Source organism: Sceloporus occidentalis, unplaced genomic scaffold, assembly GCF_023333645.1.
Source record: "Sceloporus occidentalis isolate IW3139 unplaced genomic scaffold, rSceOcc1.0.p SCAF_50, whole genome shotgun sequence".
NCBI lineage: Eukaryota > Metazoa > Chordata > Lepidosauria > Squamata > Phrynosomatidae > Sceloporus > Sceloporus occidentalis.
Window position 1 is genome coordinate 4417165 of NW_028317030.1, and position 63573 is coordinate 4480737.

Below are 63573 nucleotides of genomic sequence, written 5' to 3' on the forward strand. Positions count from 1 at the left end.
ATAAAACATATAATTAGACTTCGCATCTTACATTTACATCTCGCCGAAAACATCCGCAGCGCTTCTTACAATCCGTACATTAGAACTGGCAGAGGGCTCGGCTCGCAGGCTTACAATCTAGATGGAGTGGGGTGAGGGGACGCGTAAGAAATAGAGAAAGAGGAGAGAGTGCCGTAGATGGGTGTTGGTGGATCAGGTAGAGCTGAATAGGTTGTACGTGTCTCTGAAGAGGGGACTTTTGAGGTTCTTCTTGAATATTGAGCAGTGGGGGGCTGACCGAGTCGTCTCTGTCATAAGATGTTAAAGGAGTTGCTGAACTTTCCGATGGATCGGCCCTCTGTATAGTTCATTCGCATTAATAATTGTTTTCCGTCTTCCGTTGCAGGTCACATCGGAGCGGCGATGGCTACCCAAACGTCCACCATGTCCAGTAAGAAAGACGACAAAGGAAAAAACATCCAGGTTGTGGTGAGATGCAGGTAGGCGGCGCCATGTAACCACTGCTTGACTTTATTATACCGATATCAGGATAACATTCCGGCAAGAATGTGTAGGGGCCGCCATCAGACATGCACAGCCCCGTTCTCCGCCAGCGGCCCTGCCCCATGGTTGCTACTGGGCCACAAGGGCCCCAATTCGATGCCCTGGGTGGGATCGTTCCACTGGAGGGTCCTGTCTGTAACGGCGCAGTCACGTGTCCTCGGTCATGTGACCGAGACCCGTGCGCCAACTCAGTAGCTCCGCCATGGAGGTCATCCTTTCCGCTGCACGCTCAATTGCTCAACGGATTAACCCTTTGCTCACCCAAGCACTAGTCGAGATTTAGCGTAGGGTGGAAGCAGAACCAGGTGGAGCAGCTCAGATATTTATACACAACGTAACTGGATGAGGAGGATAATCCCACCAACTACCAGACAGCCCGGCGCCTCCATGCACTTCTATGCCCACCCGACTATTTCTGGGTGATCTCGAGGGAGCGGCGCCAACCCTGAGGTACGGATAGAGAGCTCAGGGTCCGAGGATTTTGTGTTCCAAACAGCAACTTGACCCGTAGTTGGCACCCTGAGTGACGGTGTTGGGAAAGTCCCCAGGAATAGTTGCATGGCTATGGCTGGGTAAACCCCGGTTCTAAGGATGGGTAATAAATCCAGGTTTCCCAAATGAGCTTCGTCTCCATAACCACCTCTGACGGTGACCCACCACGAGCCCGGTGTTACCCCAAAAGAACGACTTGGTGGGGCAACATCCGTCCGTAGCGACTCCGTTCCGTGGACTTGCGGCTGGGTCCCGGTCTAGCGCTGTCGCAAGTCAAACTAATCTGACTTCCCGCTCGGATTCATCGAGGTCGGCTGACTGCAGCTCTTTCTTTCTCCCAACAGACCCTTCAACTTAATGGAGCGGAAGGCGAGCTCTCACTCCGTGCTGGAGTGCGAGCCTCAGAGGAGAGAGGTGTCTGTCCGGACGGGGGGCATTAACGACAAACTGGGGAAGAAGAACTATACGTTTGACATGGTAACAAAGCGTTGAGTAAAGAGTCTCCCGACCCTTTCTTGTTTTTCTCGCCACTTGTCGTTTTTGATTGAAGATTCAGGGGTTTTAGTTACGTTGCACTCTAATTACATTTTAACGGATAAGCCTGAAAAGCTTGGATCACGGCTGCCCGGAGGCACGTAAAGTGGGACACGCGTGTAATGTGCGTGGGCTATGGAGAGAGAGCACTAGCATGCTTTGTCTGTCCCTTGATCTGCTATGGGCCGCTCCGGACCGCACAGAGCGACGCTTTCTGTACCGTTCTGTGCAAAGTAGTTGTTTAAACGCCCAAAAAAAAGCCTTGTGCCTCTAGCTCCAGGCTCGTTAACCACTTACTAGTCTTCCCTTAACGTGAATAAATAGAAAAAATCCTAAACTGGCGTGAAAATCACTTGATGTGCAAAAAAAAAAATAAAAAATGCAGTGAGCCTGGCCATCCGTAGGCAGAAAAACTCCCCGAAAAACAAATAACGTATTAAATTTAAAATCCAAGACACATATATATATATATATATATATATATATATACGCCACGAGACCCAAAGCCGGAGTCTCTCAGCCGGCTGCCAGTTACTTCTGATGCACTTCGTCGTAGATACGCGTCCGTCCCTTTAAAGTTAAGTAAAGATGATTCTGAAGCTCGCTTTTTTGGTTAATACTCCCTAAAAACTGTTTAAATACGATACAAGGCGTTTCTCTGAAGAACAGAGCCGGTGGCCCTTGATCGGGTCCACTTGGTGATTCCATGATCTCTTAACCGCTTGGAAGGCGTAGTCCGCGACAGGTGGGACGGAGGCCGTTTCCTATTCTAGTCGCTAAACGCGTTGAAGGAGTTGTGTAGAAAACAATTGCTGTGTTTGCAGGTCTTTGGCCCGGCCGCTAAACAAATCGAAGTTTACCGGAGCGTCGTCTGTCCTATCTTAGACGAGGTCATCATGGGCTACAACTGCACCGTCTTTGCGTAAGTAAGATCCGCATCAGCGGGTGAACGTTAGAAGTGCAGCACCTTGTGAACAGATGAAGTTAGTGGACCTTGCCAGGCTTCACAAGTCAAAAGCTGAGAAGCCCTGCTCTGGGGGTCTTCTCCACCATTTCTCATCATGTTAGGATAACGTACGGACTTCCAGTTATTATTTACTCCGGTTTGATAAAAAATACCACAATTCCTTGTGTAACTGGGTCGGCGTATCTCAACTGGGGGTCTGTCTGGTTCCCAACAGTCATCTGAGGTCCTTCTTGACTCCAAAAGGCAATCTTTTCTCCTTGGATCAAGAAGCTCTAAAATATTTATGTTGTTCTATTTATAGCCCTGTATATCGTGCCTTTCTAAATAAAATACCCAGACCCCTTTTTGAAGGCATCTCATGTATGTGATAGAACCACCTCCCTTGGCAGTGAATTCTGTACCTTTATCGCCCTCACTGTAAAGAATCCCTTCCTTTTGTCGTCTATGAATCAGTAAATTTAAGTGACTTCAGTCCGTGGGGTCCTTTGTTTTTGCTTTTTTTTTTTTTTTACGTTGGTTCTATGTGTAGTAAAATGTGCCATCTGTGCCCATAAAGGTTGATTTATTATCTTCGGCTTTAGGTACGGGCAGACCGGCACCGGGAAAACCTTTACTATGGAGGGGGAGAGATCACCAAATGAAGAGTTTACCTGGGAACAGGTTTGTGATAGCTGTATTTTTGTTTAGGGGGGGGCAGTTGTAAAAGCCTCTATTTTTGCAGATACCAAGGGGTTAAATGGATGGAAAGTTGATCCGGTTTTCTGGAAATGTATGATCTCAGCTGCTTGGAGAACGGAGAGATCTTACCACAGCTCGGTCCTCCGTAACCTGCTCTGTTGCTTTCAGGATCCCCTCGCCGGGATTATCCCCCGGACTCTGCATCAAATATTCGAGAAGCTGTCCGAGAACGGCACGGAGTTTTCCGTAAAGGTCTCCTTGCTGGAGATTTACAACGAAGAACTGTTTGATCTGCTGAGCCCGTCTCCTGATGTTGGCGAGAGGCTGCAAATGTTTGATGACCCTCGGAATAAGGTTTGTCCGGATCACCGCGCAGGTCTCCGGGTCGATGTTTGTTATTTAAGTCTGTATGTCTGCTCTGCGTCTTGGAGTTTTATGGTTAAAACTTTTTTTTTTTTCTTGGGGGGGGGCAGAGAGGAGTTATTATCAAAGGTCTGGAGGAGGTTACCGTCCACAACAAGGACGAGGTTTATCACATCTTAGAAAGAGGAGCCGCCAAGCGGACAACCGCGTCGACCCTGATGAATGCGTATTCCAGGTATACGAGCATCTGTGACATCCTCCCCTAAATACGTTTCCCCCGTTTCCTTAACGCAGAACGTTTTTTGTTTTGTTTTTTGTATTTTTTTTTCTTTTCAATGTTTTCTTATTTCTGTTGGTTTACGAAGAGGCGGTTCATTATTATTTTTATTTTATTATTATTTATTATTATTATTATTATTATTATTCTCAGACGTGACAGCCCCCCCCTTTAATCTAAAATGATTGAGGTCTGATGTATCACTGTGCATGCAGGTGGGGCTATTCAATATGTGATGGAATAAACATTAACATTTTAGAGCTTGTTGGTCCAAAGGAAAGTCTGATTAAAAGCCGGAAGGATAGGTAGAAGGGTTGAACTTGCTGGATTGGCATGGGGGGGCGCGATGGTAATGGTATAGAGCCCACAGACCTCGTGCTTTCTGTCCAACGTATCCGTCTGTTTCAGAATATTCCATTTATATCACGTTTTTTCCTCTCTGCAGCCGTTCTCACTCTGTATTTTCCGTCACGATCCACATGAAGGAGACGACGGTGGATGGTGAAGAGCTTGTTAAGATCGGAAAGCTGAATTTGGTAAGACTTCTTGAGCTCGGGGGTCCTTCTATAAAACTAACCTTTTAGTTTTAGGGTTCATGTTCAGGTATTGCTCTATAATCTGCCTAGTCTTGATGGAAGGAGGTCGCCATTAACCTCACCTCTTGGTCGAGAACATATTATGAATTCCTTGACCGTTAATGAGGACTAAATATTGTTTGGTTTAGAAGAAAATATTTAGCTTACTTTCGTTAATTCTGTTGAGTTGACCTCTAATTTATAATGCAGAATGTTTTTTGGGTTTCCATGGGAGGGACACAAGGTACCCATAAGGATTTCAACTTATGTCCCATTGCAAGCTGAAGTTCATAGGGCTTGTAGTTTGAGGGCCAGGTCCTACTACTGGTGATAAGGCAACGTGCCCCAAATCACAATGGTTTATCGAGACACCGTATATTCTAAGTTATGGAACGTTCTATGGCGGATGTCTTCATCTACTAGAACACTCCGACGCATCCATACTTAACATGTTGTTGTTGTCCTTTCTGCTGTCCTCAGGTTGATTTGGCCGGCAGTGAAAACATCGGCCGTTCCGGAGCTGTAGACAAGAGAGCCCGTGAGGCTGGAAACATCAACCAGTCCCTGCTGACTTTGGGCAGGGTGATCACCGCTCTGGTGGAGAGAGCGCCGCATATTCCATACCGAGAATCCAAACTCACGAGGATCCTACAGGACTCGCTTGGAGGCAGAACGAAAACCTCCATCATTGCCACGGTTTCTCCAGCGTCCATGAACCTAGAGGTTGGAACGCTTTTTTTTGTTTTTAACCCCCGCTGCTCTTCCTTGTTCCTTTTTGTCTTGTGTTTCTCTTTTAATAGCGTTCCATGCCGTTTTGTCTCCTACGGCTCGTTTTATCCCGAACGCATCAATGCCTTTTTTTTTTTTTTATGTGATGGCTGCTTTTAGATAACGTTAAACGTTTGTCTGGATCCCAAAGCTCGATGTTGGCCACGGATACTTCCGATGCTGAAATTAGATTTTGCTCATGATTCCTTGTCTTTGCAGGAGACCGTGAGCACTCTGGAATATGCCCACAGAGCGAAGAATATAATGAATAAGCCCGAAGTTAATCAGAAACTGACCAAGCGGGCACTGATTAAGGTAAATTCAGCTGGTACTTTACACCCCTGCTATATCTTAATTAAGGTTACTGATCTGTTAAGAGACCCACGGAGTGCATCTCATGTGCGATTTCTTTATCCGTGAGTTATAACTAGCCCGAGATCTGCCATTTTGGGTAACCAAGGCCAAAAAAGGATTCTTTTATGCACAAGGAGGCAAGGTGTGAAAAAGTTTACCTTCTAGCGAGGTCTTCCACAACGGAAGCTTTTGTCTTATAACGTTTCAGGGGCGTTTAGCCATCAGGTGTGAGAAGCCACCGTCCTGTGCTGCTGCTGCCCAATGCTAGGGTCATTTAGCTTTGGTTCACTCAAAATACTTCCATGAGCCCTATGCTGTCATGTTGCTTGGGCCAAAATAAATCTTGTGAACTGCTGAGGATTTGTTTTTATCTTTCTGGTTTATGTACGTTTGTGCTGTATGTCTTTCTGCATTTTTTACGTTGAGTGTTTAGCTGTTTAAATAACGAGGTTCTTTTATATCTGATCTGTGTTTGTAGGAGTACACAGAAGAGATCGAACGGCTGAAGAAAGACTTGGCTGCGGCCAGGGAAAAGAACGGGGTCTATCTCTCAATGGAAAACTACGAGTAAGTCCCGCAGGCCTATGTTTTGCTTGTGAACAGGTGATCTGTGGCCTGACGCAGCAGACCAGGGATTTTCTAAAGCGTATATGCGTTGGTCCCTGTGCATAGAATACGTTGTTCCCAACCAACGCTACTACAATAGTTCGAATTCACCATTGGAAGGTATCAGTCCTTCCCAACAGTCCGTCTCAACCCTTGTTTTGTGTTTTCAGACAAATGCAGGGGAAACTCTCATGCCAAGAAGAGCAGATTACGGAATTCACGGACAAAATTGCAGCTATGGAAGAGGAGCTGAAGAGAGTAAGCACCTTCTACCGCTATAAGATAACAAAGTGGCGTAATCCTATCGTTGCTTGGCCCGGTTCATATCTCGGTTGATCGGGCGCAGCTTGTGTTGACGTAACTGAACCGGCTCGTTGTATTTGGCAGGTAACGGAGCTCTTTGCGGACAGTAAGAAGGAGCTGGAAGAGTACACCACGGCTCTGCAGCATAAAGAGAAGGCGCTCGACGAAACTAACCGCAACCTGCAAGAATCCAAGCTGCAGCTGGCGCAGGAGGCGTTCGTGGTGTCCGTCCTCGAGAACACAGAGAAGGAGCTGCACAGCAAAGCGAATAAGGTAGCCATGAGCCTTCTGCGTGCGGCCCTGTCTGCTGCGCTGCTGCCGATTTAGGTTTCCTACGTCATAGGAATGGCGTGCGCTTCTCTGATGCCTGGGAGCAAAAGGGAATGACGCCTTACTAAACTGTTATCCCGTGTCGTTTTAAATTTAAAGTAATTATGCTTAAGGGATAAAAACCATGTGCTGTTGACATCTGGAAAAGCAAGAATCGGAACATGAATATAATAGCATCCAGGATGGGAGAGGAAGAAGCAATTTTAAGAAAATGCCTGAAAATAGAAAGGACTGGCTTTATCTGTGTGCTGAGCCGGCCATCGCAAGTAACAGTCCTGCTCTTTACTCCTTTCTTCCTATGTTTTAGTTACTGAGCACGGTTCAAGAAACAACCAGAGATGTGTCTGGCCTGCACGAGAAGCTGGATCGCAAGAAGGCCGTGGACCAGCACAATGCGCAGGTCCACCAAACGTTTGCCGACCAAATGGATAAAATGTTCAACGGGATCCAAAAGTCCGTGGATGAGTTTAGCGTCAAGCAGCAGGACATGCTGGACTTCTATTCCTCCTCTATCAGTAAGGAATCCCCCCCCCGTTATACGCAGGACACAAACTGCACCGGTTTCCCGGTGTTCGGCAGGGCACTGGGGCATCATTGCACCAACTTTTAGGAATGGGTAGCGCTATGTTTTTTTTATTTACGGTATAAGATATGTAATCTACTAGACAATCCCCCCCCGACTCCTTATGCTGCTGCCTGTGGCAAACGATAGAATGACTCTGTCTTAATCACACAGCCAGACGCTCTGACTAATGAATATCTATGCAGGAACAGACTTAATTAGCACTGCTGTAAAGAATCGGCTCAGTGTGGTGTTCAATTGGGGAAAGTCACGCTTAACCTTGCATGGCCAACAACGACGGCCTTCAGGTCTGCAGATTAAGGACGTTTATTGGAACAAAATAAGGGCACAACTATATTTCTAATTTTTCCGCCTGATGCGTTGAGTTAATTTCTCTACATTAAGAATCTCCCCGATGTTCCGTATAGCCAGGCTGTCTCTGTATGTCTGGGGAAGCTTGGTACATAGTGTTCGGTTTTGATGGTGAATAATACTATATGTCACGTCATTGTTCCCTGTAACGGCGTCTGTCTCGCTTACAGGTGGCCTCCTCTCTGCTAGCTCGGCTGCTTTAAAAGTCACGAGCTCAACCGTGGCTTCGTCCTTCTCTTCTGTCCAAGAAACTGTATCGAAGCAGGTGGCGCGGAGCATAGAGGAAATATCAAAGCAGGAATCCCTTTCCACCCAAGCCAAAGAGGACTTGGAGCAGCTGATGGTAAGTGTGCCCACGAAGTGTTTCTGGGACCATCTCACATGGACACAGAAGGTAAAGAGGGACTTGTTCCCAAGCATAACATCTTTGGGGACGTTTCATTGCCTGAGACCCTCTAAGGCCCCCTGTATATGATTGTGATGCCCAAAACCAGCCGCATAAATTGCCTCTTGGCTTCCACGGCTCCTCAGATCCTCTTTGTAGACTGGGGTAAGGTAGCTGCACATGTAGCAGAAAGGCAGCCCTGATGATATTGATCATGCCCCTTGCCAAACAAAATCTGCATAGCGTGTATGACCAGGCATGGAGGAGAAGACCACGCGCCGCTTGTTTTATTGTTATAACTATAGCTGTCGGAGTATCCAGCCGTGTTGGGCAAACGGAGACCTTCCCGTTTTTCATTTGCCCAAAAATGTCACGGTACCGAGGTTCTGGATCTCTGAGATTTGTTGCCTTGTCTTGACAGGCTGATCATCGGTCCAGACTGCAAAAGGCTTTGAAGACCGAACTGCTGCCTATGGTGGCCTCCGTTTTAGACATAAATTCTCACTTGAGCCGTTGCTTGCAGAATTTTTCAGCTGTAGCTGACCAGGTGAGTTAATGGTGTACTTCACTTGGCTGTAATCTTCAGAAACTACAGGTCAACGCAATGTTATCCGCTTTCCTTTCTTCTGTTGATTCTGTTTTTTTGACTCTTCGGAGAACGATTGTCCAGAATATAATACCAAACTTTGGTGGCAAATGTTACGTTTCTTTTGTCTTTAGGTTGATTCGCACAAGCAAGAAATGAGTTCCTTTTTCACCGAACACTCCATGACGCTTCACAAACTGAGGTTGGACTCCACCACGGCGCTGTCCAGCCTTCACGCCGAGTCCGAGAGCATGAAAGCCGAGTTACAGACGGCGCAGTCTCGCCACTCGGAGGTAACCACGCTCTATCCACATGCGTGTTAACTTTTACTTATGTTTCAAAGTTGTCCATAATACCCTTGGGCTTCGCTTATTTTCATGAATCCGTTTTTACACCATACGAAATGTCCTTTATATACTGTACTCGCCTTAGTTCTTGCTTCTTATGGCATTAGGGCGCATTCCTGTAAAAATATCCTAGTTACCTAATGTTAGTAAAAAAATGCTATTGAACAAAAAGGTATCCGTGATGGGGTTCTTTCTCTTCCAGGGAGTGAATAAGCTCGTTGCATCTTTACAAAACCAGTTAAATCTATTTGCCATGGAAACCAATCAGGACTTCTCTGGGCTTCTGGCGAAAGGTGGGAAGCTGCAGAACTCCGTCGGAGCCTTGCGTGAAGATCTGGATGGGTATGTGTTTGTTTTCCTATAACTGTAGTTAAGTATCTGATTAAAACCCTTTTCCTGGGGGGCTGCGGTCTGCCTTTAATATAAACTGTTTGGAAATCTTTTCTCGTACCGTGAGCCGTGCGACTGAGTGTCGCTTTGTACGGTAAGCCGAGTGCCCTGCTTTTGACGATCCGCACTGGATCACAGGCAAAAAAAAAATCACAAAAGTAATCAAATTTTAACATCGCAACTTAGTTTATGGCTTGCTGCACACTTTGACTTGAAACCCTGATTGAAATGATTACATTTGTGGGCAGCACCCAAAAAAAGTGTACAGCATAACAAATGAAAAATATTAAATTTACTGCAAATTTAAAGCACAGAAGGAAAAATACAAAAACAAAAAATTAGTCGGCTAAAATGCATTTTGCGTGTGATGGCGCACTTCTTCAGACGCTTCTGTTTGGATTAATAGAGAATCATGTATTTTTGACTTTACTAACCATTTTCTTGGTGAAGCTCATACAATGAGACGGCGTGCTTGATATGGTGTGAAAATAAATAAACTTGAAATGGGTTAATTACCGTATTTGCTTGATTATAAGATGAGTTTTTTTCAGAGCAAATGAAAAATACCCCTCGTCTTCTAATCGGGGTCATTTTATAATCAGACCTCAAATAGGTCTGCCTATGAGACGACTAAGATCCAGATCCCCCGCAGCTGCAGGGGACCTGGATCCTCCTGTTCTCCCCCCCCCCCCCCACTTACCGGTACTTCTGAGTCCCCAGTGTGTAGCTGGGGCAGCGTGTAGATGTCCACGCAATTTGCGTAGACAACTTCCGCTGCAGCAGGAAAGAGGCGTGGCTAGCAGCGGGGGTTGTCTGCGTCCATCGCGCAGACCTTCCCCGGCTGTCAGAGATCAGAGTTCCCCGCCTCCTTCCGGCTGCAGCGTAAGTGCGTGGGATCTACACGCTGCCCCGGCTACATGACAGGGAAGTCAGAAGCACCGGTAAGTTTGGGGGGGGGCGGGGGAGTGTTAAATGGGGGGCATAAGGCATTTCTGGAGGCAGAGTGCTCTGTGAAATGCCTTTTAACCCCCTTAATGCCACTCTGCCTCCAGAAATGCCTTTTTAACCCTCTATACGCCACTCTGCCTCCTGAATGCCTTAAACCTCCCTATATGCCACTCTGCCCCCATAATATACCTTTTAGCCCTCCAAATGCCAGAGTGGCATATAGGGGGTATAAGGCATTTCTGGAGGCAGAGTGGCACATAGGGGGTCAAAAGGCATATCATGGGGGACAGTGGCATATAGGGTTAAAAGGCATCTGGGGCACAGTGGCATTTACAGGGTTAAAAGGCATATCATGGGGCACAGTGGCATATAGGGGGTATAAGGCATTTCTGGGGCAGATGTGCATAACTGGGGGGCAGGTTGGAAAATAGAAGGAAATAAAACCAAAATATTTTTCTCAATCATAGCTCTTATTAAAAAAATAAATAAAAATAGTTTAGATGAATTAACATTTACTGGTAAAACTTTTTTCCTATAGGGTCGTCTTATATTCAGGCATATTTTTCTTTTTTTCCTAAATTAATATTCAGATTTGGGGGGGGGGGGGGTCGTCTTTTAATCGAGCAAATATGGTAGTATTTATGGAGATCTCTCCGTATGAGATGGTTCCCTTGGACGTTGTGTGCAAACAAATCCATTCTCGTCTCAGGCTCTCTATGGAGGTTATTGAACGCGCGTCATCTCATCGTGATAAGTTTGTGGGGCAGTCTGAAGGCATCTCGGCAGAGATCAGGACGCTGGCCGATTCCAACGCGGGGGCCGTGCAGGAGTCCACCCGGCATTGTGAAAAGCTCGCCTGCAGCATCACGGATATATCCCAGGACGCAGAGCGATGGTGTGACAGCGCCGCTAATAAACTGGTCTCGCTCGGTCAGCAGCATGTGTGTTACCTACAAGCCAGCAAAGCACAAGCCCAGAGCTTACAGAAGGTGAGCGTCGGACCGACTGTACTGCGTTACGTTCCGGGAGATCCATGATGTTATAAAGAACAGACGGCCTGTTTAATCGGGGGAACGTCTACACCGTTAATACGGATATCGGGCAGTTAAACTATCAAATTATTCTGCAAATGGCTGGGATAAGAACATTAATTTGGCTCGGTAATCTACCTGGCCACTTAAAGCCTTTACAAATGTTCTACCCGGTGTTCTTAAGGTTTGGTTACACGGCATTGACATTTCTCTTGCTTGTCACCGTGTTAAGGACGTGGAGGAGCGTTGCGGTTCATCGGTGTTGGTGATCACTGAACTGATGGACAAGCAGCACGCTGCGGAGGAGAAGGAGCTGGCTGGCGTGGTGGAGAAGGTCGATGGCGACAAGGAGATGCTTGGAGACCAGAAACTGGATCTCCATGAGCAGGCGCAGACCGGGCTCAATAAAGTCTACTCCTACCTCCAGGAAGAACTTCGAAGCGATGTCCCAACAGGTGGGAAATCTTATGGGGATGACTGCTTCACAGGATCCCAAATAACTGCTTTATCAGAGATTACTCTGACTTGGGGGCAAGTAATCCACCCAGCGTGTGGTTTCAGGATCTCCTCAGATGTGCGCAGCTGGGGCAATCACCATTGGCTAAAATAAACCTTGTCCTAGAGCAATAATCTGAGCTGGATTTGCTTTCCTTTAAAACGATCACTTCGTGTCCTGAGAATTAAATGAAACCCAGCTGGATAATCAATACTGCTTTTATAGAACAGATACATTTAAGGAAATAGATAATGCCTTTTAGTGGTTTTTGAACCCGTTTTTCTCTGTTCTATGTCACAGGTACAACTCCTCAGAGGAGGATGTATTCTTATCCATCTTCACTTGTGAAGGCCAAGCCAAGAGACGTACTCCTGGAGCAGTTTAGGAGGAATCGGCATGAGCTAGAGGACGTCATGGGCTCCATAGCTCCTGTTATGGAGGAACAGGTGGATCAGGTACCAGCTTGGTGTTTTTTATTTTTTTTTCTCTTTCAAGATCACGTTATGGTCTGAATTTAACCTGCGTCTTATAGTAAAGTCCGCCGTTTTACATTGGCCAAAATGTCAGCAAACTACTTCATAAACTTATGGTTTGATCTATACATTTCCTTGGACTAGCTGTGCGGAAGCAAATGTTTTTTCCTTGTAAAAGTATTTTATTTTTATATAGCACCATCAAATTCCATAAAATGCAACCGTATGACGGTTATCTGGAAATGTCCTTCATCTGAGGCCCAACCGCTAATTTTATTTGACTTGACTGTGCTGGTTGACTCTTTTTAACTCTCCTGTAGGATTCGCTGGAGGACGAGCCGGTTATTATAGATGACAGCATGATCAGTGAAAAATCGAGCATCGACCTCAATGTTACCTGCCTAGAAAATGGCGGCGTTCCGTTTTTCCAGGTAATTCTTCTACGTTCCCGTCCCTTGATATCTAGGTGGGAGTCTGCATTTGTATTATCAAGGAAGATGGAATAGAGCGCTACACGGGGCAAAGCGTAATACACGTCATTAGAGACCGTCCTAACACCTGACCTCTTACTGAATCCCATGATCTATTGCAGGACTTTGATTATTTTAGTCTATAAAGTTGTGACCCAGAAAAATTTATTTACTGATGATTTCACAAGAGGATAAATTGGGACCCCCTCTGTCCATATACTGTACTATGGGTGGTTTCCACCCTAGGCTGAGACCCAACTGGCCTTGATACATTACGGGTGCCAACCAAGCCACCAAGGGAAGATTGCGTAATTTAGAATCCTTAGATGTATTTATGAAAAATAACTTTTCTCTCCATTTCTAGCAAAAGAAATCTCTTAAAAAAGAAAAGGAAAACAAGTCAAATTCAAGCATTTTGGAAAGAACAAAAATTGTTGAAGACGGAGGAGAATCTCTTCCCAGATCTAAACTCCCGCTGAGGGTCCAGAATTGACCCCCATCGCCCGAGCCTTCTGTATAATACTCCATGGATTCATTTGCTGGATGGAGCCGTCTGTCTGAAGTCTTTTTTACAATTTTAAATTTCTTTTTGTATATGGGTGTATGTTACTGTGTGACTATTTTAACTGTGCGGGTTTTTACATATTTTCATGTTCTTTCGTTTCAAAAATGTTGTCTGCCTGATTCAAAAGTCACAAAAAAAAACTGTACATAAAGCACATCTGATTTCATGGTCCTTTAAACAGAATTGTGTGACAAATGTATTGATTTATCGTTAATGCTGAATAAATATGCTATGCATAAAACACTTCATATCGATCATTTGAACTGTTCTTCTCATTACCTGTAAACACTATATATTGCCTACAAATAAAAGGGTTACCCCAAACGGGAGACTTCTGACACTTCTGCTTTAAAGGAGATCTGTCGCTTCTGCAGTTCTGCATTTTTTTTTTTATTTTATTTTTTTTTTTGCAGCTCAGTCCGGACTAAATAAACCCATATAATAAATCCTTCATATTAAAATGTTTCTAATGATTCAGCATTTTTCTTCTGTTTAATCATTTTGCATTTTGTTGAATAATTAAGGTAAACTATTAACGTGTTCTTCACAGCATTTTTGGCACCTGCCTGAAAGTTTTTGCGCAGTACTGTATATGACCACTAGGTGTCACCACAACCCCAGCCGTGTACTTCCTCCGCTATTCAACTTTTATGCTGCTTTGAGTGACTGTGTTCCTCCCAATAGCCCACATATGTTATTGGTGGCCACTGGCCTTAAAGTGCCGGAAGGCAGCTAAATTAGTCTGGCCCTGTTGAATACCGAGGCCTTATTTTCAAAGTAGGGACTTGTAACGCAGCAGAGCTGAACTTCTTTTAACATGGGACCCCTGGGGGAAGGGATGCATGGGTTTAGTTTTTAAACATGGGGGCCCTGGATAAATTATGGGTTTAGAGAACACAGGTGAGCTTTTTTGAGGGATGAAGTTATATGATGGGGTAGGGGCCCAAGGCATATTTTGATATGACGCCTGAAAATATTTGGTGGCCTTGAATGGGACAAGAGTGAGATCTGCTCCCTTTGGGGCATATGTTACCCCTTCAGCTCCCTACTAGTCCATGTACTAGTAGATTAGCAATGAATTATGGTTTTGAGGCCTAGCACGCTTTCACCCCTACAGATTGACCAGGACGAGATTCCTAGTAGATCACAGACCCCCACTCCTGAGCCCACCTTTATCCCCTGGAGGAGGAACAGATGGGAACCTTGTTTAGGGACATAGGTCCCTCTCCATACAGTTATGATACACAGCAGGTGGAATGCTGAAGGCTGGGTGGCTTTGGGTCAGATCTGTTACAACACAGACCGCCGGAATTCTGTGCAACACCAATACAATAAAGTGAACTTTGCCAATGATCTTATTGTTTAAAACTAACTACAGAAGAATAGCCCCATGTATGTCAACATAAAGCATGTCATTCATTGCCTTATCAGACAAGATCATGTCTCAGCATGATAATAAAGCCAATTATATAGCCTGCAGGTCTTAAAGAGGCATTTGTGTGCCACGTTACACTGCGCATGTGCTGCTGAATTACCAAAGAGATGTCCTCATAGTGCACAGAGAGGCCTCTGGTTGGTTATTGGTATCAGGTTAAGTAGCCAGCCATAGAGCCACAGGGCCATGCCGAGATCATTCTTGTGCATGGAGCAGATAAACTGACCCCACCGTGAGAGTGAAAAGGGGTTTATAACTCTGATCTTCTGATTGTGTCACCAAGTACAAATAAGGCAAAGTCTTGAAGTTTTATGCCTAGGGCCATGTTTACACCTAACAGGACCCTATCTACAAAATGCTCTTATAAGCACTTTGACCCTTATATATATAGAGAGAGAGAGAGAGTAAATATTATGGAATCATAAATATGAATTACACAGAAAAAACATTAAAACATTGTATGTAAATATATATATATATTTCTTATATATAAGATATATATATATATTCTGCAGAGCCAGGACATGACAATTATAATATATATATATTTTTTTACTATTTTACTATTTTGCACCCCATAAACTTAACTGAAATCTTTCTAATGTGCTGACCCTAAATCAGCACACAATGTTAACCTTTGTTAACTTTATCTGACAATCTGACCATTTATAAAGCACAATGATACAATTAATGTATTCACCTATATTAAAGCAGGGATAAAAATAAAAGATGCCCTGAGGGTCACTGGCAGGCTGGCTGAGCATCCTGAGAATGAGTCTGTTGGTAAATCCAGAAGACCAGCACGGATGGTGCCTGTGACAGTTTCGCCTGATCGCCAGTAGATGGCAGCATTCTGTTCTTCTATGAATAGGGAGTTTGCATGTAACCAGTTAATTACCCAACAAATTAACAAGTAATTAACAATTGGATAATGATCTGTTAGGTACTCCCATTTACACAGCCAGGATAAGCATTTTTATGGCATTAGTGTAATACAATCAGAGATGGTCTACAAGTGTGAATGTGTGAATTATCAGAGTTGCTTAATTAGTTTTAAGTAAATACACTGGCCCCTGGATTTTAATCTTTTTGCAAACACAAATAATCAAATAGTATTTTTTTTCCCACTTTTTCCTTTGTTTTTGCCTAGTATGACCACTCTGGGTTTATTACCAGTCCAGGAAGCCAGATTATTGTTACTTGATTCTCAGATCCTGGGATCATTTTCCATATAATCTTTATTTACAGTAAAAGCTAAATAAATGGCTATATCAGATCCTATAACAAACACATGGGCACAGCCCTGTAGCTTAATATCATATAAAACCCTAAAACACTTAAATGTAAACACAGCTCTGATTAAACTCATAAAATGGCTCATATTAAACAAATCACCTATTCTGCAGCAATACAGGGCATGCTGCTTCAACAAAGCAAATAAAACACAACCAGTTGGAGACTTTTAATAGTGCTGGCATATTCCTGATCCAGAAAAAATAAATTGGCTATCACTGTGTAAAACTGCTACAAGGAGCTGCCTGACTTTCTACTATAAGTGAATCCATACAATGTGTATGGGTGTCCTGATATATGTGTATATATCCATAAATCCACCAATCTATTATATACAGAATAACATAATTTACCAAAACACAAGGATGTAAGCTTATTGATTCTTTATCTATAATAATACTAATAATATTAATAATACATCTAAAATAATATTGCTACTACTACTACTACTACTACTACTACTACTGTAATTGCATATATAATTGCTAATCCTACTAATAATAATTAGGTATTATTGCTATACAAATACTTCCAATAATAATTATTAATAATATTATATAAAATACTACAAGTATATAATAATAACTACAAGTATTATTATTAGTATTATATTTTCTATAGCACCACCATATTCCACAGTGCTGTAAAATAGTTAAACAGGAGAAAAAAATTTAACATTAGATCATTTGGATTTCCATAAAAAAAAAAAAAAAAAAAGCTGAAGAAGGCCCTGCTCCAAAGAGCTTACAATCTACAAGGTATGACTATTATTACATTATGTAATTTTCCTAAGTTTTTTTCCTATGGGTTTCATGACAGCTAATCTTAGTTTTTAATAATAATTCTAATAGAATCCATTGATTGTACAGTATGTTGGGAAAATGAAGAGGAGGTGACTGGTATAAAGCCAGGAGCTGGCAGATACTACAGTAATGGGTGACATATTAAGTGCATCCAGTTGACCTTTTTAGTTGTGATGAAATCATCATCCTTTCATTCAAGCTGAGCCCATGTGCCCACCAGATCTGGCTACTTACTAAACTCAGGCAGCCATGCCATGTTTCACATGCCTTCATTAATATGGGGGTCACACTGCCCCCAGAACCTCAGATAACACCAGCAGACAGTGAGATAAACTGGCAGGTTCTTCAGATGGAACTGAATGTTTCAGGTAATCGATTCATTGTAACAAGTCACTGATTGCAATGTTAATTATTACTGTATTATCTGACAATGCTCAGTCCAAGAGCACTCACCAGGTATCAGCCTTACAGACATGGAGTTACCTGTCTGGATCAATAGTTCCAATCTATCTACAGGGGGTTGGAGGGCAATAAGAAATCAGTTTACCTCCAGAGATTGAGTTAGGCAACTGATACACACTTCCTATAGACAGTCTGACTAATCTTTTAGTAATTATTGCATTCCTAAAACAATTTCCCCCCCTTTCATTATTTCGTGAGATAAGTTTTATTATGTAAGATATTTGACACATTGAAGAACCATAAAATAATAAGGTGATACAATCAATTACTGTACAATGTAACAGCCAGGAGTATTTATTTATCAACTCGCATCCCAAACTTCTTAGAAGTGGCCTTATGTACGCAGCATATGTTTAATTTTCTTTAAAAAAAACATGAATTTAATCAATTTGTAGACTTTTCATGAAATGATATAACCTTAAAACCTTGAGATTGGTTCATAAAAATTAGTAGATATGGGTTTGAGTAAAGAAACACTTAAAATGTTGGTGATCAGCTTCTGAAGGACCTCGTCCGTGATTAGGAAGGTCCTGAGGTCCTCAGAGATGTCCATGGAGCCCCGTGGTGAAGCCATCTCTATAATCTCATCACTTGATAGTGATGATTATTTGCTTTTCAGGGCTCATTCTTGTTAGACTGAGATAAGACACCTATTAAAAAAACAAAGTCAACAAAGTTACAAGAAACGGCGCCATGGAGACAAAGGAGATGTCTTGTTAAACATCAATAAGGTTGGCGAGAGAAGATGGAGTGAGAACAAGGAAGAAGGAGATGGTGGGGAGAGGGCATGGGTGGAGGTAGTGGGGTGAGAATTGTGAAAGAGAAGACAAGATGGAAAGATGGGAGAAAGGTAAAGGATGAGGAGTGGGGTAGGGGAACAGGATGGGGTAGGGAACATGATTGGGGTAGAATTAGGGCATTCAGCAGTGGAGAAAGAGATAGCATGGGGTAAAGATATGGAGATGGTATGGCCACATGGGGTGAAAACAAGAAGCAAAAGATCCATATCTAAACAGATCGGGGGTTTGTTTTCTGAATTAACCTGTTGCCAGTTTGCATCTTTTCCTGCAAATGTCTACGTTCCCACCAATTCCCACAATCCTTACCACATTGTGGATGCTGAGAACTGTAGTTGAATAAAAGGCTGGTGATCTTGACATCCCTGGCCAGCAGATACCCACCATAAACATTTCCTCGGTCCTTGCCCTCTCCAAGAATATGTTGCTGCCTTGGAGGGGGCTGTCTTTTAATGTTTCTTCTTTAATGCAAACATTCTTTCTCTGCACAATATTTCTTTTTGTATTTTTTTTATTTAAGAAAATGCACTGAATATAATAATAATAGTAATAATAATAATAATAAATATAGTAAGTTTTACCTGCAACCTGCCCAGTACCCCCTGTTATAGCCCCCTTACCATCACACTTACCCCCTCCTATAAAACTCACTCAGGAAGTTTTAAATACAGACTTTTTTCATATGTATTTCTGGCTAAGGATGGAGAGACTTCTCTGCAGGGTGTGATTAACCAGCATCTTAATTACAGATGCCTAAAGTAACTCTGGAACCCAGATTGCTCTTAAAATTAACAGTAAATTTATTGGATAATAAAGTACCCACAGAGTATTTATCACACAGGCTCATTGGAGTATACTCCTGTCTTACTTCATGTTAGAATATGAGGATAGATTTATCTGGAGTGTCTGCAGAACATTGCTTTATGGTAACCTTTACACTTTGACATACAACAAACTAATGAGCGATAGACTAATTGTATTATTTATTGAAAGGTATAGCGCCATCATATTCCACAGCGATGTACAATGGGGCACGTATATATTTAACCTTCCTTATGCTCATAGGACAGTAATTGGTTTCTAACAGATAAAGAGGAATAGTAAGAGTTTTGGTAAAATTGTATTTCAGAAATGTCAGATATTAAAAAAATGTTTCATAGGAAATGTCTGATTTTTTTGGCATGTTAAAAGATTTGTATTATATTTTTTTGGTAAGAATATGTTGTATATATTTTGGATTTTCTTGACATATAAAAACTATATGGTAAATTGTGTTTTGCACTATTGCTGCCATTTGTATCATAGTTTGGGAGTCTTTGGGAAAATAGTGTTGTTTTTTTACAATTTTTTCTCACTTTTGCTAAAATGTTCCTTTTTTTCTCAAGGTGTAATTATTAATCTGTAAAATATCTCATATTGGTCCACGCAGAGTTATTAGAGTTACAAAAGGCATCGGGACCAATGGCACTTGGATAATGGTGCAGGTTTGAATGGACCAGCTGGAGACTATTGTGCCCTTGGCATAGCTGGCATGGTTAAGCGATGCCCACAACTCTGCGTCCTTTTAATTCCCAGTTTTGGGGCACTAGGAATTTCCAGGGTTCTACATTACTTAATTCTTTTAGTTATTCTCAATGTGGCCCCTACCTTTCCAAGTGGCTTTTGCTCTATGGGTAGTAAAGGAATACCTAAGGATACTGTCATCGCCTGATTACCTATGGCAACCTACACTGTACAACATTTTACATCATTTCACACAGACTATAATGTATATAATGTATATAATATATCATGTATAGTGGTGGGGTGTCCCCGGGTGTCACTATTTGTATTCGGGGCAGGAAGGGTATTTGCCTGGTGGGATAGGATAAGAGTAACGCCTGTTTCCATGTCATGGGTTTTAAAAAGGATTCCCCAGCTGATTTTCTGATCAAATTGCTTTTTCAGAGTAATTTTCCCTGGATTGTTGAGGACTCCGTAGGTTGTCATCATCATCATCATCATTTGGTCTACAGCGGCCTCCTTGTAATGATTATCAGCGAGTTATGGAGTGGGAATAAGATTTGAAGACCTGGGGTCAGCTCTGGACACATCCACCAAGATTTAGGAGCAGAAAACAAAATGGTACCAGAGCAAAAAGGATATGTTTCCATGGAGATCAAGATAGAACCAAAAGTTAGGCGAAAGCAAGAAGATCCTTGTGTAGGATGGTTGTGTAGCCTTATCTGGGGGTTTGACTGCTTTTACATACATGATCTGATTTTTTTCCTTTACTCAAAAGGTGGTAGATAAGTGGAAGAGCCTTCTAGCAGAAGTGGCAGAGGGTAATACAGTATTTTTTTAATGTTGTTTCAATCATTTTATCAGTTTACTAATTACAACTAAAATCATATTCAACTTACTAATTGAGTTGATAAACATAGTTTGAAAAGCAGACATTTGTCATTAACCACATAGAAAATCAGATCATTTAGTCCAAAAGACAACATTCCTCCAGAGTTATGAAATTAAATCTCGTTAGTTATTCCAATACCCCTCGGTTATCAATAGGTGACTTAATGAACTCAGCTGTAAAATTTGACTCCGTGCAACAGCGATGACTTTTAAAGTTTATTGTTATCGGATTTCAAGCATAGCAGTGCTTTTCACTATCCAGAACTCTACAGAATTTAACAGCCAAAAACAGCTGCTAGATATTTTACTTTTTAATAGTAAAAAATAAGCACACACAGTAATTAACCTCGGCCAGTCTTTGCACTAGAAGTCCCGGGTTCTGGAGGCACCACTCAGTTGTACATACTCCTTAGGAGACAGGTCTATAGTGTTGGTAGAACCTGGGCCACCTTATCAGGTGATGTCTCCATCATAACCGGCGCGTTTCTCTTCTTGTTTAACCTGAGACATAGTGCCTTGATTCTCTACACAGGGAAGATGAGCCTCAAAGCCCTCTGTCCATCTTTCTTCCTCTAATGCTCATCTTTCCTCCTCTAATGCCCATCTTTCCTCCTCTAATGCTCATCTTTCCTCCTCTAATGCCCATCTTTCCTCCTCTAATGCCCATCTTTCCTCCTCTGATGCCCCTCTTTTCTAGGAGCTCAGAATGTTTGGTGGGTATGAGGGTATCACAGGGTTCTACAGCCCTAAAAGCCCCAATAATGGCGTAGTAATTGTGTAAAAAACATATTACCATCCAAATTTACTGGGAGGGGGCATCGAAGGATATTCTTGCATGGTGTGTTGTGTGGTCTACAAGCGGCCGTGATTTCATTATTATGTGCCATAAGATGATGGAAGGGATGTAGAGATGCAGGATGGGCATTAGTTTTGGGGGGAATTGACATTTACTTATCTCTAGCACATCGCATTTGGTTTGCACACAAGCCAGGGACCTTCTCTCCAGTCAACGCCACTTTCAACTGTCAAAAAACAAAATCTGTCTCAAAGTCGAAAGATTTCTTACTGACATTTCTGTGTTATGCACAAACACGACTACAACTGTAGCGTTCTCTGCATCATCGTTAGGACCTCAGTCTTAAGTTGCCATACTTGAAGCAGTTTAGTATCAGAGTGAATGATTGTTATCAATGTTTGCCCTGTTGCAGACAGTCCATCACGTGGGGGTCCCCTATTGATCCAATGGAACCTGAGGGTGTAGTTTTTTTAAGAGCGTCCCAGAATATCCACCTGAGGGATCATTGACCCCCCCACCATCTGTAGACTGGACCAGTTTAAGAGCCACCATAGGCATTGCTCAGCCCTGGTTCACAACGAGAGGAGGAGTATGAGCTGGGGCTGATCTGGGTCAGGGCTGTGGCCCTTAGAGATGCTTCCAAGCACTATTCTTCTCTTGTGATGGTGACTTTAACATTAGGGCCCTGTTTCTTTCATTGCCAGTTAATTTAACACATTTTATGTCAATGGACATCTCTTCATCCAATCCTTCTGGTTTGGTACAGCTGTATATAAAAAAAATAGGTTAATTTTGTTTATACACCCAAGCCCCCTCCAACCCCCCCCCGAAATAAAAAAACTATGGATAACCACACTTTTTATTGGCCTTTAAATGATCACAAATCACCTCACCTTTAACCCTTTGTAAGCCTCTGGGTTTTCATGCAACATGATCCAGTTCCATGGGGTTAATGTTACAATGAAGGAAATTCTTAACCATTTAGTCATCAGCATTTCAATTAATATAAATGAAAAGCTGAGAACCACCCTTTGAGAGCTGCTCTTTATAACATGCAAAGGGTTAATATCATAATAATATTAATATATTATATATACTGTATATATATATATATACACACACAACCATGCACATGGATAGTTAGATTAACCCTTTCAGCACTGCATAGCATTGTGGACCTCCCAAGCCCTTGAGGGGTTAAATGTATTGTTTAACTGCAGGGATTAGCTGTTTTCCCTATTACTGGTAATAGCAGGCACATGGATCCCATATGGAACACTCTCCTTGAAGCATGAAATGAATGAAGGTTTATTATCCTTGTATAAGTTGTATAATAACCGAGTCTCACCTATTTAATGTATTCCCACTTTCAAATCCTGATTGTGGCAGGATAAAAAAATAATAATTTCCAATAGCCATAAAATGCATCCAATTCACTCTATAAAAACTGTCACTTGGACAAAATCTTTAACAATTTCCTTTGTTACACTTCTTCACAATAGAAAGTGCAAACAAGTCTTTTCTTTTCTTTTTTTTCTCCCTCCCCTTGTCCTAAAAAGTTCTACCTAATCCAAAAAAAATAATTAAAATTTCATGCATTTTATTGGCTTCAGTATCCAGCAGAGTAAAAATATTGGAAGTCCCTCACCCTCTATATAAAACAGGGCACAACTGCTGGACTTTATTACTTGTGAGTCTGTGAACAGAATCAAATCATAAGGAGAAATGTGAAGAAATATAGAACCCAGTCTGGCTGTAAACATAATACAATTAACTATAAAAGCAGCCCAGCCAATATTAAAAGAATATTCAGCTGAATAGCTGGGACACTGCACGCCTATAGACTTTATTGCTTTCAGATAGAGGGAAGGGAAGCAGGTGTGAGCAGCTCTGCGAAATTAAAGCGAACCCATTCCTTGGCTGAGTGGATTATGCACTGGGGCAGGAATGTAGCAACTGGCCCATTAAAGCCCCAGTTAAAGTGTTATTGCCTGCACCAAAGGCTTTGCACCCAGCCATCCCTGAGTGTCCCTTTAACCCACAAATACACACATTCAATCCACATGGAGCAGCCCCTCATGCCATCACATCCCATACATCCCATTATACACTATACATTATACATCATCTATCTATCTATAAATATATTTTTATATAGATTATACATATAGACACATTCAATCTTCATAGAGCAGCCCCTAATTCCATAACATCCCATACACCCCATCATACACTATACATTATACACCATCTAGCTATAAATATATTTTTATATAGATTACATATATAGACGCATTCAATGTACATAGAGCACCCCCTAATTCCATAACATCCCATAATACATTATACACTATACATTATACACCATCTATCTATCTATCTATCTATCTATCTATCTATCTATCTATCTATCTATCTATCTATCTATCCATAAACATATTTTTATATATATTATACATATAGACACATTCAATCCACATAGAGCACCCCCATTATTCAAATACATCCCATACATCCCATCATACATTATAAACTATTCACTATCTATAAATACATTTTTATATAGATTATACATATAGACACATTCAATCTACATGGAGCAGCCCCTCATTCCATCACATCCCATACATCACATTATACACTATACAGTATCTATCTACCTATCTATCTATCTATCTATCTATCGATCTATCTATCGATCTATCTAGGTAAGTATATGTTTATATAGATTATACATACAGACACATTCAATCCCCATGAAGCAGTCCTTAATTCCATGCCAAATAAATCATCGCATTATATATGTATACATAAGTGCATCTGTATATATTGTATATATAATCTATATCTGATCTATCTGTATACTTATATAAATATATGTACCATAATATATGTTGCACGTTAATCATGTATATATATATATATATATATATATATATATATATATATACACGTTTCCAATTATCAATATATGTATGTATATTTACAGCGACGTGGAATATTATGGTGCTATATAAAATAATATTATTAGTATTATTATTTTCAGAAATATTGAATATTTAAATGATATGAAATGTATATATTGTGTGTAAGTTAAATAACCGGGTAATTGGCGCATTAGTAATTATTAAAGGTTATGGTATATTTCACATAGTACTCTAATAATTATTGGGGGGTGCTATGAATTGAGTAAAATGTTGAGTTTTATGAAAGAAATGGAACGTTTTGCAGAGAGATACCAGGGGGATGCAGGCTCAGCTGGGGTGTCTGGGAGCTGCAGGGGCTTCTCTCTGCGGTACTAGTGGGTTCACATTATTATTATTATTATTAGGCTAATAAATACTGCAGATTGCTCAGAAATAATAGCACCATGTTCAGAGAGATGCCAAAACGTTTCCAGAAATTATAAGTGACAATTAACGCCTGAAAAGGCAGAGATCTGCAATATTTACCTGAGCGAGTTACTAGATTACATTTACATAGAGCCTGCAGAGTCCGTAGCGCTGTTACAATAGGGGACTGTGAGATCATTTAACAATTCAAAATGACAATAACATTAACGCGCGTTAAGAACTATTGCAGAAGGAGAAGAGACCCCTGCTGTAATGCTTAATGTATTAAGAAATAATTTAACCCCTGCCTGTTTTAACCCTTTCAGGATTCACTATTTTTGGATCAGCTCAGTCAGTGGAGATTTTATTGAATGATGGTGGCTGTGAAAATAATGCAAAAGTGACAGTTATGTGAAATTAGTGATTGTATATTAAAATATATGCATTACCCGAGTTTGTCCAACCTGCTATTAACCCTTAAATTGCCATAGCATTAGTTGTATCCCCATATAATTTTTTTCCTCCCGTTGCAAAAAAAAATAATTATATGCCCCCCCCAACTCAAAATATTTGGAGTCATTTGATGTCAGATTCCTTCCAATACACAGTCACCTGGACAGTTAGATCAGATCAGCAGGAAGAGTGGCATTTAAGTGTAAATTAACCCTTACATGAGTGTATAGTAATATAAATTAACTCTAAAAACATTGTAAGGAAAAGAAAACAAACATGATGCGATTGCACCCTCAGAGTGCTTCAGTTTAATTAATTAATTGTGGCAGTGTTAATGTGCTGTCATCAACACATACTTAACAAAGGCTGATTGCTAGGAGATAGACAGCTTTAGTGAATAAGGCGATAATTCACTAGACTGCACTAAAAATCTGCACTAAACACAGGATTGCACAATTAAGTAAATGGTTTCCAAACCGAATTAGCTCTGTGGGGTTCACATATTACTGTCTGTCACCGGTCAGGCCAATATACAAACTGGACTTAGTGCTTAAAATATTTGGGCCCCATTTTGCAAAAAAATAAAAAAAGACATATTTATATATATACATATATATATTAACTAAACTTTAATAAACAAATTATTATTCCCCATACAATTTTCACAGGGAAATATATTATAGAGAATAAAATGAACTCATTCTGAAATCAGATTAGTATATATATAATCGTATATATACAGAAATGCATCAACTTGTTCAAACCTTTATTTTGTTTCCTAGAGTATTTAAATAATTCTAAAATTAGCAAGATTATACTCCAGCTAAAAAAAGAATACATGCATTTTCTTAATTTAATGGGGTTTTTTTACAGTGAAATGTCCCTGAATATGTATTTTCAAATATTTAATAAAGGAAAAATACTTGAAGGTAATATTGCTTATTGGACTAGCATAGAAAAATAAATAATGTCGCATAAGCTTTGGAGACCTCTGATGTCTCTTTCTCAGAAGATAATTTAATTTAAAAATTGTTAAGACCGGCTAACTGATATATCTATTGCACTGTAAGGGGCAACTCTATTAAATAATTTAAATAAACTGATCAATATGTATTTACAATGCAAAAAATGAGGGATAATAATTTCTAATTAATAGGAAATTGTAATTTAATTTATTAATATATGGGATGGAAATGTGATGTAATAAATTTCATTATGAGCCAAAATGCATAGATTTGAATTTATTGTTTATTGGATGGAAATTGGAATTAAATCTGTCAGCAAACTGGTGCTGCTAACCCTGAAAATCCCATAATCTGCAAGAAATTACTGACCATTCACAAAACATGCATTAAAAATGTGTAGTAAACTGTAATCCTCTGGAACACAAAATCCATGGAAATTCTGGTTATTGGGATTCGTCACTAGGATGTACATTTGTTGATTTTCACAGTTGCCGGAGCTTTGATCAACGATTCTGCAACAGAATAACAGCTCATTTATTTTATGGCAATTGTATCCAATACATGCATAATCCTGTGTTAGCAGCATGTATAATTACGTCATTTTGGAACAATAATACACAGGACATGTATACAAATGTGTATTAAATGTATAATCACATACATTACAAGAATAAAATATATTAAAAGTATATAAGTTTGAAGAAAAGGACTAAAAATGAGAGACGATCATATGGAACACTGAAATAGCCAATACACCACTTGGAATTGTGTGAACACTAATAATAATAGTAATAATAAAAGTAATAATAATAGTAGTAGTAATGATAATAATAGTAGTAGTAATGATAATACATGTTTGGGATGTGAGATTAGTCCGTGTTAGCTGCAGGTACACTTCGTGCAGGTATCAGAGCATCAGTGAGGGAGTATCCGCAGGTAAAACAGAATTTCCCGTCGCTGATTGGCTTCCTTAGAACACACCTACTACTAGCATTTCTCAGAGAGGGCGTGGCTTCGCGTATCCGCCAATCACAGGACGATTGTGCCAGGTCAGGAAGTGAATTTGGAACACGAGGTGCCTCCCACTGCCCCTACAGTCCATAGAGCGCACATATGCCCTTTAAATCCCGGCTGGTGTGAGCAACAGGCAGAGCTCCTCGCAGCACCGGAGTGGATGACATCTCCAGCCGTGGGCAAGCACTGTGACATCAGGGCAAGAAGGGAACAGAGGCATCGGTGGCATCAGGGCAAGAAGGGAGCAGAGGCATCGGTGGCATCAGGGCAAGAGGGGAGCAGTGAATACCCCCTATTACCATGCAATACCAGCACCCTACCTCTGCAGCAATGAGCTTCAGTGTGCCCCTATATGCCCCTACCCCCCTGCAGCCTGTCCACCCAACTCCTTTCTACATCGATGACATCTTGGGAAGGAATGCAACCTCTAATGGGACCCCCGCTATACCAACCCCTACCCTGCCATCCCCCAATTCTTCATTTACCAGTCTGGTGACCACATACAGGACTCCCATCTACGAACCAACACCGATCCACCCAGCTTTCTCCCATCCAGCTGCACTGGCTGCATCCTACGGAACCAGCACCTTCCAAAGCCCCCTGTACCCCTTCTCAAGACCCATGGGGGAATACACTCATGCCCTCATCAGACATGACCCTATGGGTAAGTAATATGGATGTATGACTTTCTATATGACTTTCAGAAACAGGATGTATTGTGCATAATGGACCCTCTTTGGAAGGGAAGGGGTTAACTCAAGGTAATTGTGGTATAATGATTGGCAGATCTGTGAGACAAGAGGTTCTGCAGCAGCTGTAATGCAGAGGTTCAGGCTGGCAGGGAGTAGGTTTCTAGTCACATGACGGCAAACCATTTGTGTTCGGTGTGTTAATTTGCATGAAACGATATACAATTATCTATTTAAAGGAATTGAGATTCTGTGGCTGTTCTGATTCCCCCCACCACCAGCTCTGCAGAACCACAAAACACCCAGAAAACAGGCAGATCTGAAACTGAGTTTATGGACAGGCTTTTATAGAGTTACAGCTCAGGGACATCTAGTTACAGTAACAAGAAATAAGAAACATTCGAGTCTCTTAACTCGGTTCTTGGATTTGTGCATTTTTGGCAACAGGAATGACGAGTATTTAGTTTAAAAACTTTTTAATAATTTCTAGTATTCCTCTGAGGTCTTTGTCTCCTGATACGAATTCTACAGACACGATCAGCCTTATTAATCAGTCGTTGGTCTCGTCTTAGATTCAGGAGCCGTATGTCTATCCCACGCATGTTGAGATCCCCTCACTGTACTTACCACTTCTGCTGGGAAACGGTTCCACTTACCCACCACCCTCGGTGCTACCACGCAGTGTAGTGACTGATTGCCCCGAGAGGTTCAGACTGAGCTCACTTTCCGTTCATACCGGAAACCTTGCGCAGCCGATAGGATTCAATCTGCCCTCTGAAGCTGTTAAGTGTTTTCCTGGCTGCCTCTGCCCGGGAGCCGTGCTCGGTACTGATTACACTATCAACATCCTCAATACAGACACATTCAGGAAACACTCGGCTTCTGATAGCCGGGATCCTGTTCTGATCTCGCTCATTTCCCCTGCGTGGGATGAGTCTCTGCTGCACAAATCACCAGTGGGCTTCCTATTTTTCTAGTTTGTTTCTTGCAAATCTCAAGATGAGTCAATAATAATGATTAATAATTATTAATAGCCTAAAACAATGAAGCGCTGATAGACTGAAATATTCACAAATAGATCATATCGCACTATCCGTTATAAATGCGATCCTAATAATCTTTTTCCTATCAAATGCAAGGAAATGGTTTTCTACAAAAATCACATATAACGTTATAAATTATCCCCAATAAAATAATCTAACTTTAATGATATATTTTTAAATATTGCACTTTAATTTGTATGTGTGTATATATGTAAATATATATCATCTTATATTAGTATAATTTATTTGTACAGAGGTGAAATATGATATTGCACTATATATAATATATATTGTATATCATATATAAATTGTGAATGTGTGTATAAATATATTTATATATACGAATACATTGTGTGTGTGTGTGTGTGTATATATATAAATTAGTATAATGTATTGGTACAGAGATGATCTATATACGGTATATATAATTCTAAATTCGATAGAGGTGACTGATAAGGCATCATATTTGTGGTTTGGTTGTTGCCAAATTTACCAGATGGTGAAATCTGAAACCATTTCCTGTATTTGATGCAGAGATAAATTTGTCAGTTTATTTATCAGTTATTATCGTTTTATTCTGCTCAGAATCTATATTATTTGCAAGTAAAATAACAGATTTTTTTAATGGTTTGATGAGGTTTCAATGGTTTTGAAGTAGTGTGAAAAACTTCTCTATATATTCGGGATTTCATTTGTCGGGGACACAAAAATGTATTTAGTTGAGTGAAGATTTGAGCTCAGAAAATGCATTTTTAAAAAATCTTTAAATGCACAATTTGAATTAAACGTTTAAGGGGTCAGAATGGGTTAAAAACAATTTTTTTTGTAACACTGGATACATAATCTGCTGATAAAACAGCAGTTGTGGAATACAAGTCCCATCAGGCTTCTTGGGAGTTGTAGTCTAGCAGATGTGACGCTAGCAAGAAAATTTGAACCATTGGCCCATCTAGTCGCCCTCACTCCTGCTCAAACCTTAATCGGTCCTTGGCCTCATCTGAGATTTAGATCTCATGCATGTTTAAATGCCCTCACTGTATTACTCTCTACCACTTCTGCTGGGAGGCTGTTCCATATATCTAACCCTTCTCAGTCAAGTAAAACTTCCCTACATTATATATAAGCCACTCACTCTCTAGTTTTAGATGATGGCCTCTTATTCTAACTTTTCTCCTCCTTACTTTGTATTTAAATGTGTCTACTCCATCCCCTGTCTCTTCTCTCATTTCCTTATAAATAAAGATCTTTATTCTTATTTGATCATCTATCCTGCAAGCCATTCCCCATTTAAGTTAAGTGCACCCTCTCCAGAATGTCTAGGGTCCAGTCTTGTTAGGAGGCCACCAGTGGCTTCCATTGGCCACCTTGCCTGCAGTAGATGGCTGGGCTTTAACAGTACAGAGAGAAGGAAGCCAGGTTATTGTGTAAAGCCCAGGGACAGGAAACATATTGAAGGAAGTTTGTCCATATGCCTCAGATTGCCTGTAACTGGCAGCCCCCAACCCAATACCCCCCCTACAATCAAAAAAAATAAACTCATTGTAAACTGTATTACCCCCCCTGCTTCCCCCATTGTCAGCCCAAACACCCACTTTGCCTTCTTCCAACTGCACAATTCTAAAATAATTTTTAAACACACATCCCTGGTGTGTAATCATGTCACACATAGGTTTATTTGACATTTTATTTAAAAAATCCAAAATAAAAAAAAAAAATTGTGAGAAAAATGTGCTATTCTGTTAAACTGATGTTCTGATAAAAATGTTAAGTATATTTTATTTAAAGCTGCGTCTACCCACTGATTATCAGTTGATATTTAGGGTAATAATTAAAAATGAAGATGTTTATTATTTTTTCATTTTAACTCCAAGAGACATAAATATATTTGAAATGAATATTGTTGTTTAGTAACAATTAATAAAATTAGTAGTATTTACGTTATTAGTATTATTGTTACTAATAATAATTTAGGGAGTAAAACGTGTATTACTTAAAAGCTCATATATATGTTACTTCGAAAATAATATTATAGACATATATAATTTTATTGTCGAATATATGTATATATATATATATAATGTGTGTGTGTGAAACCGATGAGAACATTTTTTATTTGTATTTATTTTTTGGCTTTTTTTTTTTTTTTTTTGGTTTTTTTACACATGTATCCAGATTTTATAATGTGCCTGTGAGTGATCCCCAATTTGTGTATATTTTGCAGGTAAACCCCTTCTCTGGAGCCCCTTCATTCAGAGACCCCTACACAAGAGAAAAGGGGGGCAAGTGAGGTTTTCAAATGACCAAACCATTGAACTGGAGAAAAAGTTTGAGACCCAGAAATATCTATCACCCCCAGAGAGGAAGAGACTGGCCAAGATGCTGCAGCTCAGCGAGAGACAGGTACATTCAGACACCATCCGTGTGTATTATTGATAAATATCAAATCAATTCATTTCCTGTTTTCTATTAATTAATTGATGGATTGTTAGATTAAAGAAAAAAACCCACCACCAACAACAATAGACTATCAATATCACCATAGACTGCAGTACACAAATGTAAACTAAAATGTGCTACATATTAGGTGAGGCAATATATGGTATATCTACAAAGGGTTAAATATTAAGTCACCAGCAGCCCCCTGGGGTGTGTATGTATCAATAGGGGTTCTGGAGCAAACATTTAGCAGACATCTATTGTCATTTAAAGGTATATTTAGTGACATCATTAGGTACATGTCACCTTGTAATCCTATTAAAATCTAATCCCAATTGAATAATTTTAACCCAGTCTAAATGAACAGGGAGCTTGTCTAGATAAAGCCATGTTTGCACCTCTCTACATTTCCAAATTTTATTAAGACATTGCATCCCCTGTTCTATAATTACACGCATTGTACAGCACCACAGAATATGATGGCGCCATATGAACCAATTAAATTATTTATATGTAATTTTACTTACGTACTTTATTTTTACAGATCATGTAATATAAATAACCAAATTATACAGGACTGTGTTAAATTTTAAAAGCCAGATCATGTTTATTCCTTAATACAGATTATTTATTATTATTATTATTATTATTATTATTTAGCTCAACTATTTGTTTCTGCATGTCAACTAAATAAATGTCTCTGATTTCTCACCTATAGGTCAAAACCTGGTTCCAGAACAGGAGGGCCAAATGGAGGCGGCTCAAACAGGTAAATAATTTGGTTTCTATGAAGATATGGGTTATAATTGAGTTATCTTTTAATGTGATCACCTGTGAATGTCAAAGTCAATTAGATGGTGGCATAAACCCTTCACCCTAATTACTGGGCAAACAGTCCTGCACTAATGTTTAAAGCTCCCTATCTCCCAGCACCTATTAAAAATCGCCACTAATTGCCTTGCATTTAATTAGCACATAAGATATGGCCCTTTTTTTTTGTAAGAATTCCATTGATTTTGCAGTTAGATAAAACGATATATATATAAGGAACTGAATAGACGCTGATTAGGTCTTTTCACATATACATATGGTGTTTATGTAAACATTATTTGTTAAGTATAATTCACAACACAAAGATAGAAATAAAACGAATTTTTAATTAAAAGGTATTTATACTCTCATTAAAAGTTTAGTATATATATCTTAATTACATTAATAGCTGAAAGCTTAATATTTTTTTAACATTTCTTATTTTAACTTATTTAGTTTGTTTAAACAATAAATAAATACCAGGAATGATCTACTAACTGTGTTAATAAATATTCTAAGTGACGTTTAGAAAATTGTACGAAATGATCATATCCTCCGTTTTCTGAATAATTTTTTTTTTCAATTCTCCGTTTATTGAGACATGCACAATGATAGAAACAAAAAAATAGTATTAACAATTTCAAAATAAACACAACACCATTATATGTATATTAATAAAATATATATTTTTAATCATTTGCCAAAATCATTGCAATAAATCAAGTTTCTCGAGGGATAATTTTAAATGTACAAAAAAATTGACTTGTGTATATAACAAAATAGCTGCAGAATGCTATGTTAATTATATTAATATCAAATTAGATGTATATGTGTAAACATTAAACTGTAAGGAATTGCACAATTAACTTTGCAGATATTTTTGTTGTAATATTTATTTTTTTTTATACCCAATGCAACGGGCTGAATATGAGTTCAATGTGGGTGGAATGTTTCTTATAAATACTGTATGGTTATTGGAATGGCTGCAGAAGCAGTTGAGGTTTCTAACTGTGGGGGACACAGTTCATTGAAATTTTAACTGTTCTTTCTATTTTAGGAGAACCCCCAGGGAAATAAGAAAGAAGAAACTGAAAGCTCAGCTAATTGCTGTGAAGAGGAACAGAACACCTGTTTGGGCTCAGATCATGCCAACAAGGAATCCTCTCTAGATGGATCTAACTACACCCCATCCCCCACATCTCAGGATAATTTGGACTCTGATATTTCTGAGGATTCTGACCAAGAAGTGGATATAGAAGGAGACAAGGCTTATCACAGCTGTGCACATTAATGTATAGGCTTCTTAAAGGACCTTTAAATTCTTCCTCCAATTTATAGGATGGCTTGACTTAATACCCCCCCCCCCCAAACATTTCTATCACGGGGTAAGGACATGTGAATATAATAAACTGTTGTACATTACATGGGCTACAATGTATAAAATTCTAATTCATTGCAAAAATCTTTATTTCAAGATTGTGTATTTATCTTTTTATTATTGTTGCAACCTGTCTTCACATTTATATGTGTAGGGAACATTGTTTCCTAAGACTTTTTTTTTTCAGGACCTAATTATCAAAATAATATTTTATCGGGGATTACAGACGTTAAGAAAAAAATGTTTTTATGGTCTGTATTTTAACTGAACAATCATGCCAGATTTCCTTTTTTTTTTTTATATAAAAAAGTAAAAAAAAAATATTCATATTCATTTTTTTTTAAGAAATCTTGAAATTACACTTTTCCATTTTTTTTTTTTTAACCCAAAAATTGTAATCCAATTCCAAAGTTACTATGTCACCAGGAATTTGGTGTATTGTTTAATATGTATATATTATGTAATATATGGTATTTGTAAATGTTTGCATAAGTGGGATTGTTTATATGATTTGTACATATTCCATTTTCCTTACAAAAAATGAAATCTATTTAAAGTTTTCATTGTTGAACCTGTGAAATAAAAACAGGACGACAAAAAATATTTGTTGTAAAATGTTTTGTACGAAATTATTTTATTGTGTTTTGGGTGATATTTGTTAAAAATTTTAAATTTTGTTAAATCTTGGACCAAAAAAAACAACAATCTGGGACAATTGCAATAATAGAAATTCCACATCCGCCTAAAAATCATTTCAGGGAAGCCAGCCATGGTTGGTATAGGGTGAATAATCCTGGCTCGTAGTTTAGTTCTATTGATCAATAAGATACATTTTTAACATCCAAAAACTACCTGTCATTGACCTTTTTCTGAAGTTAATAGCAATTCATTTCCCTGAAATGGTTTGCTTTCTGAGAATCAAGGTTAAAAGAGTAAAATAACAAGATAAAACAAACAGAAAAAAGGTATTTTGCTTAAAAACAATCAACAGTATAAATAACATTTTTATCTAGACCTCTAGAACTGTATTAATCATTTATATTAATTACAGATTATTACCCCATGTGTTTATTTTTTTTTATATTTCAATACTAAGAATAGTGCTTGCTGTAACATATTACTTTAACTTCATGTAAATCTCTATTTGTACAATTGATACAAATCAGGGTGCCAGTGTTGTAATTAATATATATATATATATATATATATATATTAGACAAATAAACCAAAATCTACTTAAATAAAATTTCACATTAAACATTTCTCATGTAAAGCAGTATCCAATATAAATGCTCAGCAATCATATTAATTAGTAATGCATATCCGCTTAAAGAAGAAAATAGTTCCTTATTCCAGCTAAACAGAACTTATAACGTATGCTCATCTACTTTTTAGAGTGAAGTAAGTCATCAGTCATACTCTAACTGATATTACAATAGAGAGAGAGGGTGTGTGTGTGGTATGTATGTGTATATATATATATATATAATATAATATACACACATTTTAATCAAGCTCAGTTATTGCATACAAGAAGAATATCTTTGTTTCCAGTGGATTTGCTTTGGGGTCCTGCTGCAGATCAGGAGCCGCACCATGTGGCTAGATATACTCAGCAGCACACTAGGCGAGCATGAAAATGTAGCGTGTAGCTGCGAATATCCAGACGTCAGCCACACTCATGTCGTCGGGCGCCATCTGGCCTTAAAGTGGCAGAGACACTTATCGCCAGTGCCCTGCCCTGAGCACAGCTGTATTGGGATCCCACAATGTGCTCTCCTGACATCCCTACCTTGAGCACCCAGACTACTACTGTACTTTTTCAACATGGGGGCTCTAGGTAAGAGGGAGATGGGCTTTTTAATATTAGAGACCCTAGGTGAAAGTCAGATGGCTTTTTAAAAATAGTGAATGGGCTTTTTGACATGGAGGGCACCTTGAGAGATTAACATGATGGACCATGATGGGATGGGGTGATGGACCCTAAGTTTAATACTGGCCAGAAACTTTCCAATGGCAGGCCCTGATCAACTTATCAGGGAACTATAATACCAATAGCTTTTTTTTTCTTTCTTTAAATCAGTATTGTTGTCAAGAGATATTGGGTTTAAACAAATGAGGGACTTTCTTTACCCGAATAAAGCTTAGATCTGTGGCAATGAAGTCCACATTTTGAAGTTATCCGCCCTTACTTCTCACCTCCACCTTCCCAAATCCTACCACAGCAAATCCGCTGCCACCAAAGAGAACAGGAAAGGGTTACTTTAATAACTGGTCATGTAGATTCTGAAAACAGGAAGTTAAGGTGACTGCTCCTCTGGTAATGTATGAAATGGGTTTATTATATAAATATATATATATATAGGTAACTGTAAACACTTACATATACCACCAAACCAAAAAAAAAGCAGAATTTCCCCCTTGGAAAAGATATTATGAATGAAATCACCTTTATTCAAGTAGAAATTCAAACTGTGGATACCTAGATATCAGCTCAAGAATGTGTGACCCCAAGAATCCGAGACTGGGGTAAAAACTATAAGATGAAGGGGCAAACACTGATAGTTCCAAGTAGCTGTAAAATAGTTTTATTGTTCTCATATAATAATGAACGGAGGCTAAACTGTGATTTACAGTGGAAAGAAAGAGAGCCACAGGTTTGAAGAAGATCAGACGCCATCCATTGGAGCTCCAACCATGAAGGAGGTTGACTAGAGAAAAACAATCCGGGACCTGCTGACTTCAGGTGATCACTGGCCTATGGCATGTACCCATGATGGTGACAATACTCATGGTGACCATAGGCAACAGGCAATCAGACTTTGATTCCAGAGAGGGAGCCTAAGAAATGGCTACCACATCCAAGGAAGGAAGCCACCAGCAAAACATTTAAGGGGCTTTTTCAGACACAATAATTCCCATTATTAACGCACCTTTGTAGATGTGTTTCAGTTCTGTAATAAAGCAAATGAATTATTATCGGCAGTCGGGGGTTTTAACCCCTGCTTGGTTGATGGAGGCTTCAGACAGTGGCAGACACCTCTCTGGCACTCAAACAGTAAATGTCAAATCAGCCTCTTTAACCTCTGCAGAACAATCAAGGTCTTGTCTTTTCTCTCTGTTATCAGGAGATTCAACCCGAAAAGCGGTTATCATTTAGCAAAAAGACAAACAGAAATGGACATTTTTTGTTAATGATTGGAAGCATTGCACCAATTTCGACATGGCATTGGGCGATCAATCCTGTTCTTTATGTACTTGTATTTTAGCCATTGAGTTCATTGGCCTGTCATATGCCAAGCACTCACCCAGTAATACATTGATTCGATTTTTGTACAGCGTACTTTGACTTTTAAAATTATGCTTACCTTTGCAAGTTAAATATTTTTCTTTCTTGCAATCATTTGCATCGATACACAAATATAACATTGTGCCTCTGAATCATGGTTCATACGTGACTTTAGTGCCACGGATACAAACATATATTGTTAACCGCGCTGCGTAATTTTTTGTGTCGCTAAAGGAATAAAAAGGTAATAATAATAGTTAATAGAAACAAGATTAACCGATTTAAGAAAAAAATATATATTGCCATACCCTGGATTAAAAATATTAGGAACTTCATAACTATTTTTCAGCACGTACAGGGAAGACATTTTGCTTTGCTCTTGACACTTCCTGTTACAAGCAAAACTTCCTGTTTAGAAAGTAGTGGAAGGAGTGCTGTAATAGATGTAACTGTACAAGAGGAAATGGTTCTTTTTCAAGGAAAATCACACGACTTAATAGACTATAACAGTAAAATAAAGCAAACAGTGACATTCACACAACAAACTTAGCACCGACTGCTCGGTTTGAAGCAGCAGATGGAATTCACCGTTAAAACACTCAACTTCCCAGAGGAGAATTAACTCTAAGTTCTTCGACTCAACTTTGTTGGTAGTAGTAATGGAACATGGCGACCGTTTTAGATTTTGGTCTGATTATTAGCTATGTCTTTTAACATTGCCCTTGACGGCGATAGCTGCCACTCTCTGTCTCATCCTGATTGTGAGGCAGAAAGATATATGTGTATATGTATGTGTATATGTATATGTATATGTGTATCTGGGAGTACATTAGTAAGGTGGCAATCAAAGATGAGCTGCTCAGAGAATGCCTGAACTAACAACAGACATGGAAGGAAGATCAGGTGGAAGAAGTACCATGGCAAGCCAAGACCATGCATGGGATGTACCATCAATAAACAGCAGAGGTGGCTGACATTGGGAAATCGCACCCATGGCTGGCCAGGGCTGGACTCAAAGACAGCACTGAGACACTGATAATGGCAGTACACGAGCAGGCACTAAGCACCAGATCCATAAAGGCCGGGATCTACCGCACCAGACAGGACCCAAGCTACAGGCTATGTAGAGAGGCTTCAGAGACAGTCCAACATAGAGCGACGGGGTGTAATAAGCCCACAAGAAAGGGTACACCAAACAGCACAACCAAGTAGCCGGCACTGTGGACTGGAACTATTTGCACGGAGTATTGGCTAAACCCCCCCAAGTCCAAATGGGAGACTCCACGGAAGGTTGTGGAGAATAGCAGGGGTAAGATCCCGTGGGACTTCCAGATCCAGACGGACAAGCAGGTACTGACCAATCAACCGTGGTGGTAGACAAGGACCAGAAGACAGCGGTGGTGATAGACGTAGCGGTGCCAAGTGACAGCAACATTAGGAAGAAGGAGTATGAAAAGCTGGAGAAGTACCAGGGCCTGAAAGAAGTACTAGAGAAGATGTGGAGAGTGAAGGCCAAAGTGGTCCCAGTTGTCATAGGAGCCCTCGGGGCTGTGACTCCTAAACTGGGAGAGTGACAGATTCCAGGAACGACATCAGAACACTCTGACCAGAAGTATGGTTTGCTACAATCAAGGCTTATTTGCTTAGCACACTAGAGAGAGCAAAATAATCTTTGGTTGAATTCTAAAGAAAAAGGCTTTGGGTAATTGTCTCTACTTGGATATATATTTATAAAACGACCAATCAGGCTTAAATTGCCCAGCCCTTTAACTAACAAATTATAAGTAATTTAACTCAATAACTACAACGAAGAGACCTCAGTAATGTAAGAATGACCCTTGGCGAGCCCATTTCATCCACGTCTAACCCTGACTGTCTCCTCCGGGTCCGTCCAAGCGTTACGAAATCACACAGTCAAGTAGAAAGATAACATTATCGCAGAAATAATTTTCTGAACACATCATAATAAATTTAATTGGATAGCAAATAGTAATTTGATGCAGATGGCGGGCAGGGATGAGCGTTTTCCTTGGCTGTTTATGGAATGTGATTTACACAATACGTTCCATTATTTGCGAATCACACCAGAGCAATTGACTAAATCATTTTTAAACCAGGAGTCTGAGTGCCGGCGTAGGAGAACAGAAGTGGTTTCTTGGACAACTGCTTCTGCTAATGACCCTGATAGCGGAGCAACTGCGGGGAGCTCGGGGACAAAGCTGTTGATGGTTTAATTGAATGTTAATTTTTGTGGCTTCAACGGTCAATTACCTGATCTCCCCAGGTTCCTTCGAATCAATAAACCGCTGTTCTGACAAAAGCACCAGCTATCAATAGGATATTGTTCCAGTTATTAGCAAAAATAGATTTACCCGCCGGACAAATAGATTTACATCGCAAATATTTGATTCTGTATTCTTAAAGTTCCATTAGGTTTTGAATAACAGATTTCCATTCGTCGCAAAGGACAGGATTAACAGAATATAATATGAAAGAAGCTGCATAATGAAACTTTTCGTTTTTTCCCCCCCTACGTTTTAATTCAATTTGCATGTATGTTTTATGGATTTAACAACGGGGGGACATTTTATAGGAACTGAACCTGCTGGAGGCAAACTGTGAGAAAAAAACACTGTTTGGGAATAATTTGTGAATCTGATACGTTATCCCTTACAAAAAATTACTGCAGTTTTTTGGACATGAAAAAACTGCAATACTGCACTTTTAGTGCACTTTTACTGCAGTTTTACTGCACATTTACTGCACTTTTTTTTTATATTGCAAACCTGCAGTTGTAATTCAATGCACTGCAGCTTTATTGCATTTGTACTTCCGTACAAAAATAACTGCAGTAAAACTGCAGTACAGTGAAGTACAAATGCAGTAAAACTGCAGTAAATGTGCAGTTATACTGCAGTAAAAGTGCAGTATTGCAGTTTTTTCATGTCCAAAAAACTGCAGTAATTTTTTCGTAAGGGGTTGTTTCCCCCCCCAGGGATTTTGGTCCTTAACGTATGAAACACATAAATCCATATGAGATTATAATTAGAAAATAGGGAAATTATTTTATTGAAGTTAAAACAATGGAAGTATTTGTCCAGTAAGCTGCGATCAGAGAACCGGGTCATAGGTTTCACCCCTCAATGGTGTCGCATCCGCTTCTGGATGGGGGGTGCAGGGCATTGCTGGAAGTTAGAGCCCGGTCCAGAATTATATGTATCATCTCAGCCCTGATGTCACGCATTGATCATACATTCGCTATAGTGCTGCAGAGGAAAAGATGCCATATTAATAGCGTTGCAAAGTCTGCTTCCAATATAAGAAAAATATCTTATTGTATTTAGTGCTCACTTACCTGCATCTCGTGGTATCACAGGGTCAATAAAAAAATTATTGTAAAATTTACCATAAGTCAAGCTAGGTCAATGTGTGGATGCCCGCGACTGCCTAGGGTCAGGGGGCTGAGCGAATCGGGGTTCTCGCCCTAGGTTCTGTCCTATATTAAGTCAGAAAAGGGGGTATTTACGCCACTTTTGATTCTGGCTTGTCTTGCTCTTCGTACTCTTCTGCCTTCTTTTTTGCTGGTCTAGATAGACGTCAAGCTTGGCCATGCGCAACGCCTTCCTCTGATGGCTGGTTTTTAAGAGTTGAACCCAGAAGGCACTAGGCTGGTTGGATCAGGTGTTCATAGAAGAACACTTGATGGAGTTTGACTTTATATTGTGAATTCATACTAGGGACACGGACACCCCACTAATGTGATACAAAGACAAACGGTGTGCGTCGTGGACCCTTAAATTTTATGTGTGGTCCCAACTGGTGGTCAATGGAGGTAAAAAAAACTAAAATGAGAAAAGTTCCTGGGTTATGGACTCATACAGTCCCATTATAGGTGAAAACTGGACATACTTTAAGGCTATATTAAGACTCAGACTGTAAGCTCTATGGGACAGGGGACTCGTTTCCAATGTATTCATACCCATTGTACCCCAATCATAATATCTGTACTTATAATCTGACTGCAGATATTGTAGTATTTATATATTATATACGTTAGCGCTTAATAAATAAAAATCCGCATTCAATTAAATGAAATAGGTCCCTGCGTTAAGGCCAGTATTCATTGGAGCCACATCACGCTCGCAATACTTTCCAGGGCTCTGCAAGATAAAGCAGACTAGATAAAAACAGACAGGTGCGCCATGATTTTAATATTATGAGCTGTAAAACCATTAAACAATTAGAGCCTAATCATATCAGATCCATAAGTGAAAAAGCCCACTTATTATAAGTGACTGACCCACTAATCACTTCTTCCTGAATCTAATCAGACTATTTATATAAGATTCCGTATCTGTTCCCTGGGAGGGCAACGATCAGCAAACAGCCACAGCCGTAAAAGAGAGACGTAACAGCCCCTGGAAATGGGGTAAATGGAATATGTACACATGGTTTCTGTGCCAGCCACTTCTGTTTGCCAATACATTTGCGATGTTAAACACTGCTCGGTGTCATGCCTCAATTATGGCTGCTCGCTAGTCCGCGAAATTGAGTCGATATGCGGAACCTTTTAACAAATGGAAGCTCCATATTTAATTTTTTTTTAAGCAAAATCCTGTACTAATGTACAGCTAAATATTTGAGCGTATTGCACACTATTAAATTAGGAAGGGTTTGTCATCATTTTGAAAATTAGCAGTTTTATGCCTCATTTAATAAAGCGTACGCAGATAAGAAAAAAGATTGATGGGTGAATTATTCTATCCTGAGTACAGATTAAAAGGGATCCACGGTGGTTTTATTTATGGAGTGACATTGATCTGCAAATATTTTTTCCATTTTCAGCATCCTCTGTGATTTATTAATTACTAAAAAAAAAAAAAAAGGTAATATTGGGTCTTTAACTTTAGCCTACCTTTGCTGTGCATCTAAGAATATGTGAGATCATTCATTAAATAAAAAAATAGTAAACAACATCCCACCCAAGCAAAAAGCAAGAAAAAAAAAATATTATTTTTAACAATTAAATGTAATTTAAATAGCATATGCAGCAATCGACACCAGAAAAAAGCATTTTGATCTATACATCGTACTATTAAAGCTAATATGGAAATATATATATATATATATATATATATATATACAGATAATCTATTTCTCCCCATGCCTTTTTGCTAGTAAAAGCCTAGAAACACCTTAGTAAAAGGTTATAATTTAAGGGAAAAAGAGATGGGGTCATGACCGCGATAGGTGTAAAATCACTGGTTTTGAAAATCCTATAGACAAGACGTGAAGGTGGATTAAGCAATAGGTTTTGAATTTGATGAGCTGCTGAGGTGGCAGGGACTAAATGCTTTGGTAGTGAACTTAATTTGGAGATGGAAGTTTTAAATTTGTGCACCTAAATCACTGTTCCCTTCTCTTGTTGAGCATACACCATTATGGGGTGTAAGAGGGGCCAAGTAATAAAGTGTACGTTGTAAAGAAACGTAGAAAAATAGAATTTGACGGCAGATCAGACCTATTCCTCCCCATCTAGTCGCCCATTTTTCCTGCTGTAAAGACTCAAACGTTAATCAGTCGTTGGTCTTGTGTTAGATTCAGGAGCCGTATGCTGATCCCGCGCATGTTTAAGGAAGCCATAACAGAAACAGTAACGGTATCTTTATTATATCTGGCAACTGTGATACCAATGAACTCCTTGAGTAAGGAATATTTAATATGATGGTGAAGGGGAAGTGCCAGTACCTGCATGTTGATGACATCACAGCAGCTATGGGAAGCTGTCATTACCCAGGCAGCTAAGAGTAATATACCACGCTCACTGACAACGTTACTTCCAAAAAAAGTCTTTGAGGGCTAAAATCCTATTAGGATCTCGTTAAGAGCTCTCTAGCTTGTCACTAGAGAATTCACGTATAGTTAATCTCCGAATTTCTGCGTTGTATATGGCATCTTCCTAAAATTCTGGTAATCATTCTGGTAATTCTAGTAATCAAAATATTTGAGGCCAACACAGGAAGGTGGATTGTGATATTGTTTTCCCCTTTGCTTGGCGTTGGGGCAACAAACTATTAATGAGCCTATGGATTTGGACCAACAAAAAGTGGAACGTAACATTGTTGCTTATAATCGATGTTCTTGTGGCTCTCCATAAAGAGGATACAGTTTGGGATTGTCTCCAGTTTGTTTCGCATTTTAATGACTTTCCTTTTCCTGAAATAAAAAATGTGCTATCAGACAGGGTTCCTTATTCTGCCACTTCAAAAACTTGTTGCTCTAGCTTGGAGTCATTGATTCTCTTGTATGAGTTTCTACATCCCCCACACTGCAGGGGGCAGCACTGTACATGCTCCGGCTATAAGATGGTGATGGAGAAGTCATAAGGCTTTCATGGATATAAGGTAAGGCCAAAGGACCATGAAAAAATTGGCAGAATAGGATGAAAAAATGGTTCTTACCTTCTTATCAGCACGGATAGGCTGGCACCTTTGGCAAATGCCCCCCCTTCCCCTGGGGTCCTCCTCATTTGCACCCTTCTCGCAGAACTACCACTGCAGGGTCACGTAATGTTGCACCCCCCCAAGCGAGGCGTTTAAATATTATCTGCCTCGGGGGTTTTATCCTATGTGCTCTCTAGCTAACAAATTCTATATTTCTAATTATATTAATTATCCTTATTATCCTACATTATATTTTATGTATACATGCCAGCAGATTCTGTAGCACTATTTCAACAGGAAAGAGTGGAAATTAACAATATTATTAAAATTGATAACATGAACGCACTTTAAGTCAAACTGGCAAAGAAGGGAGAGGGGCCCAAGTCTTGTGAGCTTACAATCTCCTTGTTTCTATTGTATATTGGTTTCTTGGTAAAAAGGGAAATTTGTAGCTGTAACATAATTGCAAAAGTGTTTTCTAACGATGAATCAGCCTTTTAAACCTAAACTTGGACCAGCGAACACAACGTGCTATTGGAACACGGGAGTGATGGGAGTGATAAAGGGCCATTGGAACACAGGAGTGATGGGGGTGATAAAGGGCCATTGGAACACAGGAGTGATGGGAGTGATAAAGGGCCATTGGAACACAGGAGTGATGGGGGTGATAAAGAGCCATTGGAACACAGGAGTGATGGGAGTGATAAAGGGCCATTGGAACACAGGAGTGATGGGAGTGATAAAGGGCCATTGGAACACAGGAGTGATGGGAGTGATAAAGGGCCGTTGGAACACAGGAGTGATGGGAGTGATAAAGGGCCATTGGAAAACAGGAGTGATGGGAGTGATAAAGGGCCATTGGGACACAGGAGTGATGGGAGTGATAAAGGGCCATTGGAACACAGGAGTGATGGGAGTGATAAAGGGCCATCGGAACACAGGAGTGATGAGAGTGATAAAGGTCCTATGAAAATATTCCATTAAAAATCGGCCGGCTACAATAGTCATTTACATTAACCCCGTCTGCGCTGGATTTCGGATCCATTTCATGTTATTTTAATGGCCAAAATTTGCTTTTCTTTCGAAAACAAGGACATTTTGAAGTGACCCAAAACTTTTCAACAATAGTTTATATAACTATATTTCAAACAATATGTCATACTTGTAATGGATAGAAGATGATGTCTTTATCCCTCATGGCACACGACAGTGAGATGGCCATACAAAGGTGTTTACCCACTCCCAGAGGAGATACTGAGGTCTACGTAGCCAGCAATTCAGCTACAGAAACATTGTTTCAAGCACCTAATCAATGAAGGTCCTTGTGCCACATGTCAATCATTTGCATGCCAGATTCAGCTGATACACAGTAGCCAGAGAGTCTTAAGAAAGCAAGCCGAGCTCCAATAATGACAGGTAAACATTCCCTTTCACTAATTTATCAAGTCAACTCAACATAATGGCCTTAGGTTATCCAAGGTCAACAACGAATAAACTTGCATTCCTCAGTTGTTTGATTGTTAAAACACATTAACGAATGGCCATTGACTATGTTTTGATTAATCGCTTTAATATGTTTTCTTCTTTTTTTTTGTGTTCTGCGCAATACGAAGGCTTTAATCTGGCCATCATCTATAGCACCAGTTTCCAGTTAATTATCTCAACTTATCTCCAATGGCAATCCATAAAACGCTACTGTACCCAAGCACTTGACCACGGCAGACTAATCATTAACGTGATGCTTGCATTTGATGTTGTTTGTCCTTTTCAGTTTTTCAGAGAGACGGTAAAAATCAAAGTGAAAAGAGATGCTATCTCAGCGATTGTTTAAAGTCGATTGTTCTCATTGATTCATGAAAAATAGAAGCTGGCGTAGTCACCTGTTCAGTATGTTAATGTCCGCTTTGCAGCTTTAAAAAGGAAATATCCCCCCCCCCAAATCTTATAGTTTCCCATGAAATATATGGGAAGAGTTCTGGTGAATTTCAGGTTGGATAAATATGGTAAACATAAAAAAACGAGGGTACTTACTTAATAAAAATACTTTTTTGTTAAAGTGAAATTGGCAAAAATATATTTCTGTAATGACCTAAAAAGGGACAATAATTTTTTTTTTTTTTTATTATTTTTAGTTATTGAGCTATAAAGCACCATCATATTCCGCGGTGCTGTACAATGGGTAAACAGGACATAGAATCACTTAGCAATTTGGATTTATAAAAACAAAAGGTGAGGAGGGACCTGCTCAAATGAGCTTACAATCTAGGCAAGTTAAAAAAAATAATTTTTTATATACATATATATATATATATATATTCATGTAATTGATTACTAATAGCCATCCTCTGAATTCTTTCTAATGTCAATATCCTTCTGGTGATGTGTCTCCAGATCTGTCCCCAATACTCTAGATAAAGCCTGAGATCTTTAAAGTAACAGAATCACCGCCCTCTTTCTACTTCTAATACCTCTACCTTTAAGTTGTCAGAAATATGTATTCCTAAATCCCTCTCCGAGAACAGTGTCCCCAATGCTATATTCTGTCTTGGAATTTTTATGTTCCAAGTGAGTTATTGTACTTTTATCAACATGAAACTGCAGCTGTCACACTCTCGACAGTTCTTTATATTTATTTAAATCACTTGCTATTTGGCTTGTTCCACGAGGAAAAGTCTATTCTGTTGGGGACATTTGCATAACCTGCAAAAAAGACATCCCAGACCATTAAGACCTTCTGTAATATGAATTAATAAAATATAAAAAATACATCAAAACCCAAACTGGGCAATTTATTTGAGTCTTCTATGAGGGATTTTGTCAAATGCCTATATCTACCGGCCCTCCCATCTTACAAAGTATGTATATCAAGATATTTAACAATCCATTTCATGTCATATCAAGAAACAAATATTTCCAACCAGTAAGGTGACCATCCCAAGGCTAATTTCAGAAAAAAAGTGTTTGGAGATAGTTAGGAGATTAACAGGCTTTAGAGGCGAAAAAGACTTGGTCAGCAAATGATGGGGTTCCCCTTTTTTAAGTGCCATAGATAATTGAGTACAAGATTTGTTGGTCATCCACAAACTGTATGAAAGAGGAAGCACTTTTAAAAATTGTAATTTTTATTTTTCTTATTTCCCTTTTTTATGGCCCGTAGTTAAAAATAAACCCACCTTTAAAATTATTACCGAAAAGTGTGATTTAATTTAGATGGGCTGATTGGTTTATTTTATGCCATCAATATTAGGAATCCATCTATCTTCCATATTGCTGCAAAAGTAATTTATTATATGTACCATAGGAACTTGTCCAAAAATTGTGCTTGGGGACCAGGGGCGTACCTAGAGTATTTTGCACCCGGGGTGGATCCTGTATGTAGACACCCACAAATCAGTGCTGGCAAGAATATTTATTTCACAAATCTGTAAACGGTGTGTCAACTGGAAAACACCAGAAACCTGAAAAAAAATAAATTAACTTATAAATACACTAAATAAGTTTAAATAAATAAAATGTACTGTACAGATATGTTACAGCATAACTCCTATCACGATATACTTAGCCAGACATTGATGGTGGCACAGCGTAATTCCTATCACTATACCCTGAGCTAGACATTGACGGTAGTGCAGCATAACTCCCATATATATATATATATATATATATATATATATATATATAATGTCAGACATTGACGTGGTAGGCCACTAGCAAATCAGAGAGGCACCATAGGAAGACTCATGATTCATGTAAGTATTTTGTAAGTATTAATTTAATATAATTTTTTTTGTTTTCTGTTTTCCCTTTCCAACATTTAGAAAAATGTCCATATTTATCCCTGCACAAAACAAGAGCTACTCTGAAGTAAAACCCTAAATCTAAAGAAATAAATGTATATATATAAATAATTATATATATATAAAAACAGTAGGCACTCACAGGGTTCACAATTGTGGAGCATGAGATGTTTTTATAAAAGTGAAAACACAAAAAAGTGTTCTGTTAACAAAAATGTCTTGCAAGTGCAGGGAAAAAAAATAAATAAAAAAAAATAAAAAAAATATGAACAAGTGAAAAAATGTTTGGGGATTTCAGCGAATTGTAGAAGCGCTTCGTGTTTCCAAATGTTTCATGAAATATTTCAGGAAGTTGTTCTTATTTCTATATTTCCACACACAAGTTATCTGAAGTAAAGGGCACTAGAAATACCGCTATTCTGTTGCGTTTCCTTTCTAGCGATGCCCCAGTCTGAAATAACAAAGATGAAAAGCAGGTAACGCCCTTAATTACTGCCTGAATGGCTGGATGCGCTAAGTCAAGAGGAAGCCCTTTAGCAAGAAATATTTGGCGGAAATAACACAGCCATAAATTAAACTTAAATGAAAGGAAAGATGGGAAAAGCTTAGAGACACGTTGGTCCTTCAGAAAGAAGAACTGTCACTAAATTCATTCAAGAGTAATCTGTCTACTGGAAATAATAATTAGATCCAAATTAACAAATAAAAGCAATCATATATTTTTTTTTAGGAATTTTTATATAAACTTGGCTCTGTGCACCTCTTGCGTCTCTTTTGGTCTCTTGTGTAACCCCTTGCACCATGGAAGAAGCTGTTAGTATGAATGTTGGGCTAGAAATGGTTTGTTTCTCTGTTTGGAGTTATGGGGCCGGTGCCTGATCATCAATGAAGCACAATAGGCATGTGCCTAGGGACCCCTAATATTTGCTTCCATGAATAATCCAGCGCTTGAGGGTCTTAAACCAGGACTGCATGTCATGGACCATGAATTGCCAGCCCTGACCATGCTTGTTTATACTGGGAATGCTGATGATAGTATAAGTTTGACATCTCACTTCACGTCCAGGGCCGCAAAGGAAAAAGGAAACAGTTGCAATCAACCTTTTACCAACAAAGCGATTATTGCCTCACGTCTGTCATCTGCCAGCATGAAGTGGGTTTTTAGTGGATCATTTGATGGTTTATAAGCTGAATTTGTGACGCACAAAGCGCTTCTCTGATTACTGATTCACGACAGAATGGAAAGCTCCAACGCCGCCTGATTTTTTAAGTATAAAAGTATCATTTCATCAAATTTTACCTTTAACAGACTCCACTAAATAAAATCATCTCTTAACCCTGTTTACTAAAACAGGTCTACTTTTTAGGATTGTTTTTTGAACCTCAGTTGCTGATTTCAGAAAAAAAAAGCAATAACAATAGAAAGAAAACCAATACTATTGTTTCAAGGTGCTGTGATTCCAACCCCCTGAATGCACAATGTATTATAAATGGCCATTCTTGGCACTCTTCTCTGCCAGGCTGGCCCTGCATAATGTATAGTTCAATCAGTGATCCGACTTGTGTCGCTGGTTTAAATGTGTTTTATATCTACGCTATTCTTGGAGCAGAAGCTCACTGAGTTTGTCCCCTTTGAAGTCGGGGAGATGAAACTGCAACTCTCCTGCCAACTCCATTATTGGCAGGAGAGCTGAACCTTAATGGCACTGCATTTTAAGGTTTATTCACTAAGCTTTATTACATTAAACATCATGGTTTAACCCATTCTTACAGAGATGGCTATAGGGAAGTGGAAGAACCCTTTTGAATGTAGATGTACCTGCTCACTTCCCACACATAATCTGCTACTCGGCCATCTACACATCACCTTCTTCTACTTTCTCAACATCCCATTGTACAGCGCTACGGAATATGATGGCAATATATAAAACAATAAATAAAAAATAATAATAATAATCATAAAAATAATAATCCATAATACTTTTTGATGAACTGAGAGCCTGGCTGAACTTTTGGGTACATCATGGGTTGACCAGACATCATTGTTTTCATAGACTGCACCATTAAAAAGGTCCAGACCTCATCACATAATTTTTTTAAACAATAATAAAAGAGGATTTTTGTTAAAAACTATCTAGCTAGGATGTGGAGGACATAAATAACTGGGAATGTTTTCTCTGTTGCTGGAGGTCATCCTACTTCTTCTCGCCATTAAAAAGCCATCGGCTGAACAGAATTAAAGAAAACAGCATTTGGGAAACACGTGGGGAGCCTCTTAAAGACTATCCACAAAGTGTCATCTGCCCCAAAGAGGAAGGGAGAGGACACGGCGTCTAAAATTACCATATCATGTGCTATACGGCCGATAGAAAATGTGAATTGCGCAACAATGTTTTTCAGGGCCATTTAACTTTCACAACGACGTTGCTTAACAAGTTCCCATCTGGTTCTGATCGACACAAACAAAAAGCAGCAATAGTTGTAACAAACAATGTAATAGTTGCCATAGGGTTACCCCGAGTGGGTGCCGTAATGCCGCGCACATTGCCGGCTGGTGCATAAAATCAAAGGCTTAGCCACGCAAGCTTTGTAGACAAACGTTGGTTGGACGATGGCTTGCACCCATGATCACTGAAAACGGACGGCGTGTTCACTGTGGAAAGGACTTTTGTCAAAGTGTGATAATAAAATAAGATAATTCTGGATGAACTACGCTTATTAAATACTTCTTGTCTCTTAAATGTTAAAGAATTTGCTGACTGTATAGAGTAATAACCCCCAGCGCTGTATACAGTAATAACCCCCAGCGCTGTATACAGTAATAACCCCCAGCGCTGTATACAGTAATATAACCTCCCAGCGCTGTATTCAGTAATAACCCCCAGCGCTGTATACAGTAATATAACCCCCAGCGCTGTATACAGTAATATAACCCCCAGCGCTGTATACAGTAATAACCCCCCAGCACTGTATACAGTAATAACCCCCAGCGCTGTATACACTAATAAAACCCCCAGCACTGTATACAGTAATAACCCCCAGCGCTGTATACAGTAATATAACCCCCAGCGCTGTATACAGTAATATAACCCCCAGCGCTGTATACAGTAATATAACCCCCAGCGCTGTATACAGTAATAACCCCCCAGCACTGTATACAGTAATAACCCCCAGCGCTGTATACACTAATAAAACCCCCAGCACTGTATACAGTAATAACCCCCAGCGCTGTATACAGTAATATAACCCCCAGCGCAGTATACAGTAATATAACCCCCAGCACTGTATACAGTAATATAATCCCCAGCACTGTATACAGTAATAACCCCCAACATTGTACACAGTCATTTACCCCCAGTGCCGCACACAGTAACTACCCCCAGCACTGTATACAGTATATTGACAAAAACCTGGTTTTATCTCATTTTGTTCCAATAAACTCCCTTTATCTGCTGTTGTTGTCAGTCATGTGATATTTTGGGTGACTTTTCATGCTCAAACACCACACCGAGCTGTTGCTTTATGGCAATGTTAACAAAGTCTGTCCCTCCATAGATTTTCATTAGTCTGAGGGTCTGGCAGGGCGGTTAAGACTGAGATTGGGGCTCAGGTAACAGAGCGAGAACTCACACAAATGGCTAATATGCAGCTGCCTGAAAATGTGATAGTTAAACACGGTATTCTTATTTGAAGTAAGAAAGTAAAAAGTTGTTGTTTTCCTGAAGAATTCCTTCATGGCTGCAGAAGCTCTTTAATGACGGGGTCGTCTTCCATTATGGAAGTCATTATTGTGTAAAACAGCTAAAATGATAGTAAGTAGGTAATTGATCAGACACCAGGCCACTTCCACATTTTTGACGCACAGACTCTTATCTCATACGTGCCAGAAGAACCCAGTAATTGCATAAGTAACACTTGCCAACTGTCTCGAAGATGGTCCTCCAGGCCAGTGACTTCAGCGTGTTTCACCCGTGGGTTTGTTAACTATCAGCATGTTTATACATGTAGCCATTTAACCCCTTAATGACAAATGCATTGTTTTAAATGGGTTTAGGGACCGCCCATTGTCCTTAAGGGGTTAATACTATCCTGGCCTCAGATGCCGCTGCTTGTTTATTACGGTGATTCTTTTCATTCCAGACCCATGCCACCTAACTGTCATGCTTTACGCAGGATAGTCCCGATTTTGCCATTCTGTCCTGCTGTCCCGCAGAGCTCTTACTCAGCGCCTTTCGGGACAGAGATTCGGACTTCATGCATGCGCAGATTTGTGTTTTGCCACTAGAATAAGGGTAAGTATGGGTGCTATCTGTCAGCGGCCCACTGGGCATTTTTTTTTGCCCAGTGTGCCGTTTAGCCGCTCGAGGCCCGGAGCTAGGCACAGTTTCTGAAAAATGATTATTTGCTCCTTTTCCATGAATTTTCTGATTTGAAATAAAGGCACATAATGAAGAAATCCCAAGCAATAAACACAAAAAAGAAGAAGTGAAACAATGTAACACCATAAAAAAACTAAATAAACACTTAAAAGTATTTTAACTATTTCTTATTTGGACATGCAAGGGTTAAAGTAAAAGCAGGCCTATGTTTTTCAAAACAGTCCTTGTTTGGCTACAAGAAGGTATATGCAGCGAAGCGACACCAAGTCCTCGGGGGTCCGCTCCTTTGATGAGTAAAAAAAAAAAAAACCACGGCCTTTAGTTTTTCATGCAATCTGATATCATGTGTTTGAGTTCTACATGAACTGCGACTGAGAGGAAGTGATAAACAGAGCTTCCTGCCCAAAAGCTGCTTAAGATAACACTTTCCATGCCCTGGAAAACGCAGCATGATGACTTTTTTTTTAACATTATTAAAAGGGGAACTGCTTGAGGTTGTCAAACAAGGTTTTTGATTTTCTTGCAAGCGCAGCGAAACTCTCCGGTACGGCCGTCTAATACGGCTATTAAGGGTTATACAGACAGAATTCTTACTTCCTGAGTGAAGGGGCTTGTAGAATGTTGGGCTGTGGAAGATACAAAGTAATTGGTATCCTGAGTTCATCTAAAGCTGGATACGATAATAAAATCAGTGGTAGAGCTGTGAGGACTGTCTGCCCCCCGGTAAACCCGGGTCTGAGATTCCGTCAAGGTATAAGTCACGAGCTTTGTGACGTATGTAACCACTTGAAGGGTCCATGGGGCAAGCTGCCCTTGAGGGTCATGCTTGAGTTGCCCAGTGGTAATGACCCTGTGGTTCCTTCTGCGTCCTGAAAGCAGATATGACGTCAGAAGGTGCAGGACCTCCGTCTCTGCCGCGGGTGCTTAAAGCCCTGGTTACGGATCTGTCGCAAAGTATTTGATGTTTCAGGAAACGTCGCATGTGGCGCAATGTCTGTGGAAACCGACTGTCTTCTCCCAATTTCACGGACGCCAATGCTTTGCTGCCAATTACTGTGCTTGTATCTAAATATTTTGTCTGCTTCTACTTATTATTATAGTAGAGAGAAGCTATAATACGGTAAATGCAGGACTGCACCTAATGTTGATTCTCTGACCTTCTCCATGTCAGGAGGTGCATGTCGTAACCTCGCAACCTCGACTGCACCACAGTGTTCATTATAATAAAATACGTCATGAGTCCATTATAGTTCTTACAGTGCAAACCCATGATATGGTCCAAAAATATATACTAAACACACAGAGAATAGTGGAAAAAACACAACATACAGGAGAGCCGGTGTTGAGGTCCCTCACATGTCCTGTTTTGGTTTCGTGGTTTTTGGTCTATGTCCCAGAATGGGTTATACCATGGAGCGAATGAGCATAACCTAGAGACAAATGTTACATACTCCTTTGTGTAGGTTAAAATGTAGTTCACGGACCAGCTATAGGCAATTAAATGTTCTTGGGTACCAGGACCAGACTTGCCAACTGGGCAACTGAACAGTGTGCCCAAGGGATGTCCACCAGATGCCATCCTTTGAATCCAGATGGCGGCAGCACAATGTAAAAGTGTAAGGGTGTGCAGCTGCACGTATCTAGCCGATGGCTGCTCATATATCTGGGATTACAGGGCTAGGGTCCATTCTCATCCTCAGCCTGGCCCTTAGATCAGGGTACATTGGTGAAGAGGGGACCCCTTAGCAGAGCTTGTAGGGTCCATAAACAACATACAACCTTTTCCATGGGAAAACAGGACTGACGCTCCATGTAGAGCCAGGACAAAGAAATACTTTTAAAAGTACGTATTCTTACTTATTTTACTTAAATCACTTCCTCTAAGTGAACCCGAGGCCCGCTGCCGCATGATGACAGCAATACCATTCTGAAAACAATCCCCAATAAGCCGCCGGACAATCGGCAAACACTCATTCTGGTTTTACAAGGTCTTCTCTATGACTGTCCGGGGAGGTATATTGATCTGATTTCCTTGTAGGAAAGTCAGACAAAGTTTACTATTAGACCATAATTAGTCATTAAACCTCGCTAATGTTTAAACTGGTTCTGTGGAAGAAGAAACGCAGAAAAGGATATTGTTTCGCCCTCGTGGCAGCAGAATTTTGGACAATACATTTGAATTAGAGATTAAATGGGATGTTGGGGGGACAATTATTTGGACAGCAGCTTTCGCCATTTGTGGCACCCTGAAAAATGAGAGATCTAAAAAACGTAGCTTCTGTTTAAAACTTTGTGCGGTGGTAATTTTTTCCTCTAAAAAGCAGTGGAAAACACCTGTACATAGAATATGATTTTCTGAGGTTTATATTGTAGCTGGCCCCATCCCCCAAGCCATTCCTTTTTATTTACGGTATACATTGTACCTGGCTCCATTTTTCGCATCACTCATCTTTAGATTTTGTGTGCCGCTAGGTGATGTGATGCATCATCGTATGACATCATAACATAATCATAAAAGGCCGAAGTGGGCAGAATGGAATGACACTGGTCAGCCTCCTTGGTTAACAGGGGGTCTATTTTGTTATTTTTTTAAAATGTATTTAATGGTTTTAAGTTTGGGGGGAATTGTTGCAATAAGAATGTTTTTAAAGTGGATTCTGGGGTGTTTAGAGTCAAGAGAGAGGCTTGCAGGTTACTGAGCGAAAAAAACGACAAAATGAGGGAGTTAGTCGTCTTTACGAGACCAACAATGGAAGTGAAGGAGAGGACAGGTAAACCTATAGACTGATTTAACACTACGGTCCACGGCTAAAAGTGAATTTAACCACTTGTGTTTGCCAAGATCTGAAACGGTGGATGAATTTCACTATAAATGATCTACTCAAAGCAGAGACTTGATACAGTCAGATTAGCCAAAGAGATGATGGAGTCTTTAGTCGAAGTTGATCGCTATCATTGGTCTAGCATAGAAAAAGATACAAAGTCATACAACTTTGGGACCCCAGAGGTCTCTTCTTCCATTAGAATGGCAGCAGCCGTGTCCACTCCATAGCCTGCCATTCCATCTGACGAAGGGACTTCTGAGGTCCACAACTTTATTTCTATGTTGGCCCATCAATAGGCAACACTTTCGACTGAAGACCCCGGTTCCAATTTGCAAGCCCCTACTTGGCACGTAAAAGGTTAACCCTTGACTGTAGATTACAGATCGGAACGTCGCATTCTTTATCAGTCTCGATGTATCTGCAGGTTTGATGTTTTGTAACAAAGAATGCAAATATCAAGCAATTGCGAAGCACAACTTCCTGTTTAAATCTTTGTCACACCAATATATCTCTGTTTACATGATTGCATCCTTCCTCATAGGCCCACTAGCCCGCCAGCCCTTTTTTTTGTTTGTTTTTTTTTGTTTCAATTGTTCAGCGTAGTCAAAGATAACATTTCTCCAAAAATTAACCAACAGTGACAAACCCTGGCACCTGCCCAAAACGCGTTCCAAGCGAGTGATTCATTACATTGTGTAAAAATAGCTAACCTGGTTTATAGGTACTTCTGTTGGCCTCCGAAGAGAAACCCGTCCACCACATCTCATTTGAACCGTAGATTAAACATTTTTATCGGGATGACATACTAATCCCGCGCGTTTTACTTCTGTCAAATAGAGAGCAATTGGCCATAAAGTACGATCGAAAAAAGCCATAACATGAGAAATTCATTGGAAGGGGACATTTAAAATCCCCATAAATTTCCTTTTGATGAGCGGTTTAAACCCCGCGGTTAAATATTTGCGCTAGAAGCTCTTGTGTTTAAAAGACTAATGAAAACGACGGAATTCTTCTGATTGTATCTAAAGAAGATTGTTCTCTTAATCCTTCTCTGACGGGGGGGAAAGGAAAGCACTACTTCTGTATGAGCCCTGCAATAAATCGACGAGCGGAGGACATAAATGCAGTTGAAGTGCTCTTAATAATGCTTTTTACGTGCTCTGGGAAAGGTGAGGCTCCATTAACTTCTTTGTGGTACCAAGAGGACTGAACTGTTCTACTAATGCGTTCCTCAGTCAAGAACCAGCTGGAACTGTGTTATTTATACACAGTCTGCGGCGTCTATATCAGGGGGGAACTGACGCCATCAATGCTTAAAGCGTAACTACATTCATTCAGCACACGGCTTGTACATTATGCCTTTTCAATTTTATTGGAGATACTTGGATAAAGAATAAGGGACTGTTGTGCACCAAAGAACCTGAGATCTGTCCCTCAAACTCATGGAGAAGATGCCTGCTCAATGGGAGATCCAGACCCGGTGATGATACTTATATTTGAACTATATGGTTGACTTTTATATGAACATAAATCCCATGTCATATCTCCCAATGTTGCAGGGGGCAACTTTTGTGTGGCTTTACAAAGACTTTTAGGGTTGTGGAACCCTGTGAGACCCTCATACCCAACAAACATTCTGAGCACTTAGAAAAGAGGCATATCAGGGTAGGAATGAAGGACAAAGAGGCTATCCCTCCTAAAATAGGGACAATTAGGAGGTATAATATACTTTATATAATATACTAACCCTAACCCTTTTCCAACCCCAATCCTTCTCACCTAAGCTCTCAAGACACTTGACTCTTCAACATAATTAACAGTTAAAGCACGTAATCAACAGCAGCTACTGATGTTGGTTTTGAAACCCAATGCTACATTGTAAACGGTTAAGGTTAATGTACATGTTCATTGTACAGATACATTAGCTATCGGAATCATGGACATATCCCCATCAGATTTCTACTCTATATTTGTGGATACATTCAATAATTGAAAAGTGCAGTGTAATAATTATATATATATATATATAAAAAACAACAACAAATTAAACTCAGGAGTTTTTAATCTTGTCCTTTCACACCAGTTTTTACCATGATGGACGGAGGCTCGCTCGTGGAATATATGCTAAATGTTCTATATGCAGCGTATTCCTGTACACGGTATAGAGTCATAGAGGCAGAATGCTAAAACACTTTAACTCAATATGACAATGATTGATTGTTCATTCACTAAAGCAAGAATATAGCATATAGTATTAATTTATGGATACTTAACATATAAATATATATATATATATATACATGCTCATGGCACTTAAAGATGAACAACCACTAAACGTCATAGGGATACATCCGGCCTCACATTACACTCTTAAACCCTCTTAGCGCATGGCCGCATGTATCCAACCACCCAGCCAGGTCTGCCAGATCTGCCTTAAAGTGGCATTAATGGTAAGTTACATGCACCATCTGGCACTGGCCCAATGGGCATTTGCTGGGTTTGCCATGTTTTATAGAAAACATGCCCATTCTTGAAATGGTGTAGTAAGTGCAGTAACTGGGAAATATGTAAAGAAAGCGCAATAAACTGTCCTGTTACCGGCTCTTATGATCTTGGATGTGGGCTGAGACTTTAATCATTAGGTCTATAATGTATCCAATAAGCAATAAACAGTAACCCGACGTTCCTAACATTCCCATATACTAGCCATCTGTGAGAGCATTTAAAGTTCCAAACAAGAATCCTCTCACTTTTCCGGGCTTGGTCTGTAAACATAGCAATTTAATCCAAAAGACCTTAACTTACAGTGTTAATTTCTTCATTAATACTGAATGCCACTGATTTATATAACCATCATTATCAGCCTTCCATCTGAATCAATGAAAAAGATCTCTTTGTCTGGTGAATTTATTATACAATCATAATTCTGTCCACTGTACAAAGCCCTTTAAAGGCTCAATCAATCATAAGAGTGACACGAGCCCCATGCAAATCTTATCAGAGCTACAAATATAATGGACTCTCTGTTTGCAGGGTGTCGATTGTGTTTGCGTGCTTTGATAATGATTCTAGACAGTCAATGAATACAGAGTCACTTACACAACCAGTAGGAGCCTAACTAAACTATTTAATCTTTGAAATGACAGGCAAAACAATGAACTCCGAACTTAATCCTCTCTAAAAACGAAAGGCTTGAAGTGACTCTTAGACAGCTTCTCAGCCTAAAGTGGACCCTCCGAGTATAGATCCTGGTGGATTACATCTGTTGTATAAACTATGTAGGGTATTATGATCTTACCCATGCTGTTCATAGGTTCTCAATGTATCTGTAAGGCAGTATTTTGGATACGCACCGGTATAATAAGTCACATATAGTTATGTGCTATGTGGACACTGGAGACAGGTAGATATGGAGGACATCAGATGGGATTCTCACCTAGACAGTAGAGACCAAGCTATAGGCAACGTACATGTCCAGGATCATAGTCAGTTTTCTGCTTGCTCAATGTTGGCGAGTTGCGCATACACAGTACATTTCAGCCGTATACATAAACACAATCGACCATGAGACCTTGCTTCAGAACCCAACCACGGCTATTTGAAATCAGAGGTATGCAATGAGTGGGAATGCTAAGAAGGGGTATTAAGAATTGACAAGTGGTAGAAGGAACAAAGATAATGATATGAAATTCAAGGCTTCGGAACAGTATTTTAACTCACTCGTAAAATGGTCCCATATAGGAAAGAGCGTTGTATAATAATCTCAAAGTTTGCAAATTTTGATGGAGGGTAAGCCATTGAAGATAATACAGTCTTCTTAAATGGCCTAGACGAGGGGAAAAGCCACCTTAACATTCCACCGCCTAGTGGAGTCTACTTCTCAGGATGTCCTCAACAGATAAAATAATACCATTGGAGTATTTGGAAGTAAAAATCAACCGATACATCTTCATACCTAATACATTAGCATCAAAAATACTTTTTAATGGAAAGAAAATCTGTTTTGTGGAAGGAAGGAAGGACAGAGACCCTACATTAAGCGATAAATGACTGAGAGTAATCATTACCCCCCTGCCCCAAATAACAAAACAACAAGTAGTAATGATGTCTTCTATCTGGTTTCTGATGTTCAAAACAAAAAAACAATTAATCTTAATATCTTAAAACCTTGGGTTCCTTGGGCTAATCTACTGTCAAGCAAAACACACAGAGAGTGTCTCTCTTGTGACCTAGACTCGCTATCTACCTTCTAACAACCGATGGCTCCATGTCTCTTTAAACAAGAGGTCAGCGTTACGGTCTCACCGTATTCTATGTTCCGTCTCAGAATTCTTTGGTTATTGGAACAGGTAATATCCATACAGACCTTTAGATCGGTCTCTTTCCTTAAGCAATATAGGTCTAAGTTTGTCATATTAGCTAACTCTACCAAACGCTTGGCACGAGTTCTTCTCTGCTTCACGGATAGGTAAGACGATGGAGATAATACAGTCATTAAGATAATCTTTTTTTTTTTTCTGTTAATGGAAATTTCCACATGGCGATCCTTATCATGAATGTCTAACAATATTGCAGCCTTATAAAGTCTACTAATCAGAAGGCCATTGTAAGAACGTATGAGGAGCCATTCATTCTTGCATCTGACCCCTTCCTATGAAAAGGTTGACTACACATTGTTTGCACTAAAATAGCAGCCTATGATTCATATGCCAAAAATGCTCATTCCTGATATCACGTTAGTCCGTCTAATCTTCTAAAGAGCCAAACCCTGTGGCGTGCGGAATTAAAAAACGGCAGAGTTTCATACTCTAAGTAAATGATTCCACGTAGTTGTGTTTACGGGTTTATATAAGCTATAGATGCATGTGAAACCCATCTTAAGTGTATCTTTATGATTATTCCTCCTCATTAAGATATCTCTCTTCTAGCGTTAAATTGTTGATTGTTGTTAATTGGTTCAGGCAGCCTTTGTCAAAGTGTGAAGGGGGTCAGGAAAGCAAATGTATTAGACAATGTTGGCTCTGCCACCGATCCTCAAAACAAAAATATATATGTAGCTGTGGTTAACTAATTTACCTTTGTTAAGAGACACCCAAGTGTCTGATTTTTTTGCAGGACAGTGCCCCAAAAAATGGGACTGTCCCTTTTGTGGGCAATGGGGATCATAGGTCAGTTGGGGAAATCTTCTGATCTTCCCTGACCTGGTCTTCTCTGACCTGCCCAGGAAGCTGTAAAAACAATAGAGGTCTCCATTGGAAGTCCCATGTGGCCACCTTGCGTTGAACAGCGTGCTGCAAGGTGGCTTTTTGGGTAAAGTAGGGAACTTTAGCCCCATCTCCCATAGATTTCATTTTGTTAAAACATCTCTAGGATTGCACTGTAAATTAACTTTCTACTACCAACCAAGAAGTTCATTGGCTTCTGTTTCCATCCATACTTTTGATTCCATGTTGGTTCAGTGCTGAGATAGGATGTCATGTCCCGGCGCTGAGGAGATCCACTATGGAGGATGTGTCGGCACAGTGCTCCATATCCATACAACCACCCAATAGACCAGCGGGACACTGGGGAACCAGATCTGCCCCCTGGTTAGACGGCTTCCACCTCCCTCGAATTGTCATCCTAGACCAAGTCCAGAATTCGCCACTGGTTCGGCGTACGCCAACTGGAGTTTCGATATGTTATTATCCAATAACCCAGAGTCCAAATCTAAAAATATTATTTTTTATGGTTGGCATGAAAGATGATTTAAGGCAGGATCTTTTCACACTCAAATAAGAAATATTGGCCGATTAAAACCTACCTGAGTTTATTCTTCAATTGCTGACGTAATTAGAGCCCCTTCCCGTTATATATTTTTTCCTGATTAATTTTCGGATGCCGTTGTATAAAATATGAATGCAGCTGAAATCTCTGGCCACAATATCCAAGTGTAACATTTCCTCTGCATTCAGATATTTCCATGGTTACATCCTGATTACTTCCTGAATAACAAAGTAGTTAAAAATGTATTCTTTAAAAAAAGGAAACATACATGTGAACTACTGAACTCCAGCCACCCCAACATCAAACCGAGCAAGAATTGTTAATTTTCCTCAATGTTTCTGAACCTGGAAAATTTAAAAGCAGGAAATGACTAAAATCTATCAGTAACGTTCACACTTCCACAAAATGTTACACAAAAGATATTTGTGTGTGATTTGGTGAGTTGAACAGAACCAACATCGGACAGTGATTCTGAATCAGCTACGATTGTCCTTGGTTGTTGTTGAAGTGAGGCATGGTGGGATTTGTGGTCCACTAACACATGGAGAACTATAGATTGGCTAATCCTTCATCTACCTTTAAAGAAGAACTACCCCAGGGGTATAAAGCTCTGTGGTCAGTAGGGCCACCTTGTGTTGTGTGTTTAGCCAGCTAGTTAGATGAGGGGTAACTTGAAGTGTTCCTTGGGCGTCTTGCGTCTGCCATATCTTCAGTCTTCACTGGTCTCCGACGTCACCTCTCCCTCATTGACCTAGGACCAAAGTTGGTGACGTCATCCTCTGATGATGTAAGACGCCCCTCAAGTGAAGCTGCATGTTGCCCAAAATATGGTCACAATTTTGGCCAAGACCATGGCCTCCATATGGAATGTTGCACACCATTTGTGATCAGATGCACAAAATCGTGTACCGCTGAAAATTTTGAAAAAGGCTGAAATTTGCTTCCAGGTCATGTTCCCGTTAAGCCTGGCTGGTGGTTCGTATGGCGGGTATCTACACATCTCCTGCCAACGAAGAAGCTGTGGGTTGAAGAAAGAGGCAAATGCATAGGGGGCCATGTTGCAGAATCTCTCTATGCATTTGATGGCTGGAATGTTCCTTTAATGAATGTATTAGGAAACAGGTATCCAGAAGCGTAATATAAATATATATATCTTACTTTTTTTAATGGGTTTGTGGAAACAATGCGCCGATTAGCTGTGTGTTATGAGCCACGCTGAATTAGTGATTTATTATTTTCAGAAAACAGGAACAGGTTCATTATCCAATACTGTGAGAACAGTGAAGTAATTGGGGGTATTTTGTATGAAATGTTGTTGATTGCTGCTTTCCTGGCAATCTCTCCGAACAGAGAACTTCCTGCCAAATGAATCAGCAAATCCGCCATATAACATTTATTTCATCTTCTGCATCGAATCCACGATCCACAAAAGCTTTATTAAAAACTACTTTAAATGCCCTTATTCTTAGACAGCACAAGCTCCTCAAAGCATTAAAAATCCTTTTCATAGACTAAGGTATCGCTTATCATTTTTAGAATGATAGACTTTATCTAACTGGCATTAGAATTTTCACGGAACAAAGTTAATGTTTTTTGGTTAATATTTTGGTGCAAGCCCAACCACTTTTTAAAGACCAGATACTAGCTATCTGCATAAAATACATAGAGAAAGGTATTTTGGGTGCCAAAATGTTTTTTTTTTTAAGAATACCACCAATAAGGACAAAGAATAGAAGAAATACAAATTCAACCTGTCTAATCTTCCAATAGTGGTCTTGTATTCTAAAAACGTCTCTAGTTATTGGAGTTTTGTCTCATTTAACTCCTCCCCCAGCTGCCTCTACTGAAAGTATGGAGCATACCTCAGTATGCTTCTTGCACATGCTCAGTAGAATCCTCATCATAGTCAACGGGGACTGAGCTCTGAAAGAAATCATTGGGAGTAGCAGTAGCCAATCACGTGTACGCTAGCTAGCTGTTTCCATGACTTCCGTAGAAGCAACAATACTGTATATGATGCGGAATTAAGATTTACATAGATTTATTACCACAACACATTTACAGTCACTCCCATAGACCGGGCTTCTTATGTAATAGCATATTTTTTCTTTCATCCCAATATTTGACACATAAAGGTAATTGTTGTTTTTTCTTTTAGAACTTCTATATTGGTTGATACATGTTATTGACTGAGAAAAGAGGTAAACAGACCTTAAAACAAACATCAGGAAACATAAAAATGCCTAGGCTATTGTCTGTACAACATTGGCTATAATGAGCTTCTGCTGTGGCAACAACCTGTGCAACATCTATTAGAAGTACTCCTTTAGTATGTGTTTATGAAGTTAATGATCATATCATAGTTTTTTTTTAGAATTGAACAAGTGCTACTTGTGACTTGTGTTGGTACCATACTGGAAGGTCACTACTCGCTGAATCTTTATAATGGCAGACTCATAGAAAGATCAAATAAACATGCTTACGCATAATATAATTTCCTCTTAGGTGCAGTCATTGCATCAAGGGTCTGTAACTCCATTTTTCTAATAACATTTTCTTCATAGTTAATAAAAATAATCAAGCAATGTGGTACATGCCGGAATCATGCGGAACCTCGTAACAAAAAGACGCCTTGTGTGTTTCCAGCATTTAATTTGATTCAACGCAGATTTGACATAATAGATTTAAGCCGTACACATCCACAAGCAAACTCATGTTATAGGAGCCTGAGCTGATGGTTGTCTTATAGTCATGGGATTAACAGCTGATCAATTGGTTCTTCACAAGCAGTAAATACATTATCAGATTGTAGCCAGCCGCAAATTTCCATTATAACCCCAAAATAATGTCACATGCCTGGCTCTGCAGTTATAGAGTTAGGGGAGCTGTTATCAGTATTATTGTGCCCCCTGGTGGCTATTCTTGTGTACAACAAATACAACAAAAAAAACCATACCTGTAACCTATAGATATATAGAATTTACCGGAGGATCAGCCGCCTTCGACCTATCAAGTCGCCAATATTTCCTGTAAAGACTCAAACCTTAATCAGTCGTTGGTCTCGTCTTAGATTCAGGAGCCGTATGCCGATCCCATGCATGTTTAAACCCCCCTCACTCTATTAGCCTCTACCACTTCTGTTGGGAGGCTATTCCATTAATCTACCATAGAGGCTACAGAGAATGGCGGGCCATTTAAATATTAACAAGCAAGGCACTGATAAAACTTCAAGGAGACGTTTTGGAGAAAATCAAAGATATTAAGGCATCTGGGGCTATCTATACGACATTTGATCTTCTCTGGTCATAGATAGAACACAGGTTTTGATAAAATTAAAAGATAGTCCTTAGAAGACGCATGGACGTGAGTTACACAATGGATGAACAGTACTTTCATCGGGTATGTTCTTGTTTTTCTTATATCCCCTGCCTTTCTCTATAGCTCCAACACTCCAGATGATCCTCACCTTTCTCGGTAGATACATGGATAGATTCAGGGCTGCACTGGGGATTTAAACCAGCCCTGATCATTAAAGGCCAGGGGTCTTTAAATGGATACA

The 63573-nt window shown here is 39.7% G+C and overlaps 2 protein-coding genes across 2 annotated transcripts; both read left to right on the forward strand.

Moving 5' to 3' along the window:
* Positions 1–402: 402 nt before the first annotated feature.
* LOC149288676 (kinesin-like protein KIF11) lies at positions 403–13343 on the forward strand. Its single transcript, XM_089491508.1, has 22 exons — positions 403–479; positions 1380–1512; positions 2394–2491; positions 3118–3196; positions 3383–3568; positions 3688–3812; positions 4300–4390; positions 4910–5152; positions 5417–5512; positions 6030–6118; positions 6328–6415; positions 6545–6733; positions 7098–7305; positions 7895–8067; positions 8531–8656; positions 8830–8988; positions 9245–9384; positions 11090–11369; positions 11644–11866; positions 12208–12362; positions 12701–12811; positions 13215–13343. The coding sequence occupies exons 1-22, from the start codon at positions 403–405 to the stop codon at positions 13341–13343; spliced, it is 3198 nt and encodes a 1065-aa protein (XP_089347634.1).
* A 14116-nt stretch (positions 13344–27459) lies between these two features.
* HHEX (hematopoietically expressed homeobox) lies at positions 27460–33428 on the forward strand. The gene is made up of 4 exons (XM_089491578.1): positions 27460–27823; positions 31113–31291; positions 32046–32096; positions 33195–33428. Exons 1-4 carry the CDS (start codon positions 27460–27462, stop codon positions 33426–33428), a joined length of 828 nt encoding a protein of 275 aa, XP_089347704.1.
* Positions 33429–63573: the final 30145 nt, after the last annotated feature.

What these genes read in the sequence shown, in the direction of transcription:
- LOC149288676 (XM_089491508.1), top strand. Translation starts at nt 403, where the DNA reads ATGGCTACCCAAACGTCCACCATGTCCAGTAAGAAAGACGACAAAGGA. An exon ending in CTGATGAATGCGTATTCCAG is followed by an intron (nt 3,813 to 4,299) that starts GTATACGAGCAT and finishes TCCTCTCTGCAG; the next exon opens with CCGTTCTCACTCTGTATTTT. An exon ending in TGGAAGAGGAGCTGAAGAGA is followed by an intron (nt 6,416 to 6,544) that starts GTAAGCACCTTC and finishes TGTATTTGGCAG; the next exon opens with GTAACGGAGCTCTTTGCGGA.
- HHEX (XM_089491578.1), top strand. Translation starts at nt 27,460, where the DNA reads ATGCAATACCAGCACCCTACCTCTGCAGCAATGAGCTTCAGTGTGCCC. An exon ending in CATCAGACATGACCCTATGG is followed by an intron (nt 27,824 to 31,112) that starts GTAAGTAATATG and finishes TATATTTTGCAG; the next exon opens with GTAAACCCCTTCTCTGGAGC. An exon ending in AATGGAGGCGGCTCAAACAG is followed by an intron (nt 32,097 to 33,194) that starts GTAAATAATTTG and finishes TTTCTATTTTAG; the next exon opens with GAGAACCCCCAGGGAAATAA.